Here is a 70841-nt window from a genome sequence, read left to right as displayed (position 1 = left end):
GGACATAACATTATGATGGCTGACTGGGAACAGTTATGGACCACTGGTATGAAGTTTACGGCATGTAATGCCTTAAAAGAGAATTTAATGAAAATGATTTACAGGTGGTACATGACACCAGTCAAGCTTGCAAAAATCTATCATTTGCCCGATAATAAATGTTGGAAATGCAATGAAACTGAAGGCACTTTCTTTCACCTTTGGTGGACATGCCCAAAGATTAAGGCATTCTGGGAGATTATCTATAATGAAATGAAAAAGGTATTTAAATATACCTTTTTAAAGAAACCAGAGGCCTTTCTCCTGGGCATGGTGGGCCAATTGATGCCAAAGAAGGACAAAGTTTTTTTCATGTATGCTACAACAGCAGCAAGAATACTCATCGCAAAGCACTGGAAGACACAAGACCTACCTACCAGGGAAGAATGGCAGATGAAGCTGATGGATTACATGGAATTGGCGGAAATGACTGGCAGAATCTGAGACCAGGGAGAAGAGTCGGTGGAAGAAGATTGGAAAAAATTCAAAGCTTATTTACAGAAATATTCTAAAATTAATGAATGTTAGAAAGATGCTGGAAAGAAGTTATATGACTTTAGTAGAAATATTATAAAGAACTAAGTATGAATAGATTGACATTGGGTAAAGATGTAAATTTAAGTCTAAAATTTTGTTAAATTAAATTATGGAACTAAATTTGTGAAAGAGGGAAAGGACTTGCTAGAATATTTAATTGAACTAGAATACAAAAAAGGAGGTGTGAGGAAGTCGAGGAAATAAGCTAACAAAAGATAAGGATATGAAAATATGGGGTTCTTTTGTATGTTTGTTTATTCTCTTTTGGGTTTTTTTTTAATGCTTTTGTTTTGTTTTCTATTTTTTTGTATTGTTGATGTTTTGTACTGTTGTATTTGATTTTGTTTTTGAGGCTTTGTAATTGTTTATTGTTTATATTTCTCTTTTGTTTTTCTTTTCTTTTTTGTAATGTTTAAACTTTAATAAATATTTTATAAAAAAAAGAAAAAAAATGTCTTATACCAAGCAGAAATCTCTTGCCTGAACAGGACAGCAGCCTTGGAAACAACCCAGTCATTCCAGCACCAAACTTTTCCATGCCATCCATCATCCTCTATATCCGTTTTTCCAAAGGAAGGGCAAGTATAATCCTCTCTTTCCCCCGAATGCTCTTTGATCACCAACCTGCTGCTTTCTGAACTGGTCTGAATGTGTGTGTTGTGCTGTTTGTATTTTACTTGTAGTGCTGAATCAACACTTTGTTTTGATATTGTTGGCAATGGCAGGCATTGGCATAAAATTGTGTGCATTGTTGTGTGTCTGTGGGAGAGAGAGGGGGGCTCAGAAGAGGGGCACTCCAAAGTGCGGATCGCGCTCTCATATTATTCTGGGGGAGGATTATTAGTGCCGGTTGTGAGCTGTTGGTCTGTGCTGTGTCCTGTCCTGTGAAATTTACAGGGCATTTGCTCATATTTTGCAACCTACACAGACATGGGATGTCTTCAGCATCCTTTCCTAAGAGACTGAAGTGCACAATGCAGCAGGCAAGGTGGGAAGCCTGTGGTCACACCGCTAAGTTCTGTTTCCTCACCACGTCTGGCTCCAAGTCAGACAAATATTGCTCCATGAGCATCGAATGTCCACAGGCAGCAAAGGTGTGTGAAGTAACAGGCAGCTGCTTCCAAGCAACAGAGTGGAATTGGGTATTGGCCCAGATCAGAAGGAGGTGGGGGGGCAGTTGGTGAGAGTGGGGGATAGCAATGCCAGGTCAAAATGGAGCAAAATGGCATTTATCATAGAATCCTAGAATTGTAGAGTTGGAAGGGACCCTGAGGGTCATCTAGTCCAAGCTAAAGAATCCCTGACAGGTGGCCATACAATCTCTGGTTAAAAACCTCCACTGAAGGTGGAGGGTCCATTCCCCCAAGGGGGTCCATTCCACTGTCAAACAATGCTTACCCTCAGAACGATCTTCCTAGTGTTCAGTCAAAATCTCCATTCATGGAATTATAATTCATTGGTTTGGGCCCTACCTTCCAGAGCAGGACAAAGCAAACCTGCTCTATCTTTCATGAGACAGCCCTTGAGATATTTGAAGATGGCTCTCATATCGCCTTCTTTCCGAGCTAAGCCTGACCTACTACTTTCCTCCATTCCACCATTCCTCATCATTCCTCAGTAAAGCTCTGCTGGATGAAATACAATTGCCTCTGGTCTATTTTTTGGGATTCCTGCAGTGTGTTTAAGTTTTTACTCTGCTAGCTATACATTGGAATCTACTCTGGATCAATATCGATCAGACAGAATTAAGCCACAGCTTTATTGATTACAGGAAACAGTAGGTTTGGCTATGGCATTGGGCATGTACGTATCCTGCATCAGGCAGCCCACCTGCTACCTGATAAGAACCTTTCAGAAGATAAGCTTTATTTTACTAGCCCAAGGCCATGACAGAACCATACAGACACCATCGAAGAAAGAAATATCAATCTATCTATCTATCTATCTATATAACTCTCTCTCTCTCTGTGTGTGTGTGAACCTCTGCCATTAGAATCATAAAATGCAAGACTTCCAGTCAGATGGTGACAGCGCCAGCAGCCCCAACTGAGTTTCCGATTTTATAGTTAAGTTTTATTGTTTTATGAACTGGTTTTAGTGTTTTATTGTTTTCTTGCTTAATTTTACTGTTTTACTGCTCTGCCACTGCGTTTGCCTGTTGTTTTGCAGATGTTATTGCCTTCACTGCAACTCAATAGTTTATGACTTAAGGTCTCACTGCCAAGTTATTTGCTGACACCTACAAAATTATTGCAAGACTATTGTGCCTCTACTGCTTATTGACTGCTTGCCTAATTTAACAACAGCAAAGATACCACTTTTGGCTTAGCAGCTAGACAGGACTCCATAGAATCTGGAATTTTTCTGCCCTACATAAGAACAGTATCTGTTCCCTAATATGATCAAAAGGAGGAAAAGGATTGTTTCATCACAGAGCTTGAGTAATCTGCCCAATTCCAAAAAAAGCAGATTAGATGACTTCATTTTTTATTATTTTTAAATAATATTTATTAATTTTCCAACCGTTTAAACACAACAAAGCAGAAAAAGAAAAAAAAGAAAAAGAAAAAAAATAAGACTAACAAAACAAGACACAAACCATTTAAAACCCAAAACAATTTCAATATCTTATCTTTCATTCCCTTATTTCCACGACCTCCTCACACCTCCCTTTTTGTATTCCACTTCTGTTAATTGTTTCAGCAATTCCTTTCCATCTTCCTCTGTTTTCTATCCTATAATTATCTTAACATATTCTAACCTTATTTTTCCCTTTAATACTCTATTAATCTATTTATACTTGATTCCTTATAGCATTTCTACTAGAGCCATATAACTTCATTCCAACATTTTTCTAACATTCATTATTTTTACAGTATTTCTATAAATAGTCTTAAACTTTTTCCAGTCTTCTTCCACCGACTCTTCTCCCTGGTCTCGGATTTCTGCCAGTCGTTTCCGCCAATTCCATATAGTCCATCAACTTCATCTGCCATTCTTCCCGAATAGATAAATCTTGTGTCTTCCAGTACTTCACAATGAGTATTCTTGCTGCTATTGTTGCATACATGAAAAAAGTTCTATCCTTCTTTAACACCAATTGGCCGACCATGCCCAGGAGAAAGGCCTCTGGTTTCTTCAAAAGGGTATATTTAAATCCCTTTTTCATTTCGTTATGAATCATCTCCCAAAGTGTCTTAATCCTTGGGCACGTCCACCAAAGGTGAACTCTAATCCTCAAGTTGGTCTGTTTTTCTTTAAGTTCAGTCATAGCAAGCGTCAACTTATGTTCATCAAATTGCCTCTGTAGGGCTGGGGCTCTCTTTCTCTTTCTCTCCAATTGTGTTACTTTACATTCGGTAACAACAGCTTTTTCCCTAGCCTCCTCCGCAGTTTGCCGTATCAAAGTAGGTTCCTGTATCAATTTCTGGGTGGTTTCTGTATTGGTATTATTTATACTTTCTGTATTTAAGTTAATTTTAGTAATTGAAACATCCACTTTCGCATTTATCGTGTCCATTTTCCTGTTAAGCTGATCCAGTGAGTCATTTATCTTATATAATGCAGCCACTAAAGCCTCTTCTGTCGACATTCCTCTTGGTTTTAAATATACTGGTACAAAGGCAGCAACAGAAGGAGCAGGGGGGCCTGATGATGGACCTCTCCTGGATTGTTGCCAAGTCCTCCCAGACCTTAATGTTTTGTCAGCAGTTGACTGGTCTGTTTTTCCTCTTCCATTTACCATAACACATAAAAGATTCAAGGTCAGTCCCAGAGTCTCATGGTTTTTAACTTGCAGCTGGAAATTCCCCTAGCCCAGCTCTTGTAAAGCAACCGGTTTCAAAGGCTTCCACTAGGGGGAAACAGTTTCTATTTGTAATAGTCAATAGTATCCTCTTTTAAACAATCCAAAATTAGTTTCAAATTAGTTTCAATTTTCAGTTACTTTTACTCCTTTTTAAAGCAGCTGGAGACAGTAGAAACAATGTATTTCTCTTGTTTAACTAGCTGTCAATGAACGTTCTAAACGCTGTCAATGAACATTCCAAAAGACGTCAGTCCTGCTAGCAGCCCGTTTCCAGGGTCAGAGCGGCGGTGTTTTAAATCTCTTCACTCTCTCCCACAGGCATACTCAGTCCGCAACTTCCCCCTCTCTTCTCCTGCCTCCAAGAGGGGGTTTAATGTTCTTTATTGATGGAAATTTAATCTTTTACAAAAGACTTTCCAGGACTCCAGCTTGCAACTTCATTGCCTCAGTCTATTTACAAAAGGGGAAGGCGGACTTCCTGTTTTGAACCTCCCCGTTACGGTACCAAATTAAACATTTAGAAATCCAATTCTTCCACTTCAGCTCTACTCACGGGTAATTACTTTAAAGTCAAATTGTCCACAGGAAAAGGTCAGCGCTCTCCGGCAACAGCTATGCGGCTTCGCTCTGTGGAAGAAGCAGACGATTCGATGCACCGCACCGCTCACCCCACGTCACTCCGGAGCCCCAAAAACCGGGGTTCCCCACGAGTGGGGGAGGCGCAAAAGGTGCCCGCCAAATCCCACGCTCACAGGCTTCTCCCGCCTGTGATTTTAACGGGTCTCTGCTTGATTAGATGACTTCATTGTGGGACACCTTCCCTCTGATCTGGGTTACCTATATCCAATAGGTTTATACTAAGTGCTCAAGGGAACACTGGTGGCACTGTGGGTTAAACCACAGAGCCTAGGACTTGCCGATTGGAAGGTCGGCAGTTCGAATCCCCGCGACTGGGTGAGCTCCCGTTGCTTGGTCCCTGCTCCTGCCAACCTAGCAGTTCGAAAGCACATCAAAGTGCAAGTAGATAAATAGGTACTGCTCCAGCGGGAAGGTAAACAGCGTTTCCATGCGCTGCTTTGGTTCGCCATGACCCGGAAGCTGTACGCCGGCTCCCTTGGCCAGTAAAGTGAGATGAGCATTGTCAGGGGTACAGGGACAGAGGCACAGGGAAGGCAGGAAATGGAGAGCGATGGAGAGGAATCCCAGGACAGCGAGGAAGAGGATAGCAATGACGCAAGGGATTCCATGAGTCTCTCCAGCGAATCAGAGGATTCCCAGAAGGGGGCGCCTGTGGTAAGGGCAAGGGGAGCCCCAGGGGGAAAGTGTCAGGAGCGGGGGGCCAGCAGGGGACCCCAAAGCGGCAGCTGGGAATCAGGGCCAGCCTCCCCACCAGAGCGCAGCGAAGGGGGGGGAGGTTCCAGTGTGTCAGAGGAAACAGCTCCGGTGACAGAGAAAGAGGAGGGGTCAGAGCAAGCCATTCTCCCGGAAGGGGAGGAGGGCAGTGAGGGGAGTAGCATAACTGTCAAAAGGAAGGTTAGAGGTTGGGCGCGCGAGCCAAGTTCAAATGAGGAAGCGCGCGGAAGAACAGGGAGCCCGGAGGAGGAGCCAGGTCCCAAAGCCCGCAGGAGGGGGGAAGAGCAGTCTGGAGATTCCGCTTCAGGAGAATCCAGGAGGGGAGGAACCCCGGCGGGCAGAAAGACCCTGCGGAAAAGGAAAGAGAGAAAAAGGTGGAGCAGCGTTAGCTTATTAAACTGGTGTAGGGGAGGGACCGATTCAGAGGGGACTTCTACCGTCTAAGGTTGACAGACGTGGGGGCTGCGCGCCTCGGTTGTGGAACTTACTATGAACTGCAATAAACGTCCTTGTATATAAGAAGAACTTGGCGTTGGTCTTTCGTGAGCTGAGACCTGAGGCAGCCCTTACAAGCATGCAACCCCAGAGTCGGCCACGACTGGACCTAATGATCAGGGGTCCCTTTACCTTTACCTAAGTGCTCAAGAGATCCAACACTTAGCCAACACTCATGATGTACAGAGTTTCTTTAAAGCCACAAAGACCATCTATGGGCCAATAAATCATGGCATATGCCCCCTACACTCAGCAGATAGTACCACACTTCTAAAAGATAAAGAAGCTATTGCACTGCTCTGGAAAGAACACTACCAACATCTCCTTAACTGCATCTCCCCCGTAGCTGCTGAGGTCCTCTCACAAATTCCACAAAAAAAAATTAGAGATGAGCTTGCAGTATCTCCAAATCTAGGAGAGTTGTGTACAGCTATTAACCAAATGAAAAACAACAAAGCCAGTGGACCTGATGGGATACCTGCTGAAATCTTCAAAGTGGGTGGAGTCGAGCTTGCACAACAACTTCACATGCTCATCGAAAAAATCTGGGAAAGAGAAGCGATCCCAGCAGACTTTAGTGATGCCAAAATTATCAATCCTGGGAAACACTGGCCTGCAAGCACTCCAATTGGAGAACAGCCTTCACCAAAGGTGTCATGGGCTTTGAAGATGCTCGAACTCAGGATGCAAGGGAGAACTGTGCCAAGAGGAAGGCACGCTTGGCAAATCCACACTGTGATCAACTCCCACCTGGAAACCAATGTCCCCACTGTGGAAAGACGTGTGGATCCAGAATTGGCCTCCACAATCACTTATGGACTCATTGTTAAAACCATGTTTATGGAAGACAATCTTACTCGGCTACGAGGGATCGCCAAAGAAGAAGACTCTTGGCAGAGTAGTGGGCAACTCAAGAGGTGAGGGCAACTCAACAAGAGAACATTGAAGCCACTATGTTACCATGAAGCCTTGTTGATTCACCTCCCGTGGACAAGCCAATACAGTGGTACCTCGGGTTAAGTACTTAATTCTTTCCGGAGGTCCGTACTTAACCTGAAACTGTTCTTAACCTGAAGACCACTTTAGCTAATGGGGCCTCGTGCTGCTGCCACGCCTCTGGAGCACGATTTCTGTTCTCATCCTGAAGCAAAGTTCTTAACCTGAAGCACTATTTCTGGGTTAGCGGAGTCTGTAACCTGAAGCGTATGTAACCTGAAGCGTATGTAACCCGAGGTACCACTGTACTTTTTGAACATGAAGCAGATCTACTGTCTGAGTTGTGCCTATTAAGTGTGCTAACACTACAATCTATCAGCACTAAACAGGAAAAGGTACTGAACTTATCATCCAAGCTAGTGTCATGGCCTCAAGGAGAGACATGGATTCCTGATAGGAACCTGGTGGGGTCGAACTTATGCTGGAGAGTCACCCCCCAACATGGACTGGATGCCCCAACCCTGCAGAGGCTGCCATTGGGAGGGGTGTTTTGGTTCATTGGCCCCCCAGTGGACTCTCGGACAGAGTCACCCCTCCTGGACCCCTCTCACAGGACCCCTGTGATTAAGTATCCAGACCAATGCCTTATTTGCCAAAGTTGTGAAAGCTGATGTGAGGTAGGCAAAAACCTGCAAGCTGGCCAGTTTGCTTGCAGGAGAAAATTCCCTTGGCCCTGGATATGGCGACTGAATAAACCATAGCAAGGCTCATAGGCAACGTGCCCACTCCCCCCCCCCCATGGACTAGGTGGGTGGGTGGAAAAATCCCACGACGATCCTCACACCAGGCCGCCCTCTTAAGTAGGGTAGGGGCAGGCTGCTTGCAACCCCCAAGCCCCTGCCTCCGATTGGCTAAGTGGGCACTGCCCACTGTTCCCTGGAGGCCTGATGTGGCTGGAGGTGGACAGCGCCAGCCAGTTAGCTTTGTAACACACATGGGAAACATAAAGCGTAGATTAAAGGAGACCCCAGCTGGATATCTGAGAATCTGGAGATTTGGAAGATCTAAGTCAATCATTCCAAATCAATTAGAGAAATAAAAATAGATCTATCAAACTGGGAAAGTTTAAATTTCTCAGGGGCAGGAAGAAGCTCTTTTATAAAAAATAAAGATATTCTGTTTCTAATACTATTATATTAAACAGGAGTGTCAGGTGGTGATGTGGTTGCTCATGAGTAACCAGGCAGGACTCCAACCTAGAATCATAGAATCCTAGAGTTGGAAGAGACCACAAGGGCCATCGAGTCCAACCCCCTGCCAAGCAGGAAACACCATCAGAGCACTCCTGACATATGGTTGTCAAGCCTCTGCTTAAAGACCTCCAAAGAAGGAGACTCCACCACACTCCTTGGCAGCAAATTCCACTGTCGAACAGCTCTTACTGTCAGGAAGTTCTTCCTAATGTTTAGGTAGAATCTTCTTTCTTGTAGTTTGGATCCATTGCTCCGTGTCCGCTTCTCTGGAGCAGCAGAAAACAACCTTTCTCCCTCCTCTATGTGACAGCCTTTTATATATTTGAACATGGCTATCATATCACCCCTTAACCTCCTCTTCTCCAGGCTAAACATGCCCAGCTCCCTTAGCCGTTCCTCATAAGGCATCGTTTCCAGGCCTTTGACCATTTTGGTTGCCCTCCTCTGGACACGTTCCAGTTTGTCAGTGTCCTTCTTGAACTGTGGTTCCCAGAACTGGACACAGTACTTTTGCAGGTTTTTATTTGTGCAGCTATTTACAGTGCAGAACCCCAAAGTTCATGTCCGTCTTAGTCTATTGCAGATTCCAGGAGTGGCCCCTTCTGGTTTCTCCCCCAGCATAAATACTTAGACACCCCAAATCTCTGCCTCCCCTCCTTACACTTCACCCCTCTGCTCAAACTGGGTGACGGAAAGGGAGTGCCTGTTTCCTGGCTGGCCAGGCTAGGTGAGGCGCTTGGGCTCTCAGTTGGCTTCCCCCTTCCCCCTCTGCTGCACTGGAGGTGTGGCTTTCCCCACCGTTGGACAAGGAGCTGCTTCTGCTCCTCAGAAACGTTGGAGGCTCTCTGTATCCCCCTGCCTCCCTCCCCTGTCCCAATGGCACTCCTCTGACAATGAGTGACAAATGAATGAAAAATAGGAATATCTAACATTTTTATGGGCATGCAGGAAACTCAGAATTACATCAAAAACATTCTGTCAACAAATATCAGGTGGTTTGATATTTCCTAACATATAATACTATTACAACACAGCCATGCTCAGAATATAAAAAAAGGTTTGCAAAATTTGCTGTCAACAAAAATAAAACAAAATGGTTCACCTGCTGAAATAAAAAAATCCCTATGCCATAAAAATAGGAGAGAACATACAGTTTTTTAATGAAACTCTGTCACTCCAAACATTTATATGATTTGGAAAAGGTTTCAAATTAAGTCAAGTCCAGAGCTGTCACCGCTTGCTGCAGTTTCCTTCAATTCTGGATGTAGATGGGGGGGCACTTCTAGGGGACATGAATCTCTGGGAGGGAAACTGGTTAACAGAACTGAGAGCTATAATGGAACAGGGCTGGTTAAATGTCATTAACAAAAAAATATGGGTGAAGGACATCAATTTCCCTCGAGTATCTTCAGATCAGACATATGCTAATAAAAGTAATTGAAAGCTATGACCTTATCATCATGTTTTGATACTTATTCTGATATTTTCCTTCCAACCATTTTCCAAAAGGCACCCTTCACATCCTTGTTTCTCAGGCTGTAGATCAAAGGGTTGAGCATAGGTGTCAAAACTCCATACATTAGAGATATGAGCTTGTCCTTTTCAGAAATCGATTTCTCTTGTGGCCTCAAGTACATGATCATGATTGTGCCATAGAAGACACTGACGACAACAAGGTGAGAGCTGCAGGTGGAAAAGGCTTTCTTGCGACCCTGTGCTGAACGGATGCGCAGTACAGCCAGGCCTATGCGCCCATATGTCACAACTATGAAACCAAAGGGTGGTATTAGGAGAAAAAGGCTGGAAATATGCATAAATAACTCACTGATACGTGTATCTGAGCAAGCCAATTTGAGGAATGACTGTAACTCACATGCAAAGTGGTTGATGATGTGTCGGCCACAGAAGTCCCTAGGTTGCAACAGGGCTGTGACTACGGTGCAGAGGAAGCAAAGTGTTACAGAGACAGCCACCAGGGCTATGCAAACTCTCCAGCTCATGATCTGCATGTAGTATAAGGGTTGGCATATAGCTACCAAGCGGTCATATGCCATGATGGCCAGGATGATGCATTCTGTTGCGACAACTAACAAACCAATGTACATCTGCGTCAGGCATCCGGAGAAGGAAATTGTGGGCATGTAAATGAAGCAGTTGACCAAGATATTTGGAAGTGCATTGTTAGTAAGGATAAGGTCAAGTGATGAGAGGACACAAAGAAAGAAATACATGGGAGTATGAAGGTCAGGATCCTTTATACTCAGCAGGATAATAAGTCCATTGCCAAGCACACTAATGAGGTAGGCAAGCAAGAGGAACCAAAAGAATACAGCCTGAGCTCTGGGGTATTCGGATAATCCAATCAAGATGAACTCAGTCACCACAGTCTCATTTTCAGCAGCCATAACATTTTCCTGCAGGTTGAAAAGAATGAAGTACAGAATTTAGAAATATGTCACAGTGGGAGGTATGTAGTTTTGGTCATCCCTAAAAAACTGCTCTATCCAAGACAGAAGACCTCGCCAAGACAAATGTATGGACCATGGGTGCCTGTTTTGCTTTGCTTTGAGTTTTGAAGATATCTGCTGTGTGTTGTTTTTCAATTTTTCTTGTGCTGTTTTTATGGTATATTGCCCTAAGAAACTTTCGTAGAAGGCAAGATGATAACAATGACTGCTACGACTACTACTAAATAAAAAATTACTGAAATTCAAAACCCACATTAATGCACATCTAAGAAATCAAAAAGGTTTTGGAACACCCAGATAGCCATTCCTTCTTCAGTAGATACCCTGTCCAAGAAAAAAAAAGAATTCTTGTGGAAGTCATAAACTCATCGACAAATATCTGAGCATGTGTTTAAAGGACAAAAAAACCAAACAAACCACCCACTGTGGAAATGCTTTGCCTCCACTGTCAGTCAGAAGTTGTAAACTTATAGTCTTACGTATAAGTGGCTCATTTCCCAAAATAAAAATTTAACACAAATTTCTCCCAACCTTTCAGTTCTCTTTAGTCAGGTAATCAAGAAAATAAAGAAAGAAGAATTGAGATAGGATTGCCATCTCAATTGTAGGTATTCACACAAACCAGCTTGACTTGCTGGGGCTGATGGGAATTGTAGTTTAGCGGCATCTGGAGGGCCAAGTGTTCCCTGTCCCTGCTATAGAGCTACTGAATCTGAACTACAGATGTAGCATTTACATGCAGATAATAAGCTCAGTTACTCCCAAAGCCCTGAATAGCTATGCCTCTGATTCTTCATCAGGCCAAGCGTTGGAAACAGTATGAATACTACTGAGAAGTCAAAGCATGGTCATCCCCTTTTTGCTAAAATGCTTACCTGCTGGTACTTCTCCTAATGTTGATCTGAGAGGTTTATAACAATATGCTCTCCACAATACATCACAGACCCAGAACACAAAGAAGTTGTAGCGGGAAAGTTGGTGTTAAGAGAGTGATGTTTGTTTTTAAGGTCAGTGAAATGAATTGAAATCTAGTTCACTTCCATGTAAACGGAAGAGTCCTGCTTAGTCCTTGAGATAAAGAAGGTAAGTATTTTGCTCTCATTTTCTTTCCCTTTTTCGTAAGCTGCATTTGTATTATAGGTCCTTCTGGAGTAAGTAAGGTAAGCCCAGAGGTGAATCCCACAAGTAATGGTATGTAATTGAACCCAGGGGGAACATACTTCACATGAACATTTTGGACTTTATTATTTCATAATCTAAATAAGACTATATTGTGAACAGTGTAGGAAGGAGGGAAATTATATGGTAAGTGTCACCACCAACATATTAGCAAAATAAATTTACTTTTCTTCTGCCTCACTATTCTTTCTTCCAATCTTTCATTTGATGGAATGTATTCCCCTCACAATGGGATGCGGGTGGTGCTGTGGTCTAAACTACAGAGCCTAGGGCTTGCCAATCAGAAGGTCAGCGGTTCAAATCCCCGCGACGGGATGAGCTCCCATTGTTCGGTCCCAGCTCCTGCCCACCTAGCAGTTCGAAAGCATGTCCAAGTTCAAGTAGATAAATAGGTACCGCTCCGGTGGGAAGTTAAACGATGTTTCCATGCACTGCTCTGGTTCACCAGAAGCGGCTTAGTCATGCTGGCCACATGACCCGGAAGCTGTCTGAGGAGAAACGCTGGCTCCCTCGGCCTATAAAGCGAGATGAGCACGCAACCCCAGAGTCGTCCGCAACTGGACCTAATACTCCACACGCACACACACACACACACACACACACACACACACACACACACGTGTGGGTCTGGGGGTTATCCAGTGGTTGCCTTCCGAAAGCAGACACTGGGAAGGAAGGTTGGGGCAGCTATCTATGGCCACCTCTGTGGGCTGAGAAAACATGTTCTGCTCCTGGACATGGAAATAGAGCTGTGGGAGGAGTAAAGATGCTGGGGAATTCCAATAAGAACAAAAATGAGACTGAAAACTGGTTTGCTTCTGTATATCAAAGCTAAGCATTCCTCAGGACAGACAACATTGGTCACATTGGAATATTTTGTTCAACAAAAGGACAACTTCACACTGTTCCTCCTCAACTGGCTTGCTCTTATACTGAATAAGCATATCTCTTTTTTCATGTGTTCCCAAGTTCTGAAGGCATAGTTAAGCTGGGAGGCTTTCCATAGAGCAGCAAAGGTGTCTGCCTGGTTGTCAGACTTGGGAACCTTCACAATTTTTATCACAGAAATTAGTTAGGCTGAACAGTAAAGGTTAATTTGCTTCAACTCTACAGTGAGGGTGTAATTTGTCCCACTGAGAGAGCCAGTGTGGTGTAGTGGTTAAGAGAGATGGACTGGTAATCTGGTGAGCCGGGTTCGCTTCCCCGCTACTCCACATGCAGTTGCTGGGTGACCTTGGGCTAGTGACACTTCTCTGAGGTCTCTCAGCCTCACTCACCTCACAGAGGGTTTGTTGTGGGGGAGGAAGGCAAAGGAGATGGTTAGCCACTTTGAGACTCCTTAAAGGGAGTGAAAGGCAGGATATCAAGTCCAAACTGCTCCCCCCCTCCTCCTCCTCTTCTTTACCACGACTTCCTCTTGTTATCAGAAATTGCCCACTATCAAATGCAATCCATTTGATACTTATTCTGATATTTTCCTTCCAACCAGTTTCCAAAAGGCACCCTTCACATCCCTGTTTCTCAGGCTGTAGATCAAAGGGTTGAGCATAGGTGTCAAAGCTCCATATGCTACAGATATGAGCTTGTCCTTTTCAGAAACTGATTTCCCTTGTGGCCTCAAGTACATGATCATGATTGTGCCATAGAAGACACTGACGACAGCAAGGTGAGAGCTGCAGGTGGAAAAAGCTTTCTTGCGACCCTGTGCTGAACGGATGCGCAGTACAGCCAGGCCTATGCGCCCATATGTCACAACTATGAAACCAAAGGGAGGTATTAAAATAGAGATGCTGGCAGCTTGCATAAAGAGCTCACTAGCATGAATGTCAGAGCAAGCCAGTTTGAGGAACGACTCCAGCTCACATGCAAAATGATTGATGACATTTTGTCCACAGAAGTCAGTAGGCCGCAACAGTGCATTGATCAGAGTTATCAGGAAAGGAAAGCCCACAGATGCAGTCACAAGGCAGAGGCAAAATTTCCAGCTCATGATCTTCATGTAGTGCAAGCGCTGGCATATAGCCACAAAGCGGTCATATGCCATGAGCGCAAGCCGACACACTCAGTGGAGACAAGTAATAGACCTATGTACATCTGGGACAGGCATCTGTAGAAGGAAATTGTAGGCCTGTAAATGAAGCAGTTGACCAAGACCTCTGGAACTGTATTGCTGATGAGGGCAATGTCTATAGAAGATAGAGCACACAGAAAGAAATACATGGGAGTATGAAGCCTGGGGTCCACAATAATTAGCATGATAATGAGGCCATTACCAAGAAAGCTAGTGAGGTAGACTACCAAGAGGAAGAAGAAGAAGATGGTTTGAGCTCTGGGGTATTCGGATAATCCAATCAAGATGAACTCTGTCACCATTGTCTCATTTGCAGGTCCCATGGCATTCTGTGACTGGTATCTCCTGCAGGGAAGAAAGGTCAATGTGTTTAGAAGCACAGACAGAGGTTTCTCTAAGAAGCATCCACCCCCTTGTAATCCAGCAGAGAGCCAGGCATGTCCAAGCTCACGGGCTGCTTTCCAACTCATTTATGCACAATTAGATCCCACTGAAATCAGTCAGTGCTGCTGTTGGTTTGATAACTTATTGTACTAGGGTTGTCATATTTCAAGAAATATGGGCACAAAAAGTTCTTGAGGTTTTTTAGGGCCATTGCCCCATAGCCCCACCACCACCGCCAAGCCAGAGCCAGAGCCTGGGTCACCTGTGCCTGCACCAAAGCCTGAACCAGAGCACACACACCCCGCACATATTTTTTTTAACCCCAGATCCAGGACATTTACTGTAAAATGTGAAATTTCCCCCTGGATGGGCATGTAGGACCCCGAAAAGAGGACATGTCCAGGAATTCCTAGACAGATGGCAACCCTATATTATAACTACAGTGGTGCCTCGCAAGACGAAATTAATCCGTTCCGCGAGTGTCTTCGTCTAGCGGTCTTTTCGTCTTGCGAAGCAACCCTATTAGCGGCTGTCAGGGGTTCAGGGACAGAGGCACAGGGTAGGCAGGAGATGGAGAGCGATGGGGATGAATCCCAGGACAGCGAGGAAGAGGATGACAATGACTCTAGAGATTCCATGAGTCTTTCCAGCGAATCAGAGGATTCCCAGAAGGGGGCGCCGGTGGTCAAGGCCAGGGGAACCCCAGGGGGGACGTGTCAGGAGCAGGGGGCCAGCGGGGGATCCCAAAGTGGCAGCTGGGCGTCAGGACCAGCCTCCCCGCCAGAGTGCAGCGAAGGGGGTGGAGGTTCCAGTGTATCAGGGGAGGCGGCTCCGGCAGTAGAGAAAGGAGGGAGGTCGGAGCAAGCCACCCTCCCGGAAGGGGAGGGGAGTAGTGAAGGGAGTAGCGTAGCTGTCAAAAGGAAAGTTAGAGGTTGGGCGCGCGCGCCAAGTTCAAATGTAGAGGCGCGCGGAAGTACAGGGAGCCCGGAGGAGGGGCCAGGTCCCAAAGCCCGCAGGAGGGGGCAAGAGCAGTCTGATTCCGCGTCGGAGGAATCCAGGAGGGGCGAAACCCCAGCGGGCATAAAGACCCTGCGGAAAAGGAAAGAGAGAAAGAGGTGGAGCAGCGCAAGCCTCTTAAACTGGTGCAGGGGAGGGACGGATTCAGAGGGGACTTCAGCGGTCTAAGCCTAGCAGACGTAGGGCTGCGCGCCTCGGATCTGAAGCAAACAATGAACTGCAATAAACACTTTTGTATATAAGAAGAGATAGGCGTTGGTCTTTTGTGAGCTGAGACTTGAGGCAGCCCTGACAGCGGCTTAGCAGATTAGAGCTATTAGCAGTTTAGCGGCTATTAAAGGCTTAGCGGCTTAGCTGCTAAAAGGCTATTAGCGGCTTAGCGGCTTAGAAAAAAGGGGGGGGAAGCGAAAAAAAATCTCAAGACTCGCAAGACATTTTCATCTTGCGAAGCAAGCCCATAGGGAAATTCGTCCTGCGAAGCAACTCAAAAACGGAAAACCCTTTCGTCTAGCGAGTTTTCCGTCTTGCGAGGCATTCGTCTTGCGGGGCACCACTGTACCTGACTTCCCAGCAGCACAGTTCCCACAGTTCCCATTTCTGGGAGGGGCAAAGCAGTGGGGAGGTCTGCAAACACTAGGGTTGCCATATTTCAAAAACTTCTGAAATGGGATGCCCTATGTCTGGATTTCCCTGGCCATTGCAGATTTCCGCCCGGATGCTGTTTATGAGGGCCGAATGCCAGTTATGCCCAGGAAATTCCAGTCGTATGGCAACTCTAGCAAACACAATGAGTGAGCCAATCCTGCACTCCCAGTGCTGCGTTTGCATTGCACTGACTGCCCTTGCCACCTCTCCCTCTCGCTCCTGGTAAGCACCAGTAACTCCACTGCCAGGAGGTCAGCCAAGATCCCCTTGAACAGCCCTGCCATCTGCTATGGAGAATGAAGTTGCAGAACTTGTCTGAAACCCTGGAAAGCCATTTTACTGAGGCAGATTGGTCAATGGTCTTACTCAGTACAGTAAAGCAGCTTTCTATGTACCTAAGGAACACTGAGATGTTGCGTTCACAAAGTAAAGGAAGGATATTTACTTGAGGCGTTCCCAAAGTAAAGGAAGGATTGAACTCTGATTAATAAGAAAACACACAGAGGCTTGAACCAGCAAGACTCTGGGAAGGGTGCGTATAATCGTGTCTCTCTGTGCTTGTCCCGTGTGCAGCCCCTGGCCCAGGTAGTTTTATTCACACACAAAACTTTTTACAGAGTGTTCGTAAGAACCAATCAGATTTCTTCTGAGCATTTCCACAAACCCACTGGGGACAAGTTAAACTACTAAAACTAATTAAGCACAGGGTAAACAAAAAACAGAACTACAAAGAAGAGCATCTGGCAATCCCAGAGGTGATAAACAATCAATACATATGATAAAGAGGATGGCCAGGAGGACAGCAATCATTATCACCTTCATGTGAGATCTGTTTCCTGGCCCTAAGATTAAGATCCTACATCAAAGAAACTTGCCCACTGTCTTTATGGCCCAGGATGCCTGCCTGGCGAAGCAACTGGCAGTGTACGTGACTGGTGAAGAGAGAGAAATGAAACAGGGATGCAGGGGTGTAGACTGATCAAGAATCATATCAAAATAGTTTAAACCCAGTCAATGCAATGCTTTCATTGCTGACACAGATGGCTTACTCTATACTTGTTATAATTCCTCATAGCAATCCCACCTGATCACTACATCTCTGGATATTTGCACTCCTACACTGAGAGTCATGGAAAGGGGAGTCATTGTTAAATAGAAGTTGCTAGCTTTACACAGAATTGGGCAAGAGCAAAAATTGTATATAAAGTGTTGATAAAATGGCTACAAAACAACAACATTTAATCCCACAAAAAACATCAACATACAATTGAAATGTGAATAAAATTATTGAAACATAGTGATGTATATCTGTCTAGAATGATGGCCATATATCAACCCGATGGGGCAAACAATGACTAGAGACCAATTGTGTTTTTGACACCCCCCCAGGGGTCTTCCTCAGTGGTCAAGGCCACTTGTATTTATTCCAGGTCAGTTCCCCCTGTTGTCTATATAGATTGGCCAAGTGGCTAACTACTGATGACCAATTGCATTACAAATTCAACACGTTGTTTTTATAATTTCTAATGAGACTGAGAACCTTATTCTGATGAACTAAGATTTTAAAACTCACCAAATATATCCATAAGGCTACTACTACTACTACTACTACACACACACACACACACACACACACACACACTGAACATGCAGATATATATGAGCTGATATAAAAAGATAGTCTATTAATTTCCATTAAGTTAGTGATTTTTAAAATAATAATAAAAAAGTTGTAGCATCAGCTTTCTGGATTATCTGGTGGTGTTATTCCACAATTCCTTCTGCGTATTTCCTGTATTTGTTGCTTTGTTGTGTTGTTTAATTTTAATTTGTTGTTGTGTCTTTTAATTTCGTGGCTGCTCTCACCATCTGCAGTGATCATGGCGCCCAAGAAAGTAAAATCTCTCACTGCCTCCATTCCACCATTCCTCATCAGGCTTCGCTCCCAGACCTTGGATCCTCTTGGTTGCCCTCCTCTTCACATGTTCCAGCTTGTCAACATCTTCTTAAATTGTGGTGCCCAGAACTGGGCCCAGGACTTTAGGTGGGATCTTACCAAGGCAGAAGAGAGCAGGACTATGACTTCATTAACATACATGAGGATTACTGATGGGAAACTGGATAACTTGGTGCAAAGGCCCCCAAATGTCAACAGCCTGTAGGGGTCCAGGGCCTGCACATTCTTGGTGTACCTTCATGGGGTGTGAACTGGTGGTGACAGACCAGCAAGGAGACTTTGGAGTCATAGTAGATAGCTCCAAGAAGATGTGGGCCCAGTGTGCGGCAGCTGTGGAAAAGATGAGCTCCATGCAAGGGATCATTAGGAAAAGGATAGGAATGTGAGCTGCCAATATCGTCTTGCCATTATGCAAACCTATGGTGTGACCACCTTTGGAATCCTGCGCAGTTCTGGTCACCTCACCTAAAGAAGAAGATTGTAAAGCTGGAAAAGGTTCAATCGGCCTCAGCCTCACATGGTTCTCCTGCATGCTGGGGGTGATGGGACTTGTAGTCCCAAACATCTGAGGCACGAGGTTGCAAAGGCTATGACGTGCACAGGTGTGAGTTGTGGTCTGTGCCCAGACCTGTGGTCTTCCCCTTTTGTTGTTGTTTGGCTTTTCTGTCATATCTCATTGTCAACACATACTATGTTACAGTCATACATAATATAACAAGAAAAAGATAGCATAGATATAAAACATAAACATATGGTAGGTGGTGAATGCAGGGTAGCAAATGCTTCCCTCTGTGAGGGAGTTTTCCCAGACTTGCTGAAAGAGGCGGTCATTAAACCACTTCTCATAAAAACATCTTTAGACCCGGCCAATATGGCCAATATGACCAACTATCGTCCAGTCTCAAATCTTCCATTCTTGGGCAAGGTGATTGAGCAGGTGGTTGCTGAACACACCTGGAGGATGCAGACCATTTGAATCCCTTCCAATCAGGATTCAGGCCTCATCATGGGACTGAAACTGCCTTGGTCGAGCTGGTTAACGATCTCTGGCAGGCTAGGGACAAAATTAAAAGCTGTTTCCTAGTTCTGCTGGATCCTTCAGGACTGTCTAGAGGAGTTAGGAGCTGGGGGCACTGTCATACAGTGGTTCTGCTCCTTCCTCCTGGGCCATGTCCAGAAAGCGATGTTGGGAGATGAGTGTTCAGACCCCTGGGCTCTCACTTGTGGGGTGCCTCAGGGTTCTGTCCTCTCCCCCATGCTTTTTAACATCTATATGAAGCTGCTGGGAGAGATCATCGGGGGTTTGGGCTGGGTGTTCAGCAGTATGCGGATGATACCAAGCTCTACCTCACTTTTCAATCAGAACCAGTGAAGGCAGTGAATGTCCTTTGTGAGTGTCTGGAGGCAGTTGCAGGATGGATGGTGGCTAACAGATTGAGGTTGAATCCTGTAGCAGGAGACCTCCCCCCTTCATTACACTGTAATGCACAAGCACCACACACACACTTCCCACCTTCCCCGAGCCTGGAGATGCCCCTTTTAGAGGGGCATCCCCTGAAAAGCCTTCCGTAAATAAGGAAGCACTAATTTGACAGCTCCACACGGAACCCCTTTGTTTTCATGTATATTTTTTCGTGAGTTGACCGTAAAACCCTTCTTCGCTCTATTCTTATAATGGGTAGACCAGTTTTCTGAACCCTAGGTCAATCGGCTGCCGCTTCAGCCAATCAGCGTTAGCGAAAAGCACCCCTTGTGGCGGCCACGCAGGTATTGCAGGCAAAGGCGTACGCTTCTCTATAGTTTGACAGCTCTCAAATACAAAGTTTCCGGGTTTAATTGACCGTGACTGATCTAATCAAAATGTAACAAGCTGCTTCCAGAAAAGTGAAAGTGCCTTTTGAACTCTTTGGACAGTTTCTTCATAAATTCACATATAAATCAGCCGTACGTCGGATTTGCACCGGACCACTTTTATTTTACTTCTTATGACAAGGACTATCAAAGGGGGGTGGCTTGATACTAGTCAGCCATAATCCCTTGAGCGAGAGGGCACATACTCTGCAGCCCTTCCCAGTTGGCATGGCAACCTTGATAGTCATCTTGATGGGCTCAGATAGAAGACTATCAAGAACACAACGGACTGCATACACGAGTGGATTCAACACGGACAATGACAAAAGAACAGTGATCGGATTCCCCCTCAGGGGGCAGGAAACTGCACCTACCCTTTTGCCTTCTGAAAATGACTCATGGGGAGAAGGGGCACCGGCCAGGTGTCATGATACTCAGGTTACCTGTGCAACCTCTCCCCTGACCCCTCCTGTTTTTAATGTAGTCATGATGTATTTATGATGTATTTCTAGGGGTGTAACTTAGGGGATTAGAAACTAATAAAAGTTGGGGTCTTCTTTTGTTCGGGGCTTCCATTTTGCTTCACCTTGTGGGTGGTGGGAGTCCTGTCGCGACAGTAGCAAATATAGGCCAAGCCTACAGGCTGCTGGTTTGCTCCAAATCGTCTTGGTTGGTGTCTTTATTTTGTCCAAGGGAGCCCTCGGATTTTTCCGGTAACAATCCTGATAAGACAGAAGTCCTGAATGGGGTAACTGTGCCCCTGAAGGACCAGGTGCACAGCCTGGGAGTCATTTTGTCCATGGAGGCGCAGGTCAATTCTGTGTCCAGGGCAGCTGTCTACCAGCTCCATCTGGTATGTAGGATGAGACCCTCCCTGCCCACGGACTGTCTCGCCAGAGTGGTGCATGCTCTGGTTATCTCCCGCTTGGACTACTGCAATGCGCTCTGCGTGGGGCTACCTTTGAAGCTGACTTGGAAACCAGAACTAATCCAGAATGCAGCGGCTAGACTGGTGACTAGGAGTGGCTGCCGAGACCATATAACACCGGTCCTGAAAGACCTACTTTGGCTCCCAGTACGTTTCCGAGCACAGTTCAAAGTGTTGGTGCTGACCTTTAAAGCCCTAAACGGCCTCAGTCCAGTATACCTGAAGGAGCGTCTCCACCCCCATCATTCAGCCCAGACACTGAGGTCCAGCTCCGAGGGCTCTCTGGCGGTTCCCTTCCTGCAAGAAGCGAAGTTACAGGGAACCAGGCAGAGGGCCTTCTTGCTAGTGACACCCGCCATGTGGAATGCCCTCCCATCAGATTGCGGGAATGTTCAGGGTTGCAGGAGAGGATATATTGTTTATTAATATCCTTCCTAACTTGCACTAGCAAGTTCCTTTACTTAGCAGAGTTTACATTCCCCTTCAGTAGAAAGCTGGTTGCAGGCTTGTAAGAACCTTTTACTATTATACAATTCAATCTGCCTCAGATTGAATTGTATGTTCCTGGTAAGATCCCCTTTTAAATTTACTCATGATCAGGCAGAGCACAGTGTGACCCCTGAAGGCAGGTTTTAGGCTTAAAGTTACAAACTTACTGTATACTAACAGGTTTATCCCTTAAGGGAGTTGACCTGGGGAACTGCTTGGCTGGCAGCCAGGAGTTCAGTCCAGGAAGTTCGCAGGATGAAAAGAAGATGGAAAAGAGGAGAGAGTGGCAGCATGCCTTGGCCTTTTACCAGGTCTGGAAAGGTCACTCCCACCCACTAGTCACATGCAAAAGGAAGGATGCTCCAGGCCAGGAGGAACAGGAAGTTTCGACTGGCTTGGCCAACATCCCCTTGCATGTCCACTCTAGCAGAACAAGGAATGTTGTACTTGACTGCTCCCAGTGGATTACATCCCACAGAAATGTCAAGGAAATAAACAACTATCTGACTTTTAGAAGACATTTGAAAACAGCTTTGTTTAGGGAAGATTTTAATGTTTGATGTTTTATCGTGTTTTTAATATTCTGTTGGGAGCCGCACAAAGTGGGTGGGGTATAAATAATAAGTTGTTGTTGTTGTTGTTGTTGTTGTTGTTGTCATCTCTGTTCCAGGACAGTTCACTCTGTTCTATCGAGAAATTCCTCATCTTTCCCATTAGCTCAAAGTGTGGATAGGTGGGCCTCAAGTTGCTGTACCTTCTCTTCCAGCAAGACAACCAGCTTGCACTTGCTGGAGGAGTAATTTTGCACGTTCACAGGCAGGAGGACAAACATGGAATGAGCATAGCCAAGGGGTGGGTGGGTGGGTGGAGTAATCTATCCCGAAAAGCTCAACAAAAATCCTGGCTATACCCATGAAACATGGCACAGATATTGCAGGTCACTGCATCAGCTCCCTTTTTGTTCATGTCTCTTGGTCCTGTGCACACTGTGAAATAGCACTCCGGGTCTCCCTCTCAAACTCCTGGATTCGAGCTCCCAGAGACTGCAATCAGCTAAAGAGAACTGTGCTGAATTGAAACAAACAGCAATGGGATTTTCTGTGGAATGCTATTTGTTCTGATTTAGAGCTAAAGAACAGGTTTCCCAGGGGAAAGCAGCAGGGCCAAGGTAAAACCTGTGTCTAGAAAGCACAGGACAAGCAGAAAACTTCCGGACCTGTGCTTTCCAGGCATGGGTCAGGCGGAAGTGCTCTGTATCTACACAGGTTATACCTCCCAGAGACTAGCATGGTTATGAAAGTAATCAGGAATTCATCAGCTTGTCCATGCTGGTTATTGGATACTGTTGCACAGGTATTGTGGTGCAGCCCAAATTACCTCTCAATTTGCTGCCAACCTAGCAGTTCAGAAACATGTCAGAGCAAGTAAATAAATAGGTACTGCTGCGGTGGGAAGGTAAATGGTGTTTCCATGTGCTCTAGCTTCAGCCACGGTGTTCCGTTGCTCCAGAAGTGGGTTAGTCCTGCCGGCCCCATGACCCGGAAAGCTGTCTGTGGACAAACACCAGCTCCCTCGGCCTGAAAGCAAGATGAGCACTGCAACCCCATATTCGCCTTTGACTGGACTTTACCGTCCAGGGGTCCTTTGTCTTTTTTTTTTTACCTTGCCTCCCAATTATGAAATAATAATAATAATAATAATAATAATAATAGTTTTTCCTTAATAATCAATAAGTACTCAGTGGAATCAGGGAACAGAGCAATGTTTGATTGCTTCTTGCTTCTTATCCCTCCCATTCACTCATCAAACAGGAAAAGAGTTCTAACTGGACTCAATTTATTGAAGTTCTTAAAGCAGAGAAACCCACAATGGCAAGCAAGATCGCTGCCCACTCCAGACACATTTTTTAAAAATACATTCTCTCCTTCCTGTAGAAAGAAAGCTATTCTACTGCACCATGGGAGTTACAGTATGTAAATGCTTGTATAGAAAGAAGCAGCTGGATTTTGCTTGTAGAGATCACTGTCACTAAAGGAAAAATCCAGAGAAATGCTGGATCTCATACAGGACTATGGAGCTCAAAGGCTGCAGCCAGCTGTCCACTCGGAGAGATCCTTTCCTTTGCAATGGTTCTTCCAAGCAACCCTGAAAGAAAGAAAAATGAAAGCAAAAAATGAGGATGGTGGGGAGTAAGGCGACTGCTCTTTGGACTGCAATGGGTGAAATGGATTGCTTTTAAGAACCTCAGAAAGCTTCCCAGTGAGGCCTCAGCATCAGCTGCTCATTCCTTCTTCCTGTTCACTGTGTGACCTTGACTGGGCCAGACTAACCACAGAATCACATAATGTTTTGCCCCCTGGTCCCCCTCCTGCTCCCTTGCAATCTATTTAAAACCCATCCCTGATTTTTTTCTTTTCTTTTCTTCTCTTTTAACAACAAAGGGACTGGTACAATTTACAAGGCACATCATGGCTTCTTCAAGAAATAAATCATTCCCAAGTTCATGTTACATACATTAAAGTTGCCAAATGCCTATAACTGCCCTTGTGGTGTATTTTTGTAAGTCTTACAAGATGCATGTGTAACAAGGTTCTTCCAGTGGTGTAAAATGATTATTTTCCTCTTTTCCTTGCATAATCTGCATTTTAAGGGCAATTTTCTTTCTATTGCTAAAATCCAAACTGGTCTGTACTATACTGTTCAGTTTAAGCTACCCAGATTTCCCCCCTGTCAGGTGATGATTTATCTGGCTGCAATTAGGAAATGCAAAATTAAGTTCTTAAACTTGATAAGCTCATTATACCCTGTAAACATAGAAAGCCAAAAACATTCTGGAGTAAATTCAATATTATCACTTGTAATGCTAATCAGTTCCCTTTGGACATTAGACCAGAACCTTCATATTGAGGTGCAATTCCATCAGAAGAATGACCAGTGCTGGTGGTCAATGTAGAGTCTACCTATCCACACCCCAGAATTACCTGATGAAACCTTATTTGTCATGGAACTTTAAGCATGCTAAAAACCAGCTTTCTCAAACCTGGTGCCTTCTGTGTATTTTGGACCATAACTCCCATCATCCCTGACCGTTGGCCACACTGGCTGAAGGTGATGGAAATTAGAGTTCAAACTATTGGGAGGCGCCAGACTGGGGAAAGCTGCTCAAGATCCTTGGTTTTGTTTCCCTTCTCCTAGTTTTCTCATAAACCACATTTTACCCCCAGGGCCAAGAGTAAATGGGAAAGCTGCAGTACATGAGCCTAATAAGAGCCCAGCTGGGTCAGGTGGAAGGACCATCTCTGGCAGCATCCTGAACCGCTTGCTGTGCTGTGCAATGCCATGCCTTGTAGTGGCCTTGAATGTAAGAACATGTTCCCCAGCAATTTGCCAGGCATTTATTAGGACTTTGCTTTGGAAGAAATCAGACTCTCCCACTGGCTCAAGACTGCAATACCTCAAGGACCACCTCAAGTGCTGCCTCAATACTGCTGTGCCCTTCTGTTGCAGGGCTCTCTTGGAAATGGTTTATCCGTGTGAACCAGGAAGTGACCTCTCCAGACAACGGAACAACTCTTCTAATCTCTGCAGCTGCGATCTCCAGCGTGACACCAACACTGTTAGGCAGTGCGCATGTGTACTTCATCTGTTTCCCTCCCTCCCACTGACTCCTCAGCACAGCCAGGGTGCTGGCAACCCATGCTACACCACTGTAAGCTGGGATTTGAACTCAGGCCTCCCAGGTCCATCACTTTTGACCACTGCTTTACAGTGGCTCAGTTGTTAGACTGTTCCCTTAAACTCACACCTGGGTACTTGTGTTGCTGTGGCAAAGAGCTGAAAGAAAATGCTGACCTTACTTACAGCTCCCAACAGGCAAGAGCCACCAAAAGTCATTGCTGTACGTTTAAGGAAGCATCTTTGAGGCACCACCAGTGCCTAGTGAGGAAGCATCTTTAGCTGCTAGCTGCAACAAAGCCTAGTGAAAGACATGTCTCTATGCAGTCACAACAATTGAAATCTCAGCTGCTTTTGAGTCTTGCCAGCAGTGAGAAGTTAGCAAGACTCACCAGGCATCCATCCCTTGGGGGTCACGAACAACTGTCTTAGTGCACTCAATGTCATCTGTGATGTCGTCATTTGTGAAAGCTGTTGACAAAATTAGCAGAAAGAAAAGGAGGGTATTTGGTTTTCTAAAGAGCTTTTTTCCAACCCCATAAAGCACATCCTGCCTTTGCACTCAGGAAGGATACATTGGGTTGCCTCAGAAATGTGGAAGTGCTTTTCCTTTCAAATGCAAAGCCGGAATACTTTGGGGGAGCATTTAGAGCATTTCCCCTTTGAACTGGCCTTCAGATATTGGGGCAGGGCTGGAGAGTATGTTTCAGCCTGAGGGCCACAATTCCTCTTATGGGGGCCACATGCTAGTGCAGAGGCAAAAGTGGGTGGGTCAAAGGATAGGACTCTTTGTGCAGCCAGCTACAGTAGCCACAGAACAGTCAGAGTTTTCAACCCCCATCTTGTCTTGTTATCCTCCAGGCAGGCAAGCAAGGGGGTCTCATCACAGTTCAAGGGCACATTCAGGTGAAGCACTTGGGCTGCACACAGAACAGGGCCATGAGAGAGGGCATGGTCAAGGGAAAGTCATGCGAGGTGGACAGATAGGTCTGGAAGGCCACATTTGCCCTGAAGTTCTCCCTCCCTGTGTGGGGGTTAATTATAGTGACTGCAAGTTCAAGAGAAAGGTTTCCCCTCTCCCCTCATCTTATGTGCCCCATGCCCTTGCCAAATCTGCTTCAGAGGGTCAGGGGGACCCTTAGAACAGATTGAGGGGTCGTGCTGGGAGAGGAGAGGGGCATAATGTTCCAATGTGGAAACAGAAATCCTTGGCTTATGGAACATTTATTTAGGGCTGTGTTAGATTCCACCCTGTGCTAGCTACTCAGTAACAGCTGTAGGAATCCTAACAGCGCTACTTATTCACACAATTAATTCACCTTACTCAAAGCATTCTGGCTGTCATTATGGATGGGTGAAAGCCTGAAAATGTATTTTCTTACATTAGAATCACGGGGGGCTAAAGAGTGTGTCTGGGAATAGGTAGTGGGTTTTTTAATTGGGGGGGGGGGGGCATTCAAGATGCACTGCCTCCCCTTCCATTCTTGGCTGACGCTTGGAGAAAGGGGAGCAGAAGGAGCCACTGTGTTGATGATGCTTTCCCATCTAAGTTCAAGAACTGGGTTTGGGGGCAAAGAGGAGCAATTCTTCAGAACTATTCATCAGAGAGGGATAGGTAATGGTTTTTATTTGCTTCTCCAGCAAGACACAGCTGTTGGCAAGGAACAGGGGGTGAACTTATTTGCACTTCCTGAAATAATATGCAATCTTAAAGACAGATGCCTTTCAAAACACAGTTTCAAAATCTCTAAATCCAGTTATCATTCCTAATCTTTCAATGCAGTTCTCCAGCCAAATAATATGCATGGTAGGGGAAAACCCATATATTAATGAGAACAACATAGAAAGATGCATTACATTAGTTACAGTTGCATACAAATGCAACCAAAAATGCAAAGGAATGTGCTACTCTTAAAAAAAAAACAATTTTAGGCAGAAATATGGAGAACTGAACTTTAGACAGGGAAAATGAGAAACTGCCTTACTGTAAGGCTATTTCTAAATGGCCATTGCTGTGGTGGTGGAGTTGCAAGGGTGAGGCAAAGGACACAGGGGCAGGATGTATGAGCAACAGATGAGACCTCTATAGGGCACCAGAGACACCAGGAATAAGCAAGACAATAGCCATGCATTAGTTACTATCACTGTATGGTGGGGGGGAAGTGGGTATGACAGCATCTCCTGCCATTCAGCAAGAAGATTTCACTGCCGCCATAATAATAATAATAATAATAATAATAATTTATTTATACCCCACCCATCTGGCATACACCACTCTGGCAAGACAGTCTGTGGGCAGGGAGGGTCTCATCCTGCGTACCAGATGGAGCTGATAAACAGCTGCCCTGGACACAGAATTGACCTGCGCTTCCATGGACAGCCGTGAGTCCAGAATGACTTCTAGGCTCTGCACCTGGTCCTTCAGGGACACAGTGACCCTATTCAGGACCAGGGAGTCCCCCACACCTGCCCACCCCCTTTGGCTGATTAAACAATCTAGAGCCTTTTAAAGAATAATAATATTATAATTTTAACAATAATAGTATTAACAATAATAATAACTGGAATTGACAGATTTGTCCTCCCTCGTCGTTGCTTCTGTGAACCTGTGACGACCTTCTGGACTGCAGGGAGCCTGGGCCCCCAAGATAGATGGTGGGTCAGGGCAACAAGAGAGAAGCCCGAGGTTGTTGAGGTGGACAAAGCAAGGCTAGGCCTGTCCCTGGTCTTTGCTTATTAGAATAGAGGCACAAGCTGGGATGTCTTGGGGGTGGGTGGCAATAGAAATGTAGTGATAAGGTGGGGAATGAGGTTTCTAAGTGAGCGTGTGGATTGCAGAGGGAGAATGGTAACTGAAGGGAGACAAATTGGGTGCTTCCTTCAAAAACACAACCCATCCTCTCTGGAAAATTGCAGAGGCCTTTTGCTGGCCATCTGTATGGCACCAAGTTGCTTACCACTGCAGGAGATTCTGCATCCATTGGCTGTTTCGCCCTGCTGATTGTCACACCAATAGCGACTGTTTATTTGAAAAACCCCATAGTCCTGGCTGCCATCTGTGTTTGGTGGCCCCACAGCGCTACTTTCGTATTTGCTTTCATGATAAGCTGTGCAGATCCCTGGAACAAAGTGAGAAGGAAAAGGGCCAGAGGAGAGAGGGAGATTATTCCCCCCCTTCAAAGTTGCAATAACTTGAAACAAAGTAACTTTAAAACATTCTGTCAGTTAACTGTAGCAAATGTGTGTGACTTAAAAAAAAACCAGCATTGAAAAGAAACGTTTAGGGTTGTGCATTGGATTCAGGCACTGCCTGAACTGAACCCGACTGATCTGGGCTTTTGCCAAGATGAGTGGAGGCAGCCCTGGACTGCTGCATATATGGGGCTATTGGGTGGGGCATCAAGCAGGGAGAGGGAGAGGCAGGTAACCCTAGCACAGGGGTCAGCAACCTTTTTCAACCATGGGCCGGTCCACTGTCCCTCAGATCTTGTGGGGGGCCGGACTATATTTTGGAGAAAAAATAATGAACGAATTCCTATGCCCCACAAATAACCCAGAGGTGCATTTTAAATAAAAGGACACATTCTACTCATGTAAAAACACACTGATTCCTGGACCGTCTGTGGGCCGGATTGAGAAGGCGATTGGGCCGCATCCTGTCCTCGTGTCTTAGGTTGCCTACCCATGCCCTAGCACTTGTAAACCAGTACCCAGGAGGAACGAATCCTCCATTTACCAGCTGATGAGCAAAGGATTTGATGCTACTGTGCCCTGGAGTGATGTGCTTTGCAAAGCAGCCCCCCCCCCTTGAATCCTCAGTGAAGGTGGAAGCGGGGAGGAGAGACAGCTCTTAGAATCACAGAATGATAGAACTGTAGAGTTGGAAGAGTCATCTAGTCCAACCTCCTGCAGTGCTAAAGTATCCCTGGCCATCCAACCTCTGCTTAAAATCTCCCTGCAAAGGAGAGTCCTCTACCTTCTGAGGGAGACTGTTCCACTGTCAAACAGCTCTTCCCATCAGGAAGCACTTCCTGATGTTTAGTTGGAATCTCCTTCCTTGTAACTTGAATCCATTGGTTTGGGTTCTACTCTCTGGAGCAGGAGGAAACAAGCTTGCTCCCTCTTCCCTGTGACAGCCCTTGAGATATTTGAAGATAGCTATCATATCTCCTCTCAGTCTCCTCTTATCCAGGCCAAACATACCCAACTCCCTCAACCATTCCTCATAAAGCTTGGTTTCCAGATCCTTGGTAATCTTGCTCATGAATATCCAGCTTGTGAATATCCTTCTTAAATTGTGCTGCCTAGAGCTGGACACAATGGGGTATACTAGTTGGGTAAGAGAGTGGGGGGGGGGATCGCATCTGGCAATCAGTGCTTCCCTTTGCTTTCAGATAGTACATGGGTAGATGAATCTAAAAATCCCAGGACACAATTTTTTATGGCCTCAAGCAGCTATGGTGGCCTATTTACCAGAAATAATTTATTTAGCATTAACTCTGGAAATGTATACTCGATTCTGACAAAACTCAGCCTTCTAGAGCAAAATATACACCAGGAGCCTTAGTTAGGTTGGAATCGAGTGTACACTTCCAGAGTTAATGCTAAATACATTACTTCTGCTAAGTGAGCCTCCATAGCTGCAAGAGGGCCATGAAAATTTATGTCCCAGGCTTTTTAGGCTCATCTACCCATGCGCTATCTGAAAGCAAAGGGGTGCATTTGTTGCCAGGAGTGAAATATATTGGCTACGTGGGTGGCGCTGTTGTCTAAACCACTGAGCCTCTTGAGCTTGCCGACCAGAAGGGTCGATGGTTCGAATCCCTTCAACGAGGTGAGCTCCTGTTGCTCTGTCCCAGCTCCTGCCAACCTAGCAGTTAGAAAGCACACCAGTGAAAGTAGATAAATAGGTACTGCTGTGGCAGGAAAGTAAACAGCCTTTCCGTCACGGTGTCCTGTTGCGCCAGAAGTGGTTTCGTCATGCTGGCCACATGACTTGGAAGCTGACTGTGGAGAAACGCTGGCTCCCTCAGCCTGAAGAGAGATGAGCACCACAACCCCAGAGTTGCCTTAGACTGGACTTGACCATCCAGGGGTCCTTTACTTCTTCTTTTTTATATTGGCATTATTTCCCACTCTCCCACCCCACTAGTATGTTTAATCAGGGTTTCAAAAACTCTAGTTAAACATTAGCCTCATACTGAAAATGATTCTGGGCTGGATCCTGGTTGGGCAGGATTTGTCCCCAAACACCTAAAAATGCAAAGATGGAGGGAAAGGAAGAGCAAACTCACAGTCGGCCAGGCTAATGCCATGGTATCCATCCAGCCCATGCTGTTTCAGAAGTGCAGCCAGTTCACATTTCTCAAATACTTTGGCTTCATTCACCGAAATGAGGAGGCAGAAGAGAGTGAGGGCCAGAACCTTCATCTCTGCAAGTCCCTGGAGAGTGATGTTTGGGTTCCCTTGGATTCCCAGTGGCTTTTATAGTCCAGAGTTCCTGGAGTGTCCAAACGGTAAACAGGATGGTGATTGCGATATGTGCATGTGTGGCAATAGCAAAAAATGTTGCAGTTCTGAGTTGACCTGGACACAAAACAAAATCTCAACATTTACCGGTACTCATCATGGAATAAAATTAAAATAGGCAGAAAAACTAAACACAGAATCACAAGTTTTAAAAGTGCCTTAATCAACAAATCATTTAATCATCCATTGCCACATATTACATGAGAACTGATACAATCTCATATTTATATTCCCAGAGGCTGGAGTCCCAGAATACTCCAGCTATAATTTTCCCTCCCAGCAACTACAGTTTAAGGGTTGAACTGTTGTGGCCCCAGAGGTGATATATACAACCAACCAGCTTGGAGGCTTCACACAAGGTTAGATGACTTATCTTAGAACATATGAATAATTATTTTAAAAATAGATACATTACCAGACCCTCCAAGTGTCCCTATTTTCCAGGGATGTCCCTGATTTAGAGAAGCCATCCCGGTTTCTGATTTGACCCCGGAATGTCCCACTTTTCCTTAGGATGTCCCTATTTTCATTGGAGAAATGTTGGAGGGTATGGAGTTATCTGACTCCCCAAGCCGTCTGAAGGCAATCCTGTACAGGGAAGTTTCTTACATTTAATGTTTTATTGTGTTTTTATATATGTTGGAAGCTGCCCAGAGTGACTGGGGCAACCCAGTAAGATTTGTGGGGTATAAATAGCAAAATTATCGTTATGGAATGGGACGTTCCTATTTTCATCAGATAAATGTTGGAGGGTATACTTTGTAGCCGGGCAATTTCTCATTTTCTGCACAGATCTTATGTACTATCTCCCAGGATACTTGGAGGTAAGGACCAACAACATGTATATATTCATCTGTCACTCTCCTCGGCCGCCCAAACATCCTGAGCTGCACATTTAGGGGATTTGAGGCTCAGGGGCTGGCAGAAGGGAGTCTGGGGACGGAAATTATTGTGAGGTGACCAATAGACAGAGAAAAAATAGAAGCTTTTGGAGACGAAAAAGGGACCAGTACAGAACTTTAATATCACAGCTGTCAGGGCTATGACATGAACTATGTGTGTATCTGAAGAAGTGTGCATGCACACGAAAGCTTATGCCCAGAACAAACTTAGTTGGTCTCTAAGATGCTACTGGACAAAAAAATAAAAAATAAAAAAAATTATATATATATTTCAGCCATGAACAATGTCATTCTTGGCCAGCTGCCTTCTGCTTTTAGGGCTCTGCTCTGTTATTCTAGTGCAGAGGCTCTCAAAGGGTGTGGTGGCAGAGGATGGCAACTGGGGTGGGACGATTCAAGGACAATATTATACTTGGGGAAGGATTCATGTTCTTATGTAGCTGCATTGTTTTCTACTTTCTGGATGTCCCATCATCATATTTGAGATCCACTGTTCTAGTGATTGAAGGAGACTAGGAGTAGAAGGATTTGTCCATTTTGGTTTCCTCAGTTTCACATTTTTGCAACCTCAAATTCAGTTCATGACACTTCTTCAGCAATTTGCAAAAATAATAATAATAAAAAATTCCTAATGAAAATTCATTAGTATTTTAGTGTGAATTTCTCCTAAAAACACATTTTTGTATGCACTTTGAAATTATGTACACATTTTTGAAAGCAATTTCCTCTAATAGAAGGCATTTTTGTATGTTATTTTCACTAATACATTAATCTTTATGCACACTTTCTTTAATATATGCATTTTTGCAAACATTGGTTGGAGAAGTGCACCACAACATTCAAGTAAGTGCAGATTTCAAAGGGTACCTGTTTTTCCATTTGTGTACTGTGTCATAAAGTGTGAATAGATTTGTCTTTAAAATGCTAATGGAATTGACAACCTTCCACCATTCCTACTGGAGACCACTAACATCAAACCCTCCAAGTGTCCCTATTTTCCAGGGATGTCCCAGATTTACAGAAGCCGTCCCAGTTTCTGATTTGATACTAGACTGTCCCGTTTTCCCTTACGATGTCCCTATTTTATCAGAGAAATGTTGAAGGGTATGGAGTTATTCAACTGCTGAGCCATCTGAATAGTATAGGTGTCAGGGGTTCAGGAGCAGAGGCAAGGGCAAGGGAGGAAACAGAGAGCGAGGGGGAGGAGGCAGAAGAAAAGATGAGTGATGACGACGACCCGAGATCTCCGAGTCTTTCCAGTGAATCAGAAGATTCACAGAAAGGAGCACCAGTGGCCAGGGCAAGGGGGGAGCCTAGGGGGACACCCCAGGAAGATAGAGCCAGAGGGGACTCAGAGGGGAGCAGTTGGAAATCGGGACCAGCGTCACCGCCAGAGAGCAGGGAAGAGGAAGGGCGCCAGGGATCAAGCGCTGGCAGCTCACAACAGGGGGGAGGGCACGAGTCAGGAGTGGCCACACCTCCATCGGGGAGCGAAGAAACGGTCAGACGGAAGGTGGAAGGTTGGGCGCGCGCGACAAGTTCAAATGCACAGGAAGGTGGCGCAGTAGGCAGCCCGGAAAGGGAGCCAGGTCCTAAAGCCCGCCGAAAGGAGGGAGAAGAGTCAGGGGGGTCAGCGTCAGCGTCAGAGGAATCCCGGAAGGAAGAGACCCCGGGGGGCAGAGGGACCCAGAGAAGAACAGTCAGGCGGAAAAGGTGGAGCAAGGCTAGGATATTAAGTTGGTGTACAAGGGGCGGAGACTCAGATGGAGCTTCGCCGATCTAACCATTAGACGTAGGGTTGCACGCAGCAGCTTGAGAATGGAAACTGTAACTCAATAAAGACTTTTATTTAATGATCGCTGGCTAGCGTGATCCTCTGTGAGCTAGGATCTGGAAGCAACTCTGACAATAGGGAATTTTAAAAAATGTTTAATGTTTTATTATGTTTTTATATGTGTTGGAAGCTGCCCAAAGTGGCAACCCAGTCAGTTGGGTGGGGTATAAATAGTAAAATTATTATTATTATTATTATTGAATAGGACATCTCTATTTTCATCAGAGAAATGCTGAAGGGTGTGTAACATTTCCCCGAAGAAAGCCGAAGGCATTTCAAAAGAGGGATCATTTCTTGTAATATGCAACCCCCCCACACCCAGTTTCACCAGCTTGTGCAGGTTGGTTTGTTTTTTGCATTGTTGCAAAACCTGGAAAACCTGAATGAACAGTCTATTTCCCGTGTGCCACTTTTGCATGTGTTCATTCCTAAATCCTTTCTGCCCTGTTGCCTCATTTGCCTTAAAAAATTCCACAAACATTCATATTTAAATATATTCTAAACATATTTTGCCCCAAAGGCAAAATGACCGATTTATTGATTATACATCCCAGTGGTTTTGTGTTGTTGTTTTTTACACAAAATTTGTGAGCAAATTAGATAACATTAACTAGTCACTGAACGTTCATTCTGAATAGTTTTGGGGGAGCTTATTCGAGGTTGCATCAAACAGTTGCTGCCCTCCATTTCCCAGTGCATTTCTCTACCACTTTCTGCATTGCAAAATGTCTGGGGTTTTGGTGGTGGCGGGGTGGGGGGCGGGAAGAGGAAATTATTTTTTTGCACAATAATGCCCAATCAACTTTTGCCAAATCAAAAATTGCAAAACCTGAATATGTTGCTATATGATTGAATTCCACCTGAAAAGAGTGAAAATATGAAAGTATTCCTAACCCAGGTCTGAATCCAACGACTGTTGTGCTTCCCACCTGTTCCTTCACCAGTCCTTTTCTAGACTACTTTTATAGCAAATCTATGCATTTTATTCTGTAGTGCGCAATTGAAAATGCCTTCTTGAGTGGAGACCTGCATTGCAACATTTGGAGAAGCGTGAAATCGGAAGGATCTGCCCATTAGCCCAGGAGCTGCAGGTTGGGTCAGAGCCAGTCAGGTCAGTTCATATGGGAAATTGCAAAAGGACAACTTCTTCACCTGTCCTGAACTGAGGAGACAGTGGGGGGGTGTTTCTCGGATGAAGGGTCACATTCCCTTCTGAGGGCCAAACGCCAGTGGTGGGTGAGGCCAGAAGCAAAAGCAGGAGAACAGTGACTATACATTTTACATTTGTACAGATTAGTTTCTACACACACTCACCCCCCCTCTATGCCCCATTCAAGGAAGCAAGAGTCATTTTCAGACTTTGAGGACACATTCCAGCCAGGACAAAGCACTCAAGGAGGGTGCAAAGCATGGGCAGTGAGGGGCCTGGCAGAGAGTCCTGGTGTGAAATGAAGCCAGAATACTTCTGAATAAGAGCTAGAGGCACAGGAACAGAGTCCAGTAAAAAGTCCTAGCTGAGCCCCTGGCAACCTTGTGGTGCACAGGTTCTATATCTCTCTAGCACACCATCATTTCCCCCATGCTCTAATGCTGCTTGCAAAGTTCGTGCTAATATGAGCTCCAGTTTGGTGAATGCACATCCACCCAGAGCTGGGCTTAAATCTGCTCAGAAAAGCATTTCCATTTTTCTGAGAGTTTTCTTTTGGAGGTTCTTGTTGAACTGATGGAAAATTTCAGCCACATGCCACCATCATCCTGAGAATATTTAGCAAAATGGCCCACACCAATTTCCCCCCAAAAGTGGAGAATAGGGATCCTGCGTAAATATTGCTTACTCTTGTTTTTGACAGGAAGAATGGATTTGGCTCCTATCCCTTTCTTCCTTAGCCCATTGCTTCATTCATCTAACAACATGAATTCACAAAATAGTAAATAGTACCCCTCCTTATTAACTGAGCTGAAATTTCTTAGAAGATAATTTTCTTTTTTGCCTCCTCCCCAACCCTTTCAAAATTCCACTGGTCAACAGAGAACATGCACACATACACCAGTTTGCTGCTCACAAGCAGGATGGAGGCTATATTTGCTCATGTGCAGAAAAAAATCTTCCACAAGGTGATTGCTCATAGGGGTTATATGAACAGTTACCAAGTGGTGAACACTGGACTGAATCTGGTAAATGAGAGTTTTCCATAGCTGCAAAGTGTTTGTCTGCTGTGTGAAACCTTGCTTCGCCTCTGCTTCACTACTAACACAGGTCATAGCTTGTTTTATATGATAAAGCACAGCAGGGTTATATACTACAGTTATAACTACTGTGGTGCATGAGAGAATATTGCCAAACACAAATTAGTTGGCTTATTTTTTTGGCAGGTTTGGCCTTATTTTTTGATTGTATTCTAATTGGCTGATGTTATAGCTGGCTGTTTTGACTGGGTTTGTGTGTGTGAGAATGTCCTTGGTTTTTCTTCCATAACATTTGTGGTTCTCATGATAGTTTCACAGAATTCTAATGTGCACCTAGGCCCCTCAAAATTGGTGACTCCTGGACTAGAGGGTCAAACCCACAATGACAGTTCAGGTTTACCAATCCTCTTGCATATTTCTGCTAATGGCATTCATAACTGATGTAGGCATATGTCACTCTGTGTTACTTCCACTACAGCTCAGGGATGGTTCATGATCCTTCTGTCAACTGTACCATGGTGACCGAGTTTGTCCTGTTGGGGTTCACTAGTCACCCAGGCTTGGCCCGACTGCTGTTTGGACTCTTCCTCCTGATGTATGCAGTGACCTTGGCAGGCAACGGGCTGATTATGACTGTGGTGTGGACTGATCCTCTCCTCCATACACCCATGTACCTCTTCCTGGGCAGCCTTTCATGCTCCGAGACAGCCTACACTTTGGTGGTCATACCACAAATGCTTTGTGACCTGCTGGCTCCCCATAAGCCCTTTCCCTTGGCATCGTGTGCTGCTCAGATGTTCTTCTTTGTGGCCTTAGGTGTGGCTGACTGTCTGCTGTTGACAGCCATGGCATGGGACCGCTATGTGGCCATTTGCCTCCCACTACACTATGGGACCTTCATGAGCCAACGGATTTGTTGGGGCCTAGTGATGGGGTCTGTCTGTGGTGGTTTCATTCTTTCTTCCTTCCTCACTGGAGTGATTTTCTCTTTGCCATTTTGTGCGCCCAACCATATCCCCCATTTCTTCTGTGACATCCCTCCTGTGCTGAGCAGGATATGTCCTGGCTATGGAACTATTGAAGTTACTGTTACAGCCTTGGTTGCCATGATCCTCATCGTCCCTTTCTCCTTCATCATGCTGTCTTACGGGTGCATTTTGATGGCTTCCCTGAACATGAGCTCGTCTCAGTACTGTCGCAAGGCCTTCTCCACCTGTGGAGCCCACTTGACAGTGGTCTTTCTTCACTATGGCTGTGCCATCTTCTCATATGCCAGACCTAAAGGCAGCTATATTGAAGGCCAGGACCATATCCTTGCGGTGTCTTACACTGTTCTCATTCCCATGCTCAACCCTCTGATCTACACTCTAAGGAACAATGAAGTGAAGGGAGCACTTAGGAAGATGATGTGTCGGGGTTGGCTTCTTCCTAAGGGATAGATGAAGCGTTCTACTGAAAATGGACTCCAGATGGACAGTTCTGCATTTCCCTACCCTGTCTTTTTGTGTTTCAGTTCAGTTCCATTTCTATAATGTACATTGTGAAGTAGTTTCCAAGTGCATTGCTTCGCAGAAATATGTATAATAATTCAGTGTTTCACAGATGGTATTTATAAGAACTAAAGAAAGCCTGGCTGAGACACAGAGCCTGCTCTCCTGTCACAGCCCAACTGGAGAAGAGAAAGATACAACTTGGTTCCAGTGTGAAGATGCTTCTCTGACGATCCTTGGGGATCCAACCACTATTTTATCTTACTCATTCATCTGAAAAATGCATTAACCACTTCATGTTCTTAAAACATATAAAAACAGTATAAAATGCTGTTCTGCTCTTTCACAAAATGAACAGACAAGGCTAGGATCACCCCTCTGGCTGCTCACCTCAGATGCTTTTACAGAAAGGTGAGCAGGAGTGTGTGGTTCCTAATGTGTGGTGAGCATGATGCAGGGATTATATTTCAAGAAAGTTTTGTGTTTTTAACGCATAAACTGAATTTGGATAACTTTAACAAAGTCTGGAGGGAAATGGTTTATTTAAGCCCATAAGCAGTTCAGCAGGACTCCGCCCTGTGGCCGCATGAGGGGTGAGGTGTTGCACGAACAAGTATTCAGTGACCCACTCGTACCAGTCTCCCCGGTCCAGGCGCGCCAGCGCCTCTTTTGCCAAGCGCACCATTCTCTCCGCTTGCCCGTTGCTGGATGGATGAAAGGGTGCCGTTAGGGCATGGCGGATGCCCAGTCCCAAAAGATACCGCTCAAAAGTGCCTGACGTGAACTGCAGTCCGTTGTCGGAGACCAGGACATCAGGACACCCATGCGTCGCAAAGAGGCCTCGCAGCACCCGGATGACGGCCTCGGTAGTGGTGGAGGGCATCAGGGCCACCTCCAGCCATTTGGAATAGGCGTCCACCACTACCATAAAGGTCCGGCCGTGAAAGGGGCCGGCTAGATCGATGTGCACCCTCGACCAGGGTGTCTTGGGTGTCTCCCAGGTGTGTCCCTTAGCTGCCAGTGGCGCAGGCCTCGATTCTTAGCACGCTTGACAGGCAGAAACCCAGGCAGTGATGGCATCGTCCATGTTAGGCCACCAGACGTAACACCGAGCCAACGCCTTCATTTTGACGATTCCCGGGTGGCCAATGTGCAGAGCCTTCAGGACACGTTGACGGAGTCTTTGGGGAATCACGACGCGGAATCAGACAGCCGCGATGAGCCAAGAGTTCATGTTGTCTGGTTGCGAATGGTTGGAACTCCGATGCAAAAGGCCCTTGTGGCCACCCCCTCCACACCCAGTTGAGCACACGGCTGATGGTGTGATCCTGGGCAGATGCGGAGGCCACCGTGGCAGCCGATACAGGCGCTGCCGGAAGATCCTCAATCAGGAGGAGCGATGAAGCAGGAGCCGGGTCTTCCACAAACGCTGGAAGAGGGCAACGGCTGAGGGCGTCGGCATGGCCCATCGATTTCTCCGGGCGATGGACGAGCCGGTAGTGGTAAGCAGCCAGGAAAACAGTCCATCGCAGCATGCGCGGCGAGAGGACCGGTGGAGTTGGACGATCACCGGCGAGGAGGCCCAGGAGCGGCTTGTGGTCAGTGATGAGGTCGAAAGTCCTGCCGTAGAGGTATTCATGGAACCTCTTCACTCCAGCCACAAGTGCCAGTGCCTCCTTCTCAAGCTGACTGTAATTCTGTTCAGTCAGAGATAGCGTCCTGGAAAAGTAGGCGAGCGGTGCTTCTCTTCCGTCTGGAAAACGGTGACTAAGGACAGCGCCGATGCCAAAAGGTGAGGCGTCACAGGCAAGGACCAGCGGCCTGGCTTCACTGTACTGTACCAGCACACTGTCCGATGAAAGGAGAGCCTTGACCGCATTGAAGGCCACCGTCTCCCGATGACCCCAGGACCAAGGCGTCTTTGTGCTGAGGAGTAGGTGAAGAGGCTCAGCCACCGTGGCTTTGTGGGGCAGGGACATGTTATAAAAGTTCAGCAGCCCCAGGAACGCCTGCAACTCCGTCTTGTTCTTTGGGATGGGGGCCTGCTGGATAGCGCGGATCGTGGATGTGGTCGGGTTAAGGCCGGAGGCGTCGACAAGATAGCCCAGGAACTCCACCTGTGGAACGGCGATCTGGCACTTCTCCCTCTTTACCTTGAGCCCGGCCTCCTGGAACCTGGTCAGCACGGTACGGAGGCGCTCGAACAGCTGCTGGTGTGAGTCTGCGGACACCAAGACGTCATCCAAATATGGTACCATGCCCGGAAGCCCTTGCAGGAGACACTAGATAAGGCTTTGGAAGATGCCAGGAGCCACACTCACCCCGAACTGCAACCGGCGGCAACGGAATGCCCCTCGGTGGGTGACGATCGTCTGGGCTTCAGCAGTGGCATCATCGATGGGCAGTTGTTGATAGGCTTGGGCAAGGTCCCGCATAGCGAAGACCTTACCCTCACCCAGGGAATGCAGCAGGTGTTGGACAACAGGAACCGGATAAGCGTGCTGCTGAAGTGCCTTGTTGATCGTGCACTTGTAGTCAGCGCAGATTCTCACCGACCCGTCTGGCTTGACCGGCGTGACGAGGGGGGTTTCCCACTTGGCGTGGTCAACCGGCTCCAAAACTCCTTGGGCAAACAGCTTGTCCAGTTGTTCGTCCACCTTAGCCTTGAGAGCAAAGGGAACCCGGCGTGGCTTTAGCTTGATGGGGGCGACTTGTGGATCAAGTCTAAAGGAGATGGGCATACCTGTACAGTATATTGCCCCAAAGTGCCGTCAAAAACCTCGGCAAAGTCTTTGACCAGACCCTCAGTCTCTGCGTTAGAGATGCAGTTGATGCCGGTGACCTCCAGGCCGAGGGCATCAAACCAGTCTAGCCCTAGGAGGCTTGGCCGCTGACCTTCGACCACCACCAGTCGGAGCAGGCCCGAAAAATCCTTGAAGGCAATCTGGAACCGGCCAACGCCTACCACGGGAATGTCATTTCCCTGGTAGTCTCTCAGGTGCACGTGGTGAGAGTCGAGTTGCCTTTTGGACACTCTGGGTACCAGTCTTTTGATGGTGCTCCAAGACACGATGGACAGGGCAGACCCAGTGTCAATCTCCATGTCACATGGAGCTCCTTCGATGAGCACCGTGACGTTCAGCTTGCATCGCGTAGGCGAGTTGGTTTGGCCAATCGTGGTTCCAGACGGGCAGCAGCAGTTGGTGAGAGTGAAACAGCTTTCCTTGGCAGACTGGAGTGAAGACTTGGACTTGCGAGTCGGTGAAGGGGGGGGTGTCAGACAGGGCCGATCGGCAGATTTTAGCGATGTGGCCCCTTCTGGAACACGTCCGACAGATGGCGTCTCTGAATTGACACTTGGCACGGGAATGGTTGCCTCTGCAGCCGGCACATTCCGGTTGGCCCTTGGACTTCTGTTGGAACTTTCTGCGCTCCCGCTTTGTCTGGTGCACGTCATCGTCTTCACTGGAGGATGCCTCATCACTGCTGGCCTCTTCATGATGCACTGGAACTGGCTTCCTAGCAAGACGCGGGCTGCTGGCCTTGCGGATCTCCTGGGCGGAGCGTTCAGCAGCTTCCGAGGCCACAGCCTCCTCAATGGCTTTCTGCAGCGTGAGGTCTGGCTTGGCGAGGAGACGCCGTTGCAGATGGATGTCCCGGACCCCACAGACGATTCGATCCATCAGGGCATCGTCTAAGTCTCGGAACTCACAGTGCATTGCAGCCTGTCGCAGGGCAGTGGTGTAGTTGTTGATTGACTCCCCCTCTGCCTGGTTCCGGTGGTAAAACGCATGGCGGGCAGCAATCTTGGACGGCTTTGGTGCGTAGTGGTTGCGGAGCTTCTCTTGGATCGTGTCCCATGGTGTTGCCTGGACTGTTTCAGGCGCAACCAATGCTCAGGCCATTTCAAACACCTCAGGCCCACAGAGGCTGAGGAATAGGCCCCGCTTCTGTTCCTTTGATACTGCTGTCAGCTCGTTGGCTTGGAGGTAGCAGTCGAACCGAGCGAGGTAGGAGTCCCATGATTCAGAGGCTGGCGCAAACGGCGGTAGAGGCACAAGTGAAGCCATGATTCCGATGCCGGCGTGAAGGGTGATGGATGGAACACAGTGCTCTAGCCAGAACAGTCAGCTCTGAATTGGTTCTGTTCAGTGATTTCGCTCAGTGATTCAGCTCAGTGATTCAGCTCAGTTCAGAGGATGGCCGCATTTGGCTGTGCTCTGATGTCCATCGATCCCACCCTCGTCGCCAGTGTTAAGTTGTGGGCGAACATATCGGACAACACAGCGATTCTTCCAAAGCAGCTCTTTATTTGTAAGCTGGAACAGAACTGACTGAGGAGCTCAGTCAGCCTGCTTATATAGAGCTCCAGAACAATGTAACTGTTGCCATTTTCTAAAACTATCCAATCACTGAACGTCACTTTCGATCCTTCATTTGCATACAAACTATCCAATCACTGAACGTCACTTTTCGATCCTTCATTTGCATAACTATCTACAGTATCCCCCTGCTGGCCCAGGGTGAGAACTTCAGTACATAACACTTCCCACTACCTCTTCTGCCTAGTTTCGTGAGGCGTAAGTGGTTGATACCATCTGCTCCATGAAATCCACAAGGCTCAAGGTAGAGTGAGACACTAGAGGGAACCATAATTAAGATTAAAATGTTTTAAAACAGCCTTCCTCAGCCTGCTGCTCTCCGGCTATTTTGGACTACAACTCCCATCAGCCCCAGCCAGTATGGGTAAGAGTGAGAGCTGGAGGGAGATGTAGTCCAGCCCCAACTGGGAGTGGACATCATGTAGGTGAAAACTCTTTTGGAATGTTTCCAAAGTCCCTCTGTTCTACGATATAAGCCACTTGGAACACTTTTTGTTGAAAAGTAGTTATATGAATATTCTAAACAAATAAATAGGTTACGGTTCTAATGTTTAATCATATACAAATACATTACAGTGCAGGGGAAAAAGTAAAATAGCCATAGAACATGCAGGGTAATTTTTTTAGATGGCATATTGGACTTAGTCTTAAACTACACTGTAAGTGGAGCAGCATGATTGGGCTTTTAAAATTTTAATTGCTACATGTTGCTTACAGACTCTTAAATGTCAGGTCTCTGCTCAGAGGGGCTCATAATGTATACTTGAATACAATGGGGACAACAGAAGAAGGTGAGAAGGGCAAGTGGGAAGAATATGGGTGGTATTCAACTGTTACTCAGAGTAGACCCACTGAAATTAATGGACCTAACTTAGTCATGTTAAGTCACTTCTCTTTGCTGTTTGCTTTTGTGATTTAAGACTTCTGGGAAATTCTTTTTAATATTAACCAAATACCAACAAAGATGAATTGAAGATGTAACAGTTGGCATGTACAGATGAGCAGAGGAACTCACACAAAGGATGTGCAGATCAAGCTGAGATCTTAGGGTACAAAAGCAACTTTGCTGGAAGGTGTATTTTATGGGTAAATGGACATAGGTCAGTAACTCTAAAATAATAATTATTGTGATTTATATTCCCCCCTTTTCTCTGACAGGGACTCAAGATGGCTTTACAGATAAAATAGAAACAACTAAAAGCATAGTGGGGAAGCAATCATTAAAAACAATTAAACATTAATAGAATTAAAACTATAGATATATGTGATCTCTTAAAAGTTACAAGTAATTCTAATAAAAAACTTTGACTTTAGGGTTATAACTAGAGTTAGGGAAATCAGATTGTGTTTATGGCTGTTTGTAAGGTAACATGGTTGCCTGAGAGCCCCTTTTGGAGGGCAAGGCCAGAGGATTCCTCCCCAGAGGTGGCAAGGGCCAAAGGAGATCCCTCTCTGGATCTCCATCTAGATGCTCTTAAATGCCTGAAAAGCATCCGGTGCCATCCAGTGTGTTAGTGTCAGACTCTGCATAAAGAATAGCCCAGAATTTGACAGGTGGTACTAAGCTGTACTCTCTTTCACAGAATCATGCTGACGACAAGAAACAGAATGAACTGCTTAGTTGACTCATGCCTAGGAATTGTCTGGGCATGTGAGGGGCAATCGCTGGGCTTGACTCAAATCTCCCCAAGATAACAATGGTCTTTCATGATTTTCCAGTACAGTGGTACCTCAGGTTACATACGCTTCAGGTTACATATGCCTCAGGTTACAGACTCCGCTAACCCAGAAATAGTGCTTCAGGTTAAGAACTTTGCTTCAGGATGAGGACAGAAATCGTGCTCCAGCAGCGTGGCAGCAGCAGGAGGCCCCATTAGCTAATGTGGTGCTTTAGGTTAAGAACAGTTTCAGGTTAAGAACGGACCTCTGGAACGAATTAAGTACCTGAGGTACCACTGTACAGTATTTTGGTCTCAAGTTACTCAAGGGCTTTAAATGTCAACAACAAAATGACACTTTGCTTTTATTTTTATATGAATTCATATTGACTTTTTCTTTCCTGGTTATATCTTATGTAAACTGCTTAAAGATTTCTTTTTACATATATGAACTGGTATAATTTTTATAAATATGCCCAATTTCAATGTTATGAGGTGCCATTTTTTGTGTTCTGCTCTATTACTGCTTTGTTGTATGCAGCTTTCAATGCCATATGGACAAAAATATGTCTTTAAAAATCCATTCAAATAAATAAATAACCCATGCTAAGTTTGCTCTTAATTGCCTGTCTAGGATATATTCTCAGAGGTATGAAGTCTGTACAGATAACTTTTGAAATCTCTCAGGGATATAAAGACTCATGATAATGAGTTTTCAAGTTTTAATTATAAAAATTGTTATTTTCTAGTCACACACAGAGATTGGATTTTATTCTGTTCAGATGGCGGCCTAGACTTGATGGTTCCTCAGGCCATGAAGACAAGAATTAACCACTTGTAATCAGAAACTTGGTTGAGAAGATTGATTCAGCTTTCCATTGTTGCCATTTGAATCAGCAGAGATATTCTGGTCCCCCCCCCCCAAAAAAATTTTTTTTGTTAACACAGCCTAATTAAGTCAGATGATATAAGAAGCATTTTTGGTTTTTCATGGTTTTATCAAACATTTGCTGTTTCTTAGACTGGTGTCATAACCAGAAAGGTGTTTTATTTATTCTTTAATTTAATCAAAACATTTGAAATCCCCTCGCGATGTTAGTGGATTAGATCTTCTTATGTTTTTTTAGAAGTGTTCCTAAAGCTGCAATTATAGGCACATTTACTTGGGAGGAAGCCGCATGGAGGTTAATGGAACTTAATTTTAAGGAAATGTGTATGAGATTAGGCTGCACAAGGCTATTTGATTCAGATCCATCAGGCAACCTATTTTCCCTTTCAACAAATGTTATCCAACAGGACACCCCATAAGGTAAATATTTCAAGTTTCTTTTGTATGTATTTTACATTGTTTTGTCAAAAATTTAAACTGTAATATAGCAAGCTGACTTTAGTAATTGATTCTTTTAGGAGAACACCCATTATTTTTTTTCCATTAGAGATGTTCACCACCCTATTAATACCACACAATATCATACTATAGTCACATCCACAGCATACATTTAAAGTACCTGGCTATACTCCCCAAATTTGCACTTTCTGAATCAATATGAGAACTGAAACACAGCCATCTTCCAGAACTTGCACTTATCCAAATCTTATGGTGCAGTTCTCTAAGCAAGCAATGTTCACAAAAATGCATATATTAGGAGAAAATGTATGTAAAAAGAATATGGAACTGATAATAACATACAAAAATGCATTATATATAGGGAAGGTGCTTGCACAAATGTGAACGTCAGTCAAAACTGCATATAAAATTTATTTTTTAAGAGAAATTCAAACTAAAATGCTGAAGAATTTTCATGAGGATTGTTAAAATAATAATAATGCAAATTGTAGCAGACATGTGGAGAACTGACTTTAAGATGGGGAAAATGAGAACCTGAGAGAACCAAACATGACAATTTCTTCCATTTGTATTTGGATGTGACCCCTATGACTGTAAGAATTTTTGTGGCAGCAAATAAAACTTAGAGAATGGTATGTCCACTGCTACATGTGGAGTACAACATAAAACAGGACAATTAACAAGAACACATTTGTCAGGGGTTCAGGAGCAGAGGCAAGGGCAAGGGAGGAAACAGAGAGCGAGGGAGAGGAGGCAGAAGAAAAGATGAGTGATGACGACGACCCGAGATCTCCGAGTCTTTCCAGTGAATCAGAAGATTCACAGAAAGGAGCACCAGTGGCCAGGGCAAGGGGGGAGCCTAGGGGGACACCCCAGGAAGATAGAGCCAGAGGGGACTCAGAGGGGAGCAGTTGGAAATCAGGACCAGCGTCACCGCCAGAGAGCAGGGAAGAGGAAGGGCGCCAGGGATCAAGCGCTGGCAGCTCACAACAGGGGGGAGGGCACGAGTCAGGAGTGGCCACACCTCCATCGGGGAGCGAAGAAACGGTCAGACGGAAGGTGGAAGGTTGGGCGCGCGTGCCAAGTTCAAATGCACAGGAAGGTGGCGCAGTAGGCAGCCCGGAAAGGGAGCCAGGTCCTAAAGCCCGCCGAAAGGAGGGAGAAGAGTCAGGGGGGTCAGCGTCAGCGTCAGAGGAATCCCGGAAGGAAGAGACCCCGGGGGGCAGAGGGACCCAGAGAAGAACAGTCAGGCGGAAAAGGTGGAGCAAGGCTAGGATATTAAGTTGGTGTACAAGGGGCGGAGACTCAGATGGAGCTTCGCCGATCTAACCATGAGACGTAGAGTTGCACGCAGCAGCTTGAGAATGGAAACTGTAACTCAATAAAGACTTTTATTTAATGATCGCTGGCTAGCGTGATCCTCTGTGAGCTAGGATCTGGAAGCAGCTCTGACAGTAAGCTCCATCTCTAGATTGTGGGCATCTACGTCCTCGCGGAGAGGAGAGAAAGCGGGTGCCTACTAGCGAGCTCACGAACGGCAGACAACATGACGGCCGAACAGCAGATAGTGGAACTCAGAGAAGCAGTGACACGACTGAATGCCGAGGCTCTTGCATCCAGGAAGAGAGAGGAGGACGCAGCTGCCGCCTACAGGGATCTCCAGGTCAGGTTGGAAGTGCTTACGAAGCAAGGGCAACTGACACCCAAACCGGAGGGGATTGGGTTGGGGAGACGAACAGGCGGTCTGGTCTCTCACTTCGATGGGAATTTGCAACAGTACCCCAACTTTAGAGCAGATGTAATGTGTGCACTGCAACTGCTGAACAAAGACTTTAGAGATGAGCAAGAGAAGGTGGGATTCATCATGTCCCATTTGCATGGAGATGCTAAAGCATGGCTGCGCAATTTGTGGAGAGATAAGGATCCGGCGCTCCAAAATGCGGATGCCTTTATTAAAGCGATGGATGGGTGCTTTTTATCAAGCATTGACGTGGATCTTGCTCGGCAGCAGATACATGGACTGAAGCAAGGGAGGGCCAGCGTAAGGCAGTACCATGCCCGCTTTTTCGCTTTGGTCAGTGCCCTGGAATGGGACAGAGATTCGGCTCCTGTAAGAGACCTGTTTTGGGAGGGATTGCACGGCTCGGTTAAAGATGAAATTGCGAGGGGGGAGAGACCCCGGACCACGCAGGAGATCGTTCAGAGGGCGCTGGCGGTGGGGGTGCGGCTGGAAGGACGTCCGTGGAGCAGGGACGAAGGGCGTGGAGGGCGCGAACCAGCCAGGGGCTCCTCCTTCCTTCCCAGAGAAGCAGCGCGTGCGCAATCCACGCCTCCGCCAGGAGGAGGAGCGGAACCTATGGAGGTTGGAGGTGCAAGGGCTCAGTCAGCAGCCAGAGCCCTAGCACCGGCAGCAGTGAAAGCGAAGCCTCCTAGAGGGAACAGGAAGTGTTACATCTGCGATGATCCACAGCATATGGCGAAAGAGTGTCCCCAGAGGCTCCACAAGCACACTGCAGCCTCAGCAATGGTAACTGCAGCAACGCAGCAAGGACAACCACAGCAGGGAAACGAAGGAGTCTGGTTGGCGGAAGAGGCACTGGGGCCCAGCCAGACGTGTCAGTGAAGCAGTCCCCAGAGATTTTACAGCCCATGGACCCCCTCCCGCCCAAACCGGTAGTGAAGCTCACCGCGTCGCTCCAGCTGCCCAATGGAATCACCATGGACGTGCCAATCACCATTGACTCCGGAAGCAATGCGGACTTTATAGGGCAGGACTTTGTCGACCGGCACGCTATACAGTTGCTGCCTGCCACGCTGCCCCTGCAGGTTGTCACGGTGGATGGCAGGGAGCTGCTAGGGGGGCAAGTGGTGAAGCAGACGCCACCAATGGTGATGCGACTTGGGAATCACAGGGAAATCATCAGCTTCAATGTCACTCAACTATCGGACACGCCCATTGTATTGGGCATGAGTTGGCTGGACAAGCACAGCCCGACGCTGGCTTGGTACCAGAGGCAGCTGACCTTCGGCTCTTCCTTTTGCGCTGAACACTGCATCGTGCCCAGGCAGGAAGGAGGGGAAGAGGAGTCACAGCTGCAGCTAGGCACGCTGCAAGCGGTTCCCCACAAGTACGCAGAATTTTTGGAGGTTTTCTGCGAGAAAGAGGCAGACAGGCTACCCCCCCACAGACCATATGACTGCAAAATTGACCTGCTGCCGGGGGCGGCGCTGCCCAAAGGGAAGCTGTATTCCATGTCTGAGGACGAACTGCAGGAACTCAAAGAGTTCATAGATCATAATTTGGAGCGCGGTTTCATCCGAGAGTCCAAGGCAGCGGGGGGCAGTCCGGTATTCTTTGTTAAGAAGCGGGACACGCCCCAAAAAAGACTTGTAGTGGACTTTCGCATCTTGAACAGTGTGACCAAGCCATCGGACTTCCCCATGCCCCGAATCGACGACCTCCTCGCAAAGGTACGGAAGGGCAGAGTGTTCACCAAGTTGGACCTGCGAGGGGCATACAACCTCATTCGCATGCGGGAGGGAGATGAGTGGAAGACAGCCATGTTCACGCCCCTGGGCACCTACGAATATAGAGTTATGCCTTTTGGATTGCAAAATGGCTCCCACGTTTTTCAAGCTTTCATGCATCACGTGTTGGCGGGGCTCCTCTACAAAACGTGCGTCTGTTTCTTGGATGACATCCTGATCTTTTCGGAATCGCAGCAGGAGCATGACAGACATGTCAAGGAAGTGCTGAGCAGGCTACAGCAACATAGGCTTTACGCCAAGCTGGAGAAGTGCCAATTCGACGTGACCGAGGTGGATTTCCTGGGCTACAAGTTGTCTGATAAAGGGCTCGCCATGGACAGCGCCAAGGTCCGAGCAGTGTTGGATTGGAAAAGCCCACGCAACCGGAAGGAGGTCCAACGGTTTGTCGGCTTCGCGAACTTCTATCGCAAGTTTATCAAAGGCTTTGCGATGCAGACAGCGGCCATCACGGACACGCTCAGCTCCAAGAAAAAGAAGTTCATCTGGACAGAGCAGGCGGAGCAGTCCTTTCAGGCACTCAAGCGTCTCTTCGCGTCGGAAGAGCAGCTGCTTCATGTCAACCCCAGCAGGCCGATGAGGGTGGAGACAGACGCTTCGGACAGAGCCGTGGGAGCAGTCCTGCTGCAGAAAGACCCGCAGGGGGTTTGGAGGCCGGGAGCGTTTTACTCAAGGAAGCTCAGCAAGTCCGAACAGAACTACACCATCTGGGACAGGGAGTTGCTGGCCATTCATGCAGCGTTCAAAGCGTGGAGGCACTTCCTGATCGGCGCCAAGCACACGGTGCAGGTCTGCACGGACCACAAGAATCTAGAGCACTGGCGCACGGCACAGTTCCTGAACCAGAGGCAGATACGTTGGGCTGAGTTCTTTGCGAATTTCGACTTCCGAATAGAGTATGTCCCGGGGGACACCAACATCATGGCGGATGCTCTCTCCCGTAAGCCACAGTATCTGGAGGAGGCAACGCCAGCGGCCGCCATGCACATCTTCGCACCGACAGTGTGGGCGTGCGCGGCGGCAACAGTTGACCTGGATGCGGTGCGACGAGCATTGCAGGATGACTCCTTCGCGCAAGCAAAGATGGCAGAGGTGCACAGGGGCACGGCAGCGACCGACGAGTTCCAGCTGCGAGATGGTTTGCTCATCCGTAAAGGGGCCATCTACGTGCCGGGAGACGAACTTCGCGCCAAGGTACTGCAGCAGCTGCACGACGCGCCCACTGCCGGGCACTTTGGCAAGGAGAAGACGGTGGAATTAGTAGCCAGAGACTTCTGGTGGCCCGGAATGAGAGGGGAAGTCGCGGACTACGTGGCGAGGTGTGACACCTGCCAGAGGGCCAAACCAGTGCACAGACCGCCGGCCGGACTGCTGGAACCGCTGCAAACTCCGTTCGAGCCATGGGAGAGAGTGGCCCTGGACTTTGTCACGGATCTGCCCAGCTCGAGGGGCAAGACGGCTGTGCTGGTGGTGGTGGATTTGTTCTCCAAGATGGCACATTTCATTCCGTGTGCGAAGGTGGCCACGGCGGAACAAACCGCCAAACTGTTCATAGACCACGTGTTCAAGGTTCACGGTCTGCCGCGGTCTATTCTGTCCGACCGAGGGCGACAGTTCATCTCAAACTTCTGGCAGAGGCTGATGGGCTTCCTGAACGTCAAGATCAACCTGGCGTCGGCTAGACACCCGCAGACCAACGGGCAAGCGGAGCGGGTCAATGCCATCATGCAGCAGTACCTGAGATGTTATGCGAATCAACAGCCTGCGACGTGGGTGGATTACCTGCCTCTCGCCGAGTTCGCCTACAACAACACGAAGCACGTGTCCACGGGGGTCACGCCGTTCTTCGCCAACAACGGGAGGCACCCTAGAACCTTCCCGGGACTGGAAAGAATGGGGGAGGGGGAGCCGCAGACAGCAGATGCGTTCGCGTCGGAGTTGCAGGAGGTCCACGATCAGCTGCGGCGGCACCTGGAGCTGGCTAAACACGCATACAAGGTACAAGCGGACAAACACAGAAGGGTTGGCGAAGAGATCCATGTGGGAGACTGGGTCTGGTTAGCAGCCCACGCAGTGCCGGCCAGGTCGTTGGCGAAGAAGAAACTAGGGCATAAACAACTGGGGCCCTACCAAGTCGACGAACAGGTCAACCCGGTGGCTTTCAGGCTGGCTCTTCCGGAGGGTTCCAGAATGCATCCGGTGTTCCACAGATCGGTGCTCACTCCCTACAAGGCACCTCACAGGTTTCAGGAACCAGGAACGGCACCGGGTCCGCTCCGAGAGAGAACCGGGCAAGGGGGAGTGGCACAGGAGGAGCGCATCAACGAAGTCACGGAGATTTTGGACTCCAGATGGGGGGAAGAGGGGGTGGAATACCTTCTCGCCAAGGAGGGCACCCCGGCCAGTGCCAACAGCTGGGTGCCGGGCTACGCTTTAGACGAACCTCTGCTCAAAGAAGAGTTTCATGCCCTCTTCCCACATAGGCCAATGCCAGCAGACTTTTTCGACGACTGGCTTTTCACGCCCACGCTTTCAGCCAGCACGTTCCGGGGGTTCGACTCGGACGAGGAACCGACACGAGACGCCCGTTCCCCAGAGGGGTCACCCTCGGGATCTGCTTCAGAACCCTCGTATTGGTGGGATGATCGACCAGAGGAGCAGTTCCGCAGAAGGTGGCTGGAGGGTCCAGGACGAGCAACGTCTCCAGAAGGCAACGAGGGAGAGACGGACATGGACGTTTTCGGGGACGACCCGGGTTTCGAGCACGGCGGCACAGAGATGGAAGCGGAGGTGACCGTCGTCAACGAGAGCAGGGAGGAAGAACCGGAAGACTTCGGATGGCGGCCCGCCACGGGAAGCGAACTGTATCCGACATTCGTCCCCCTGACACGGCAGCACCCAGATCCCGCACCGGAAGGAGGGGAGGGGGGAAGAGGGGGCTTCGAGGGGGGGATGGATGTCAGGGGTTCAGGAGCAGAGGCAAGGGCAAGGGAGGAAACAGAGAGCGAGGGAGAGGAGGCAGAAGAAAAGATGAGTGATGACGACGACCCGAGATCTCCGAGTCTTTCCAGTGAATCAGAAGATTCACAGAAAGGAGCACCAGTGGCCAGGGCAAGGGGGGAGCCTAGGGGGACACCCCAGGAAGATAGAGCCAGAGGGGACTCAGAGGGGAGCAGTTGGAAATCAGGACCAGCGTCACCGCCAGAGAGCAGGGAAGAGGAAGGGCGCCAGGGATCAAGCGCTGGCAGCTCACAACAGGGGGGAGGGCACGAGTCAGGAGTGGCCACACCTCCATCGGGGAGCGAAGAAACGGTCAGACGGAAGGTGGAAGGTTGGGCGCGCGTGCCAAGTTCAAATGCACAGGAAGGTGGCGCAGTAGGCAGCCCGGAAAGGGAGCCAGGTCCTAAAGCCCGCCGAAAGGAGGGAGAAGAGTCAGGGGGGTCAGCGTCAGCGTCAGAGGAATCCCGGAAGGAAGAGACCCCGGGGGGCAGAGGGACCCAGAGAAGAACAGTCAGGCGGAAAAGGTGGAGCAAGGCTAGGATATTAAGTTGGTGTACAAGGGGCGGAGACTCAGATGGAGCTTCGCCGATCTAACCATGAGACGTAGAGTTGCACGCAGCAGCTTGAGAATGGAAACTGTAACTCAATAAAGACTTTTATTTAATGATCGCTGGCTAGCGTGATCCTCTGTGAGCTAGGATCTGGAAGCAGCTCTGACAACATTAGTCAAATATCATGCTTGTTACATCTGATGGTACCAACATGTTTGGAGAGAAAGCAATGAATGCTGCTCTAGGAGAAGGGTAATATAAAACAGCAAAGGAGTGGGAATCCTCCTTCAGATGTTACGTTCTTAGCACTTAACTCCTTTCTGGGTCACTTCAATTTGCAAGGAGCACTGGAAGTATGTTGGCACAGTTTACTTACAGTGGTGGCACAAATGCATGGCCCTCCTGCATATGGTTGGAAATCAGCCCTAGCCAGGATGGTCAGGGATGATGGGAGTTGTAGTCCAGCAACATCTGGAGAGTCACAGATTTCCCTAGAACATTTAAATACACTGTATATATGATATTTGCATAGGGGGTGGATTTGTACCACCATTGTATGTAGCAAGATTGGGGTTTCATAGCTCTGCTCCAAGGATACATTTTCCACACAGTGTAATTTTCTTCACATAGAAAATGTGTATATTAGGAAAAATTAGAGCCAAGATGCTAATGAAATTTCACAAGGGCTTTTAAATCAATCAATCAATCAATCAATCAATCAATCAATCACAAACTAATGTTGATATATGGAGAACTGAATTTAAAACTGAAGAGGTTTAGAAACAGTGAGAAATTGAATCTGAAATATTCATCCATCCCTTGTTCAAAGAAACATGAATTATTTGATGACATTATAAAATAAGCATTTCACCATTATAAAATTATCATTCCACCAACAATAATAGTAATGGGATTGAGTCACACTCCAATTAATATAGTTTGGGGGCATCTTTACTATCCCGGCAGATAATTCCACATCTTGGGAAGGATTTACAACGCCATGGTTCCTGAAGATGATAATGAAACGACACCAGAGATCTTCCTCCTGACTGGGCTCTCCAGCCAGCCACTCATGCGCAGGGTGCTCTTTGTCGCGTTTCTCTTCCTCTATCTAATGACTCTTCTTGGGAATGGCCTTATTGTCCTCTTGATCATAGCAGATCCTCACCTCCACACCACCATGTATTTCTTTCTAGGCAACCTCTCCCTTCTTGACATCTGTTATACTACTAGCACAGTCCCACAGATGCTGGCCCACAGCTTCACGGAGAGGCCCACTATCTCCAATGCCAGATGTTTTGCCCAGATGTGTATCTCGCTCTTCCTTGGGACGACGGAATGCATTCTGTTGGCTGTCATGGCTTATGACCGCTTTGTGGCGATATGCATGCCACTCCACTATACGCTGATCATGAACAGAAGGCTGTGTGGCTGTCTGGCTGTCTCCTCGTGGGTCTTGGCCTCCCTGTTGACCCTTGTACCATCCTTCACCATGAAGATCAAACTATGTGGGCACAATGTCATCAACCATTTTGCATGTGAAGTTCAGGCTGTTGTGAAACTAGCATGTTCTGATATCTCAGCCAATGCAGGTTTCTCACTAGGCAGCAGTGTTTTCACTCTCTTAGTACCCTTTGCCTTCATTTTGCTGACTTACGTTCGCATTAGTCTGGCAGTGCTGAGGATTCGCTCAGCTCAGCGTTGGAGCAAGGCTCTTTCTACCTGTGGCTCCCATCTTACAGTGGTTGGGATCTTTTATGGCACAGCTATGGCCATGTACCTAAGGTCACCAGGCAGATCTTCAAACCAGGACAAATTTGTTGCTGTCTTCTATGCTGTGGTCACTCCAATGCTGAACCCTCTGATCTATAGTTTGAGGAACAAGGATGTGAAAGGAGCCTTGTGGAGGGTAATGGGCAGGAAAATGGATCCCTAGCCCCCTTTAAATATATCTGAATACACTTCTTGAGTGCCTGAATGCTCTTTTGAATTCCTTTAATGTAATACTTTGTATTTTATAAATAAGATTTGTAGAAATGGTTCAGTTTTTGGAATGCTTATTTCTTTTTTTGTATTTCATCTTTTTAAAATCTTGTCACAGACACTGCTTTTGTAGCCTTAGGCTGTGATGTGGTTTATAAATTTGTAAAATAAGCATAAACAAATCAGCTCCCCTCATCTCTCACTAGGGGCCATGCAGAGTGGGGTGGAGGAGGAGCTGCCATTTAAGGACCTAAGAGGGTCAGTAGGGAAGGAGGTGGTCTTTCAGATATTTGGGGCCTAAATCAGTTAGGGCTTTAAAGAATAATGTGAGCACCTTGAATGGGGCCCAGAAACAAACTGGCAGCCAGTACAACGGTTTTAAAACAGTCAATGGAGTATTACCAATCCCCTCTAAGGCAAAGACCAGGTTGAGGGTAAGCCCAGCTACATGTGTTGGCCCATCGATGCCCTGAGTCAGCCCCATGGTTGTCATGGAGGCCATGAAGTCCTGAACCAACCCATTTGAGGCATCCTTGACATGGATATTGAAGTCCCCAACAGCACTGTGTGAGACTTATCCAGTATTTCCCGCACAGGTGCATAATGGTCACAGCAGATGAAGGGAGGGCCACAAGAATGCCACAAGGAGACTGTCATTGGGCTGAATTTGTCACTTTGCATTTCTTAGTGCAGAAAGTATTGATCTGATGTGTAGAGATGGTTCTGGAAGCTACTGGAAGCTTCTCTGTGTGAAAGAAGCAAGCAGAAGGTTCATGATGTTTGGGTTATTCCTTCAAAGAAGCTGAGTACAGCTGGGTTAAATTAGTTCTGTTATCTCTTTCTGTCAAGGTCATGTTGACTATAATAATAAGGCCAGAAGGAGCCTGGGCTTCACTTTTTACCTCTCTTTCCTTCTGGTGTAGTGTTCTGTATATAGCATGCTTAGTGTTAAGGCTTTAGTCTTATTATAACTTAAGTTGTAAATTTAAGTTAAGTCTGCTGCAACTGGATTTCTTATGGACAGGGCCAATCCTGATTGTATTGGATTTGTGACCATGATGCTCATTTGCCTTCAGTAGCAGTAAAGCTCTGCTGGATGAAATACAATTGCCGCTGGTCTATTTTTTTGGGACTCCTGCAGTGTGTTTAAGTTTTTACTCTGCTAGCTATACATTGGAATCTACTCTGGATCAATATCGATCAGACAGAATTAAGCCACAGCTTTATTGATTACAGGAAACAGTAGGTTTGGCTATGGCATTGGGCATGTACGTATCCAGCGTCAGGCAGCCCACCTGCTACCTGATAAGAACCTTTCAGAAGATAAGCTTTATTTTACTAGCCCAAGGCCATGACAGAACCATACAGACACCGTCAAAGAAAGAAATATCTATCTATCTCTCTCTCTCTCTCTCTCTCTCTCTCTCTCTCTCTCTCTCATTCTCTCTCTCTCTCTCTCTCTCTCTCTCTCTCTCTCTCAACCTCTGCCATTAGAATCATAAAATGCAATGGGAAATTTTGGAACAAGAAGGAGACAAATTGAAATTGCAGAGTTTCGAGAAACTAAAAAACAAAGTGAGAGATTGGCTTCATTATTATCAGATAATGGAGGCATATAATTTGGATAAGAAAATTGGCTTCCAGGTGGAAAAATCAAAACTAGAAACAGAACTGTTAGAACCCAAAACTAAGAATTTGTCAAGAATGTATAACTTGCTGTTGAAATGGAATACTCAGGATGAAACGGTGAAATCTGCTATGATTAAATGGGCACAAGATGTTGGACATAATATTATGTTTGCTGACTGGGAACAGTTATGGACCACAGGTATGAAGTTTACGGCATGTAATGCCCTAAGAGAGAATATTATGAAAATGATATACAGGTGGTACATGACCCCAGTCAAGCTTGTAAAAATTTATCATTTGCCCGACAATAAATGCTGGAAATGTAAAGAAACTGAAGGTACATTCTTTCACCTTTGGTGGACATGCCCAAGGATTAAGGCTTTCTGGGAAATGATATATAATGAACTGAAAAAGGTATTTAAATATACCTTCTTGAAGAAACCAGAGGCCTTTCTTCTGGGCATTGTCGGCCAATTGGTGCCAAAGAAGGACAGAACTTTTTAAATGTATGCTACAACAGCAGCAAGAATACTCATTGCAAAGTTGGAAGACACAAGATCTACCCACTTTGGAAGAATGGCAGATGAAGGTGATGGACTATATGGAATTGGCAGAAATGACTGGCAGAATCCGAGTCCAGGGAGAAGAGTCGGTGGAAGAAGATTGGAAGAAATTTAAAGACTATTTACAGAAATATTGTAAAATTAATGAATGATAGAATGATGTTGGATAGTAATTAAGCGGTTTCCAGCTGTAATGCTTTAAGGGAATATGAAAAAAGGGTTATAAATGGGTTAAAATCTAATGGTAAGGATTTGCTGAACCAATAAATTGAAGTGGAATACAAAAAAGGGAGGTACGAGGAGGTCCGGGAAACAAGCTAAAGGAAAATAAGTAATAGAAAATATGTGTGTTTTTAACTGTTTTTATTTTGTATTTTTCTTTTTTCTTTTTCATTTTCACTGTAATATTTCAAAAAACCTTAATAAATATCTTATAAAAAAAAATAGAATCATAAAATGCAAGACTTCCAGTCAGATGGTGACAGTGCCAGCAGCCCCAACTGAGTTTCCGATTTTATAGTTAAGTTTTATTGTTTTATGAACTGGTTTTAGTGTTTTATTGTTTTCTTGCTTAATTTTACTGTTTTACTGCTCTGCCACTGCGTTTGCCTGTTGTTTTGCAGATGTTATTGCCTTCACTGCAACTCAATAATTTATGACTTAAGGTCTCACTGCCAAGTTATTTGCTGACACCTACAAAATTATTGCAAGACTATTGTGCCTCTACTGCTTATTGACTGCTTGCCTAATTTAACAACAGCAAAGATACCACTTTTGGCTTAGCAGCTAGACAGGACTCCATAGAATCTGGAATTTTTCTGCCCTACATAAGAACAGTATCTGTTCCCTAATATGATCAAAAGGAGGAAAAGGATTGTTTCATCACAGAGCTTGAGTAATCTGCCCAATTCCAAAAAAAGCAGATTAGATGACTTCATTTTTTATTATTTTTAAATAATATTTATTAATTTTCCAACCGTTTAAACACAACAAAGCAGAAAAAGAAAAAAAAGAAAAAGAAAAAAAATAAGACTAACAAAACAAGACACAAACCATTTAAAACCCAAAACAATTTCAATATCTTATCTTTCATTCCCTTATTTCCACGACCTCCTCACACCTCCCTTTTTGTATTCCACTTCTGTTAATTGTTTCAGCAATTCCTTTCCATCTTCCTCTGTTTTCTATCCTATAATTATCTTAACATATTCTAACCTTATTTTTCCCTTTAATACTCTATTAATCTATTTATACTTGATTCCTTATAGCATTTCTACTAGAGCCATATAACTTCATTCCAACATTTTTCTAACATTCATTATTTTTACAGTATTTCTATAAATAGCCTTAAACTTTTTCCAGTCTTCTTCCACCGACTCTTCTCCCTGGTCTCGGATTTCTGCCAGTCATTTCTGCCAATTCCATATAGTCCATCAACTTCATCTGCCATTCTTCCCGAATAGATAAATCTTGTGTCTTCCAGTACTTCACAATGAGTATTCTTGCTGCTATTGTTGCATACATGAAAAAAGTTCTATCCTTCTTTAACACCAATTGGCCGACCATGCCCAGGAGAAAGGCCTCTGGTTTCTTCAAAAGGGTATATTTAAATACCTTTTTCATTTCGTTATGAATCATCTCCCAAAGTGTCTTAATCCTTGGGCATGTCCACCAAAGGTGAACTCTAATCCTCAAGTTGGTCTGTTTTTCTTTAAGTTCAGTCATAGCAAGCGTCAACTTATGTTCATCAAATTGCCTCTGTAGGGCTGGGGCTCTCTTTCTCTTTCTCTCCAATTGTGTTACTTTACATTCGGTAACAACAGCTTTTTCCCTAGCCTCCTCCGCAGTTTGCCGTATCAAAGTAGGTTCCTGTATCAATTTCTGGGTGGTTTCTGTATTGGTATTATTTATACTTTCTGTATTTAAGTTAATTTTAGTAATTGAAACATCCACTTTCGCATTTATCGTGTCCATTTTCCTGTTAAGCTGATCCAGTGAGTCATTTATCTTATATAATGCAGCCACTAAAGCCTCTTCTGTCGACATTCCTCTTGGTTTTAAATATACTGGTACAAAGGCAGCAACAGAAGGAGCAGGGGGGCCTGATGATGGACCTCTCCTGGATTGTTGCCAAGTCCTCCCAGACCTTAATGTTTTGTCAGCAGTTGACTGGTCTGTTTTTCCTCTTCCATTTACCATAACACATAAAAGATTCAAGGTCAGTCCCAGAGTCTCATGGTTTTTAACTTGCAGCTGGAAATTCCCCTAGCCCAGCTCTTGTAAAGCAACCGGTTTCAAAGGCTTCCACTAGGGGGAAACAGTTTCTATTTGTAATAGTCAATAGTATCCTCTTTTAAACAATCCAAAATTAGTTTCAAATTAGTTTCAATTTTCAGTTACTTTTACTCCTTTTTAAAGCAGCTGGAGACAGTAGAAACAATGTATTTCTCTTGTTTAACTAGCTGTCAATGAACGTTCTAAACGCTGTTGTCAGAGCTGGCTCCAGGTCCCAGCTCACAGAGGACCAACGCTAGCCGGCAGTAATGTACAAAAGTCTTTATTGAAGTACAGTTTCCATTTTCAAGCCGCAGCGCCCCAGCTCTACGTCTAGGGGTTAGATCGGCGAAGCTCCATCTGAGTCTCCGCCCCCTGTACACCAGTTTAAGATTCTAGCCTTACTCCACCTCTTACGTCTCTCCTTTCTCCTCTGGGTCCTGCTACCCCCCGGGGTCCCTTCCTTCCTGGATTCTTCTGACGCTGACGTTGACCCCCCTGACTCCTCCCCCTCTTTTCGGCGGGCTTTGGGACCTGGCTCCCTATCCGGGCTGCCAACTGCGCCGCCCTCCTGTACATTTGAACTTGGCGCGCGCGCCCAGCCTTCAACCTTCCTCTCGACCGTTTCCTCGCTCCCCGATGGAGGCGTGGCCAATCCTGACTCATGTCCTCCCACTGGCAGTGCGCCGCCTGATCCCGATGCCTGGGACTCCTCCCCCCTACTGCACTCTGGTGTGGACGCTGGTCCTGATTTCCAACTGCTGCTCTCTGAGTCCCCTCTGGCCCCTTCTTCCTGGGGTGTCCCCCTCGGCACCCCCCTTGCTCTGACCATGGGAGCCCCTTTCTGTGAATCTTCCGATTCGCTGGAAAGACTCAGAGACCTCGGACCGCTGTCATCGCTAACATTTCCTTCGGACTCCTCCCCCTCGCTCTCTATTTCCTCCCTTTCCTGTGCCTCTGTTCCTGAACCCCTGACATCCATCCCCCCCTCGAAGCCCCCCCTTCCCCCCTCCCCTCCTTCAGGTGTGGGTACTGGGTGCTCCGTCGTTGTGGGGGTGAGTGCCGGATACAGTTCGTCCCCCGTGGCGTGCATCCAGCCGGATAAGTCCGGCTTGTCCTCCGTGCTCTCGCCGACCTCAATTTCCTCTGCTTCCATCTCTTTGCCGCCGTGCTCGAACCCAAGGTCCTCCCCCAACACGTCCATGTCCGTCTCTCCCCCGGTCTCCTCCGGGGACGTTGCCTGCCAAGGACCCCCCAGCCACTTCCTGCGCCACTGCTCCTCTGGTCGATTGTCCCACCAATAGGAACGGTCTGAGGCAGACCCCGAGGGTGATCCCTCCGGGGAACGTGTTTCTAGTGCCGGTTCCTCGTCCGAGGTGAACCCCTGGAATGTGCTAGCTGAAAATGTGGGTGTGAAAAGCCAGTCGTCGAAATACTCGGCTGGCATGGGCCTGTGTGGGAAAAGGGCATGAAACTCGTCCTTGAGAAGAGGTTCGTCCAAGGCATAGTCTGGCACCCAACTGTTGGCGCTGGCCGGGGTACCTTCTCTGGCGAGAAGATATTCTACTCCCTCTTCCCCCCATCTCGAGTCTAAAATCTCTGTGACTTCGTTGACGGGTTCCCGCCTTGGCGACCCCCCCCTTGTGGGCGTTTCCCTGAACGGGTCTGGTGCCGTGCCTGGCTCCTGAAATCTATGAGGTGCTTTGTAGGGCGTGAGCACTGATCTATGGAAAACTGGGTGCATTCTGGATCCCTCCGGCAGTGTCAACCGGAAGGCCACTGGATTGACCTGTGCCTCGACTTGGTAGGGTCCTAGCTGCTTATGCCCTAGCTTCTTCTTCGCTAACGATCTGGCCGGCACTGCCTGGGCTGCTAACCAAACCCAGTCTCCCACCTGTATGTCTTCCCCAACCCTTCTGTGCTTGTCAGCCTGCAGTTTGTATGCGTGCTTTGCTAGTTCTAACTGCCTCCGAAGCTGTTCGTGAACCTCCTGCAACTCTGATGCTAAGGCTTCCGCTGCCTGTGGCTCCCCCTCCCCCGCTCTCGCTAATCCCGGGAAGGTTCTGGGATGCCTCCCGTTGTTGGCGAAGAACGGTGTCACCCCCGTGGACACGTGCTTCGTGTTGTTGTAGGCGAACTCAGCGAGCGGCAGGTAGTCCACCCATGTTGCCGGCTGCTGATTTGCATAGCATCGCAGGTACTGCTGCATGATGGCGTTGACTCGCTCCGCTTGTCCGTTCGTCTGCGGGTGTCTCGCCGACGCTAGGTTGATCTTGACGTTCAGGAAACCCATCAGCTTCTGCCAGAAGTTCGAGATGAACTGTCGCCCCCGGTCGGACAGGATAGACCGTGGCAGACCGTGAACCCTGAACACGTGGTCTATGAACAGTTTGGCGGTCTGTTCCGCCGTGGCCACCTTCGCGCACGGAATGAAGTGGGCCATTTTGGTGAACATGTCCACCACCACTAGCACTGCCGTCTTGCCCCTCGAGCTGGGTAGGTCCGTGACAAAGTCCAGGGCCACCCTCTCCCACGGTTCGAGCGGTGTCTGCAGCGGTTCGAGCAGTCCCGCCGGCGGTTTGTGCACTGACTTGGCCCTTTGGCAGGTGTCGCACCTCGAGACGTAATCCGCGACTTCCCCCCGCATCTTGGGCCACCAAAAATCTCTGGCTACTAATTCTACCGTCTTCTCTTTGCCAAAGTGCCCGGCGGTGGGTGCGTCGTGCAACTGCTGCAGTACTTTCGCGCGGAGGTCGTCTCCCGGTACGTAGAGGGCCCCTCTGCGGATGAGCAATCCGTCGCGTATCTGGAACTCGTCGTCCTCCGCCGTGCCCCTTTGCACCTCCTCCATCTTGGCTTGTGCGAAGGGGTCCTTCTGCAGTGCTCGACGTACAGCATCCAGGTCCACGGTTGCTGAAGCGCACGCCCACGCTTTCGGTGCGAAAATGTGCTTGGCCGCTGCTGGTGCCGCCTCCTCGAGGTATTGCGGCTTTCTGGACAGTGCATCCGCCATGATGTTGTTGTCGCCTGGGATGTACTCTATCCTGAAGTCGAAATCCGCAAAGAACTCCGCCCATCGTATGTGCCTCTGGTTCAGGAACCTTGCCGTGCGCCAGTACTCCAGGTTTTTATGGTCCGTGCGGACCTGCACTGTGTGTTTGGCTCCAATGAGGAAGTGCCGCCACGCCTTGAATGCTGCATGAATGGCCAGCAACTCCCTGTCCCAGATGGCGTAGTTCTGCTCTGACTTGCTGAGCTTCCTGGAGTAGAAGGCACACGGTCTCCAGTCCCCATGCGGGTCTTGCTGCAACAGTACTGCCCCCACGGCTCTGTCTGAGGCGTCCGTTTCAACCCTCATCGGTCTGCTGGGATTCACATGCAGTAGCTGCTCTTCGGACGAGAAGAGACGCTTGAGTTTCTGAAAGGACTGCTCCGCTTGCTCCGTCCAGATGAACTTCTTCTTCTTGGAGCTGAGCGTGTCGGTAATGGCCGCCGTCTGCATCGCGAACCCCTTGATGAACTTGCGGTAAAAGTTGGCGAAACCGACAAACCGCTGGACCTCCTTCCGATTGCGCGGGCTCTTCCAGTCCAACACTGAGCGAACCTTGGCGCTGTCCATGGCGAGCCCCTTGTCCGACAACTTGTAGCCCAGGAAATCTACCTCCTTCATGTCGAACTGGCACTTCTCCAGCTTGGCGTACAGCCTGTGCTCCTGCAGTCTCTGCAGAACTTCCTTGACGTCTCCCTCGTGGGTCTCCTCTGATTCTGAAAATATCAGGATGTCGTCCAGGAAGCAGACGCATTTCTTGTAGAGGAGACCCGCCAATACGTGATGCATGAAGGCTTGAAAACAGTGGGAGCCATTTTGTAATCCAAAGGGCATAACTCTGTATTCATAGGTGCCCAGGGGCGTGAACATGGCAGTCTTCCATTCGTCGCCCTCCCGTATGCGAATCAGGTTGTACGCCCCTCGCAGATCCAACTTTGTGAAAACGCGTCTGTCAGGGGTTCAGGAGCAGAGGCAAGGGCAAGGGAGGAAACAGAGAGCGAGGGAGAGGAGGCAGAAGAAAAGATGAGTGATGACGACAACCCGAGATCTCCGAGTCTTTCCAGTGAATCAGAAGATTCACAGAAAGGAGCACCAGTGGCCAGGGCAAGGGGGGAGCCTAGGGGGACACCCCAGGAAGATAGAGCCAGAGGGGACTCAGAGGGGAGCAGTTGGAAATCAGGACCAGCGTCACCGCCAGAGAGCAGGGAAGAGGAAGGGCGCCAGGGATCAAGCGCTGGCAGCTCACAACAGGGGGGAGGGCACGAGTCAGGAGTGGCCACACCTCCATCGGGGAGCGAAGAAACGGTCAGACGGAAGGTGGAAGGTTGGGCGCGCGTGCCAAGTTCAAATGCACAGGAAAGTGGCGCAGTAGGCAGCCCGGAAAGGGAGCCAGGTCCTAAAGCCCGCCGAAAGGAGGGAGAAGAGTCAGGGGGGTCAGCGTCAGCGTCAGAGGAATCCCGGAAGGAAGAGACCCCGGGGGGCAGAGGGACCCAGAGAAGAACAGTCAGGCGGAAAAGGTGGAGCAAGGCTAGGATATTAAGTTGGTGTACAAGGGGCGGAGACTCAGATGGAGCTTCGCCGATCTAACCATGAGACGTAGAGTTGCACGCAGCAGCTTGAGAATGGAAACTGTAACTCAATAAAGACTTTTATTTAATGATCGCTGGCTAGCGTGATCCTCTGTGAGCTAGGATCTGGAAGCAGCTCTGACAGTAAGCTCCATCTCTAGATTGTGGGCATCTACGTCCTCGCGGAGAGGAGAGAAAGCGGGTGCCTACTAGCGAGCTCACGAACGGCAGACAACATGACGGCCGAACAGCAGATAGTGGAACTCAGAGAAGCAGTGACACGACTGAATGCCGAGGCTCTTGCATCCAGGAAGAGAGAGGAGGACGCAGCTGCCGCCTACAGGGATCTCCAGGTCAGGTTGGAAGTGCTTACGAAGCAAGGGCAACTGACACCCAAACCGGAGGGGATTGGGTTGGGGAGACGAACAGGCGGTCTGGTCTCTCACTTCGATGGGAATTTGCAACAGTACCCCAACTTTAGAGCAGATGTAATGTGTGCACTGCAACTGCTGAACAAAGACTTTAGAGATGAGCAAGAGAAGGTGGGATTCATCATGTCCCATTTGCATGGAGATGCTAAAGCATGGCTGCGCAATTTGTGGAGAGATAAGGATCCGGCGCTCCAAAATGCGGATGCCTTTATTAAAGCGATGGATGGGTGCTTTTTATCAAGCATTGACGTGGATCTTGCTCGGCAGCAGATACATGGACTGAAGCAAGGGAGGGCCAGCGTAAGGCAGTACCATGCCCGCTTTTTCGCTTTGGTCAGTGCCCTGGAATGGGACAGAGATTCGGCTCCTGTAAGAGACCTGTTTTGGGAGGGATTGCACGGCTCGGTTAAAGATGAAATTGCGAGGGGGGAGAGACCCCGGACCACGCAGGAGATCGTTCAGAGGGCGCTGGCGGTGGGGGTGCGGCTGGAAGGACGTCCGTGGAGCAGGGACGAAGGGCGTGGAGGGCGCGAACCAGCCAGGGGCTCCTCCTTCCTTCCCAGAGAAGCAGCGCGTGCGCAATCCACGCCTCCGCCAGGAGGAGGAGCGGAACCTATGGAGGTTGGAGGTGCAAGGGCTCAGTCAGCAGCCAGAGCCCTAGCACCGGCAGCAGTGAAAGCGAAGCCTCCTAGAGGGAACAGGAAGTGTTACATCTGCGATGATCCACAGCATATGGCGAAAGAGTGTCCCCAGAGGCTCCACAAGCACACTGCAGCCTCAGCAATGGTAACTGCAGCAACGCAGCAAGGACAACCACAGCAGGGAAACGACGGAGTCTGGTTGGAGGAAGAGGCACTGGGGCCCAGCCAGACGTGTCAGTGAAGCAGTCCCCAGAGATTTTACAGCCCATGGACCCCCTCCCGCCCAAACCGGTAGTGAGGCTCACCGCGTCGCTCCAGCTGCCCAATGGAATCACCATGGACGTGCCAATCACCATTGACTCCGGAAGCAATGCGGACTTTATAGGGCAGGACTTTGTCGACCGGCACGCTATACAGTTGCTGCCTGCCACGCTGCCCCTGCAGGTTGTCACGGTGGATGGCAGGGAGCTGCTAGGGGGGCAAGTGGTGAAGCAGACGCCACCAATGGTGATGCGACTTGGGAATCACAGGGAAATCATCAGCTTCAATGTCACTCAACTATCGGACACGCCCATTGTATTGGGCATGAGTTGGCTGGACAAGCACAGCCCGACGCTGGCTTGGTACCAGAGGCGGCTGACCTTCGGCTCTTCCTTTTGCGCTGAACACTGCATCGTGCCCAGGCAGGAAGGAGGGGAAGAGGAGTCACAGCTGCAGCTAGGCACGCTGCAAGCGGTCCCCCACAAGTACGCAGAATTTTTGGAGGTTTTCTGCGAGAAGGAGGCAGACAGGCTACCCCCCCACAGACCATATGACTGCAAAATTGACCTGCTGCCGGGGGCGGCGCTACCCAAAGGGAAGCTGTATTCCATGTCTGAGGACGAACTGCAGGAACTCAAAGAGTTCATAGATCATAATTTGGAGCGCGGTTTCATCCGAGAGTCCAAGGCAGCGGGGGGCAGTCCGGTATTCTTTGTTAAGAAGCGGGACACGCCCCAAAAAAGACTTGTAGTGGACTTTCGCATCTTGAACAGTGTGACCAAGCCATCGGACTTCCCCATGCCCCGAATCGACGACCTCCTCGCAAAGGTACGGAAGGGCAGAGTGTTCACCAAGTTGGACCTGCGAGGGGCATACAACCTCATTCGCATGCGGGAGGGAGATGAGTGGAAGACAGCCATGTTCACGCCCCTGGGCACCTACGAATATAGAGTTATGCCTTTTGGATTGCAAAATGGCTCCCACGTTTTTCAAGCTTTCATGCATCACGTGTTGGCGGGGCTCCTCTACAAGACGTGCGTCTGTTTCTTGGATGACATCCTGATCTTTTCGGAATCGCAGCAGGAGCATGACAGACACGTCAAGGAAGTGCTGAGCAGGCTACAGCAACATAGGCTTTACGCCAAGCTGGAGAAGTGCCAATTCGACGTGACCGAGGTGGATTTCCTGGGCTACAAGTTGTCTGATAAAGGGCTCGCCATGGACAGCGCCAAGGTCCGAGCAGTGTTGGATTGGAAAAGCCCACGCAACCGGAAGGAGGTCCAACGGTTTGTCGGCTTCGCGAACTTCTATCGCAAGTTTATCAAAGGCTTTGCGATGCAGACAGCGGCCATCACGGACACGCTCAGCTCCAAGAAAAAGAAGTTCATCTGGACAGAGCAGGCGGAGCAGTCCTTTCAGGCACTCAAGCGTCTCTTCGCGTCGGAAGAGCAGCTGCTTCATGTCAACCCCAGCAGGCCGATGAGGGTGGAGACAGACGCTTCGGACAGAGCCGTGGGAGCAGTCCTGCTGCAGAAAGACCCGCAGGGGGTTTGGAGGCCGGGAGCGTTTTACTCAAGGAAGCTCAGCAAGTCTGAACAGAACTACACCATCTGGGACAGGGAGTTGCTGGCCATTCATGCAGCGTTCAAAGCGTGGAGGCACTTCCTGATCGGCGCCAAGCACACGGTGCAGGTCTGCACGGACCACAAGAATCTAGAGCACTGGCGCACGGCACAGTTCCTGAACCAGAGGCAGATACGTTGGGCTGAGTTCTTTGCGAATTTCGACTTCCGAATAGAGTATGTCCCGGGGGACACCAACATCATGGCGGATGCTCTCTCCCGTAAGCCACAGTATCTGGAGGAGGCAACGCCAGCGGCCGCCATGCACGTCTTCGCACCGACAGTGTGGGCGTGCGCGGCGGCGACAGTTGACCTGGATGCGGTGCGACGAGCGTTGCAGGATGACTCCTTCGCGCAAGCAAAGATGGCAGAGGTGCACAGGGGCACGGCAGCGACCGACGAGTTCCAGCTGCGAGATGGTTTGCTCATCCGTAAAGGGGCCATCTACGTGCCGGGAGACGAACTTCGCGCCAAGGTACTGCAGCAGCTGCACGACGCGCCCACTGCCGGGCACTTTGGCAAGGAGAAGACGGTGGAATTAGTAGCCAGAGACTTCTGGTGGCCCGGAATGAGAGGGGAAGTCGCGGACTACGTGGCGAGGTGTGACACCTGCCAGAGGGCCAAACCAGTGCACAGACCGCCGGCCGGACTGCTGCAACCGCTGCAAACTCCGTTCGAGCCATGGGAGAGAGTGGCCCTGGACTTTGTCACGGATCTGCCCAGCTCGAGGGGAAAGACGGCTGTGCTGGTGGTGGTGGACTTGTTCTCCAAGATGGCACATTTCATTCCGTGTGCGAAGGTGGCCACGGCGGAACAAACCGCCAAACTGTTCATAGACCACGTGTTCAAGGTTCACGGTCTGCCGCGGTCTATTCTGTCCGACCGAGGGCGACAGTTCATCTCGAACTTCTGGCAGAGGCTGATGGGCTTCCTGAACGTCAAGATCAACCTGGCGTCGGCTAGACACCCGCAGACCAACGGGCAAGCGGAGCGGGTCAATGCCATCATGCAGCAGTACCTGAGATGTTATGCGAATCAACAGCCTGCGACGTGGGTGGATTACCTGCCTCTCGCCGAGTTCGCCTACAACAACACGAAGCACGTGTCCACGGGGGTCACGCCGTTCTTCGCCAACAACGGGAGGCACCCCAGAACCTTCCCGGGACTGGAAAGAATGGGGGAGGGGGAGCCGCAGACAGCAGATGCGTTCGCGTCGGAGTTGCAGGAGGTCCACGATCAGCTGCGGCGGCACCTGGAGCTGGCTAAACATGCATACAAGGTACAAGCGGACAAACACAGAAGGGTTGGCGAAGAGATCCATGTGGGAGACTGGGTCTGGTTAGCAGCCCACGCAGTGCCGGCCAGGTCGTTGGCGAAGAAGAAACTAGGGCATAAACAACTGGGGCCCTACCAAGTCGACGAACAGGTCAACCCGGTGGCTTTCAGGCTGGCTCTTCCGGAGGGTTCCAGAATGCATCCGGTGTTCCACAGATCGGTGCTCACTCCCTACAAGGCACCTCACAGGTTTCAGGAACCAGGAACGGCACCGGGTCTGCTCCGAGAGAGAACCGGGCAAGGGGGAGTGGCACAGGAGGAGCGCTTCAACGAAGTCACGGAGATTTTGGACTCCAGATGGGGGGAAGAGGGGGTAGAATACCTTCTCGCCAAGGAGGGCACCCCGGCCAGTGCCAACAGCTGGGTGCCGGGCTACGCTTTAGACGAACCTCTGCTCAAAGAAGAGTTTCATGCCCTCTTCCCACATAGGCCAATGCCAGCAGACTTTTTCGACGACTGGCTTTTCACGCCCACGCTTTCAGCCAGCACGTTCCGGGGGTTCGACTCGGACGAGGAACCGACACGAGACGCCCGTTCCCCGGAGGGGTCACCCTCGGGATCTGCTTCAGAACCCTCGTATTGGTGGGATGATCGACCAGAGGAGCAGTTCCGCAGAAGGTGGCTGGAGGGTCCAGGACGAGCAACGTCTCCAGAAGGCAACGAGGGAGAGACGGACATGGACGTTTTCGGGGACGACCCGGGTTTCGAGCACGGCGGCACAGAGATGGAAGCGGAGGTGACCGTCGTCAACGAGAGCAGGGAGGAAGAACCGGAAGACTTCGGATGGCGGCCCGCCACGGGAAGCGAACTGTATCCGACATTCGTCCCCCTGACACGGCAGCACCCAGATCCCGCACCGGAAGGAGGGGAGGGGGGAAGAGGGGGCTTCGAGGGGGGGATGGATGTCAGGGGTTCAGGAGCAGAGGCAAGGGCAAGGGAGGAAACAGAGAGCGAGGGAGAGGAGGCAGAAGAAAAGATGAGTGATGACGACGACCCGAGATCTCCGAGTCTTTCCAGTGAATCAGAAGATTCACAGAAAGGAGCACCAGTGGCCAGGGCAAGGGGGGAGCCTAGGGGGACACCCCAGGAAGATAGAGCCAGAGGGGACTCAGAGGGGAGCAGTTGGAAATCAGGACCAGCGTCACCGCCAGAGAGCAGGGAAGAGGAAGGGCGCCAGGGATCAAGCGCTGGCAGCTCACAACAGGGGGGAGGGCACGAGTCAGGAGTGGCCACACCTCCATCGGGGAGCGAAGAAACGGTCAGACGGAAGGTGGAAGGTTGGGCGCGCGTGCCAAGTTCAAATGCACAGGAAGGTGGCGCAGTAGGCAGCCCGGAAAGGGAGCCAGGTCCTAAAGCCCGCCGAAAGGAGGGAGAAGAGTCAGGGGGGTCAGCGTCAGAGGAATCCCGGAAGGAAGAGACCCCGGGGGGCAGAGGGACCCAGAGAAGAACAGTCAGGCGGAAAAGGTGGAGCAAGGCTAGGATATTAAGTTGGTGTACAAGGGGCGGAGACTCAGATGGAGCTTCGCCGATCTAACCATGAGACGTAGAGTTGCACGCAGCAGCTTGAGAATGGAAACTGTAACTCAATAAAGACTTTTATTTAATGATCGCTGGCTAGCGTGATCCTCTGTGAGCTAGGATCTGGAAGCAGCTCTGACAATAAGAGTTATAATAAATCCAGAAAATCTGACATCAAGTAAGACAGCAAACCTGCGGACCCAATTTCTTTCAAGTGAACTGAAAGAGTATAAGTATAAAACAGGCACCCATCGTTTCTGCTGCATCATTTATTCCACAAACTTGTTTCTTCTTTCTCAAGCACATTCCAAAAGAATCCTATAATGGTGTATATATCTATATCTCGAAGGGACCCCAAGGGCCATCCATCCCAGTCCACGGCAAAGCAGGAACATACAGGAGAACAACCACCAAGCTTGGTTGTGCTGTCAGTGTTGCCCTATTGAATGGCACTTTTAAAGCAATTTAAACTGCAGCTTCAAGTTGCACCATGAAGCACACCTCGCCATCCCCTTTTGCTGACTGGGAGCGGAGGAGGTGCTGCTTACAGTCTCCCCAAGAACATTTCAACAGTCAGGAGGAGGCCTGAAGCCTTCGGGGGGAATTGTACATCTACTAAGAACATTAAATGCTATTTCTCTTTCCTCTTTCTGAAGCCCTTTCCAAAGAATAATGATGGAATATAAACCTCTGGAAGGGACCCCAAGGGTCATCCAGTCCAACCCACTGCATCGCAGGAGTCCCTTATGGGAAATAATCCCGCAACCTTGGTTGTGCAGCAAATGTTGCTCTCTTAAATGGCACACCTCTCCTGCAGCTGCAGCTGCAAGGTCCGCCATGAAGCCAACATGGCCATCACTGTTCTTGACTGGAAACAGGAAGCTCTGCTTACATCCTCCCCAGGAGCATTTCAACAGTCAGGGGGAGGCCCTGACCCCTAAGCCTAACCCCAAACCCACCCCTAATAATGACACTAGACTTACAACAGCAACCCGACCATTAGGTCCTGTTGTGGCTGACTCTGGGGTTGCATGGTGCACCTCACTTTGTTAACAGAAGGAGCCGGCACACAGCTTCTGGGTCATGTGGCCAGCATGACTAGGCCGCTTCTGGCGAACCAGAGCAGCACACGGGAATGCCGTTTACCATCCTGCCAAAGTGGTACCTATTTTTCTTCTTGCACTTTGAGGTGCTTTTGAACTGCAAGCTGGCAGGAGTAGGGACGGAGCAACAAGAGCTCACCCCGTTGCGGGGATTCGAACCGCTGACCTTCTGATCCGCAAGCCCTAGGCTCTGTGGTTTAACCCACAGCGCCACCCGTGTCCCTTCTTTCTGACCTTTGACCCCCCCCCAGTTAAAAACTAGACTTTCCGCAGCCCTCGTTACTCCATCCACAAATTGTCCAGCTTGTTTTGCATCTGGCTAGAAGTACCATTTCCATTAGGGAAGACATCTCATAGATTTTTTTTCCCCCAGCTGCGGCCTTAGAACATGGGAAGATGTGCATTGCAGGGCATCCCAAAACAAAACTGTCTTCCTGACCCAGGGCTTAGGGGAATTAGGGTTTAGGGGACAAAGACTGTAATTTTTTAGAAGCCTGTTTATTCTGACACTGATGTTGGTGAAGGAAACCGCAGACTGATCCTGGTTCAAGTGCAGGAGACAGGGGTCCCGTCTCAACGCTCAGCCCCTCAAACCCAGAACATCCCAAGACAATTTGGCTCCTACTGTTCTCTGTATGGGTGCTACTCCTCTTCCAGGTAGGCGCTGGAGGTGGGATGAAGACCTTGCCTGTCATGTTTAGGGAGGGAAGACAGATTGGGGGGAGAAGGCAGTGCTTTCTCTCCATCTCCCCATTCTGCCCTAAAGTATGTGCAGGGAAGCCCACTCATTTCAGAAACCCTTGTTTTTTCCCCACCCTTTTGTTCCCCCACCATGCATAAGTAGGCTTCTGCCCAGAACATAAAGGTGATAACAGATCCACAAAATCTAAAATTAAGGAATGCAGCACAGAGAATTATAAGTGGGCCCAATTTCTTTCAGATGAACTGAAAGAGTAGGGATATAAAAGAGGCACCCATCATTTGTGCTGCATCGTTTACTCCACAAACTTGTTTCTTCTTTCTCAAGCACATTCCAAAGAATCATATGACCCTGCATTTATATCTGTATCTGGAAGGGACCCCAAGCGTCATCCAGCCCAGCCCACGGCAAGGCAGGAATATGCAGGAGAATAACCACCAAGCTTGGTTGTGCTGTCAGTGTTGCCCTATGAAATGGCACTTTTAAGGCACTTTAAACTGCAGCTGCAAGTTGTGCCATGAAGCACACCTTGCCATCCCCTTTTGCTGACTGGGAGTGGAGGAGGTGCTGCTTACAGTCTCCCCAGGAGCATTTCAACAGTCAGGAGGAGGCCTGAAGCCTTCAGGGGGATTGTACATCTGCTATAAACATT

At 47.9% G+C, this 70841-nt stretch overlaps 4 protein-coding genes and 1 pseudogene across 5 annotated transcripts; 2 read left to right on the top strand and 3 right to left on the bottom strand.

The window, feature by feature from the left end:
- Nucleotides 1-9483: 9483 nt before the first annotated feature.
- On the bottom strand, nt 9484-11968 carry LOC308457365 (olfactory receptor 13H1-like). The gene is made up of 2 exons (XM_080971127.1): nt 11765-11968; nt 9484-10835 (listed from the first exon to the last, which is right to left on the bottom strand). Exon 2 carries the CDS (start codon nt 10824-10826, stop codon nt 9894-9896), a length of 933 nt encoding a protein of 310 aa, XP_080827253.1. The 5' UTR covers nt 10827-10835; nt 11765-11968; the 3' UTR covers nt 9484-9893.
- Nucleotides 11969-13530: 1562 nt separating this feature from the next.
- On the bottom strand, nt 13531-14604 carry LOC308457366 (olfactory receptor 13H1-like; annotated as a pseudogene). Its single transcript has one exon. The product of its transcript is annotated as an olfactory receptor 13H1-like (transcript).
- An 8636-nt stretch (nt 14605-23240) lies between these two features.
- Nucleotides 23241-30575, bottom strand: LOC308457368 (lysozyme C, milk isozyme-like). The gene is made up of 4 exons (XM_080971129.1): nt 30380-30575; nt 28043-28204; nt 25478-25556; nt 23241-23555 (listed from the first exon to the last, which is right to left on the bottom strand). The coding sequence occupies exons 1-4, from the start codon at nt 30513-30515 to the stop codon at nt 23489-23491; spliced, it is 444 nt and encodes a 147-aa protein (XP_080827255.1). The 5' UTR covers nt 30516-30575; the 3' UTR covers nt 23241-23488.
- Nucleotides 30576-36052: 5477 nt separating this feature from the next.
- On the top strand, nt 36053-36976 carry LOC308457876 (olfactory receptor 10R2-like; the record flags this gene model as incomplete). The annotated part of the gene is made up of 1 exon (XM_080972106.1): nt 36053-36976. The coding sequence occupies one exon, from the start codon at nt 36053-36055 to the stop codon at nt 36974-36976; it is 924 nt and encodes a 307-aa protein (XP_080828232.1).
- A 15536-nt stretch (nt 36977-52512) lies between these two features.
- On the top strand, nt 52513-53448 carry LOC308486948 (olfactory receptor 13H1-like; the record flags this gene model as incomplete). Its single annotated transcript, XM_081024179.1, has 1 exon — nt 52513-53448. One exon carries the CDS (start codon nt 52513-52515, stop codon nt 53446-53448), a length of 936 nt encoding a protein of 311 aa, XP_080880305.1.
- Between the last annotated feature and the right edge of the window lie 17393 nt (nt 53449-70841).

This window comes from Podarcis pityusensis (genome assembly GCF_964106645.2).
Source record: "Podarcis pityusensis genome assembly, chromosome: 10".
In the NCBI taxonomy this organism is placed as follows: domain Eukaryota; kingdom Metazoa; phylum Chordata; class Lepidosauria; order Squamata; family Lacertidae; genus Podarcis; species Podarcis pityusensis.
This window is presented reverse-complemented; position numbering and strand designations above follow the sequence as displayed.

Excerpts from the sequence above, each read along its gene's own strand:
- LOC308457365 (XM_080971127.1), bottom strand. The coding sequence starts at position 10,826 with ATGGCTGCTGAAAATGAGACTGTGGTGACTGAGTTCATCTTGATTGGA.
- LOC308457368 (XM_080971129.1), bottom strand. The coding sequence starts at position 30,515 with ATGAAGGTTCTGGCCCTCACTCTCTTCTGCCTCCTCATTTCGGTGAAT. Across the intron at positions 28,205-30,379 it reads TGGCATTAGCCTGGCCGACT|GGATCTGCACAGCTTATCAT; the intron begins GTGAGTTTGCTC and ends ACTTTGTTCCAG. Across the intron at positions 23,556-25,477 it reads CCCCAAGGGATGGATGCCTG|GGTTGCTTGGAAGAACCATT; the intron begins GTGAGTCTTGCT and ends TCTTTCTTTCAG.